Source organism: Electrophorus electricus, chromosome 8 (assembly GCF_013358815.1).
Source record: "Electrophorus electricus isolate fEleEle1 chromosome 8, fEleEle1.pri, whole genome shotgun sequence".
Taxonomy (NCBI): Eukaryota; Metazoa; Chordata; class Actinopteri; order Gymnotiformes; family Gymnotidae; genus Electrophorus; species Electrophorus electricus.
Genome location: NC_049542.1, coordinates 5,985,241 through 6,051,426, shown reverse-complemented (window position 1 = coordinate 6,051,426; position 66,186 = coordinate 5,985,241). Strand labels below are relative to the sequence as shown.

At 42.2% G+C, this 66,186-nt stretch overlaps 1 protein-coding gene across 1 annotated transcript; it reads right to left on the bottom strand.

The window, feature by feature from the left end:
- Positions 1–5,848: 5,848 nt before the first annotated feature.
- On the bottom strand, positions 5,849–24,843 carry moxd1 (monooxygenase, DBH-like 1). The gene is made up of 12 exons (XM_027014082.2): positions 24,319–24,843; positions 21,874–22,020; positions 21,049–21,216; positions 20,726–20,809; positions 17,828–18,007; positions 17,419–17,521; positions 16,818–16,984; positions 15,930–16,121; positions 14,106–14,165; positions 10,976–11,118; positions 7,364–7,532; positions 5,849–7,119 (listed from the first exon to the last, which is right to left on the bottom strand). Exons 1-12 carry the CDS (start codon positions 24,610–24,612, stop codon positions 6,961–6,963), a joined length of 1,866 nt encoding a protein of 621 aa, XP_026869883.1. The 5' UTR covers positions 24,613–24,843; the 3' UTR covers positions 5,849–6,960.
- Between the last annotated feature and the right edge of the window lie 41,343 nt (positions 24,844–66,186).

Below are 66,186 nucleotides of genomic sequence, written 5' to 3'. Positions count from 1 at the left end.
GAGAGCAGGATTTGGTCTTCCATCCTAGAGGACGACATGTGATTTACAACAGAGCTCTGATCCTGGATCCTCATCAAAGCCACACTCTGTTTCAGCTCTGCACTGTACTGTCTAATTTGAACAACAGTGTCTGTTGTCACGGCGACAGATGCAGTAACAGTCTTACGCGGGATGATTTCACTCTCTGGGCAGAGAGTCTGTTTACCTCTTCACCCGTCTTTCCTTTTCCTACCGCTGGCTCATGTATTCTTTTTTTTTTTTTTTTACATTTCCTTTCATACAACTCACAGTGACATCATTGTGGTAGAAATCCGTATCCAGTGTGTTTGGCAGCAAATATACGACAGTTGTTTTGAGCCATTGGCTGGTCCTCTATTTTACAGTTCCATAAAGGACTCAATGTGAATGTGTGTGAGTGTTCAAACTGCTGTATACTCTCAGTCAAGTTACACTGGGTTAAGTGGGAACTATCATGGGTGTGTGTAAGTGTGTGTTTGTGTATTTTCGTTTGTGTGGTTGTGTGTATGTGTGTGTGTGTCTGTGTTTGTGTGTGTGTGTGTGTGTGTGTGTGTGTGTGTGTGTGTGTGTGTGTGTGTGTGTGTGTATATATGTTTATGTGGCTGTCAATGCGGCATGTATGCATATGTGAATGCATGTCAGTGTGTGTGTGAGGGTGGGGATGTGTGTATTTACACATGTATGTAAGTGTGTATCTGTGTATGTAGGTGTGTGTGCATGTGTATGCGTGTGTGATTGACACCAAGACAAGAGCAGAGGTGAGGGGAAAACACTGTACACGGCGACAGGAAATGATGTTTTTTCCTGGTCTGCTCCTGGGCCCGTGCGTCACTAACGCTGGCACCCCGAATCCTCCACATTCCACACTGACGAGAGAGGAATCCTCACTCTACTGAACAACTTCATCACCCCCACTCTCCCCAACTTCCCACTCCGACATTTTTCATAGCTGCCTTCACTTGTCATTGCCCGCAGTGACCTGACCCTAACCCAAACTCTAACCCCCCCTCCACCCATGCCCTGCACGCCATCTTCCAGAAAGCTCTATCAGACACATTCTTTATCTATAGCCTAAAGAAGGAGCATTAGCAGACTAAAAGTGCACACACAACGATTTCACCTACAGTGTTGAAGCATCATAGTATTTTTGGTCTTATTCAGAAAACAGGTGTTAAACAACACCACGACCTTTAGGCATAATAGTCAATGTGTCCCGAAAAACATTGTTTTTCACATAATGTGAATGTCTATGTGCTTACACATAGTACATGTAGTACCCAAAACTATGCAAGGAAGATGAAAGGAAAACAAGAAGAAATAAAATGATAACAATTTGACCTTGAGATCACATGGCATGGTGTAATATTTCCAAACGACACAATGGCACGAAGCCTGTCCAAGTGTTTCCAAACAAAACCGGCAACTAAAATGTACTGCTACTGAGGAAATGGCTTCAAAGGTATCAAAGGAAAACTGGCTTTGGCTGGAAAGAGTAAAACATCCAGCTTTGAGAAGAATGCAGGGCTTGGAAACAGGCCCTCAAGATCACCATGCCATGGTTAAAAACATCAGTGTTTATGCAGCTGAATAGAGGGGCACTAGACCGGGGAAGAGGGCGGGGGACAGAGCTTTGGGAAGTGGTTCTCATCTTTATTTTTTACCCGGAATATGACCATTCATGAGTACACAAACTCGCTGTGCAAACACACGAGTCCTGCACACGTGTACTCACACACACAGGCACACGATGGCCCGCGTAAACATGAACAACACACTCACTCCAAAGTAAAGTTTGCATTCCAGGTGTGTGTGTGTGTGTGTGTGTGTGTGTATTTATGTGCATGCATGTGTGTGTGTGCAAGTTTTGCTTGTCTCCATTGAGGCGGCAAATATTATAGCCATTTTTTTTTTTTACTGGCCTGAGGAGAAATACACATCACTGATTCAGGTGTATCCTTTGGGGTCTGTTCCCTCCCCCTTACGAACAGGTAAACACAGCAATTTATTTCATATGGGTCTGACTGTGAAAATACACACTGAGGGACATCTGGCCTGGTTCTGAACACACACACACAGACAGAGAGAGAGCGAACAAGCTTCAGCCCTTTTATGCAGTCTTCAAATGAGAACAAACAAACAAACAAACAAAAAAAACTAATTTATATACCTATATAGTTATTTGCCTATAGTTATTTGCATGTTCCCACTGATGAGACAGTGTTTGTTGCTATTACAAATGGAAAAAGGTGTCCAATTCTGATGGTTTCACCCTGGGCTTGATCACCAAACTGAAACATATGACAGCACTCATCAGGCACTGCAATTGTGCACTTAAAAACACTAGAACCAATTCTGTAAGGTTACAGTGACTAACACACAGATGACCAGTTGTTCTGTGCCGGCGGAGATGCTTTTTATGAGATCATGTCAATAACATTACTGTACAATTTTATAAGATCATAAAGATGCTGATGAGAGCAGTTTATATTATATAGAAACACTTTCATGGAACACCAGCAGCCAAATGATAATGGTATTTCATGGTCCTCTTTAGTCACAGATTTCTAACATAGATGATTGTATATGGCATGATGAATTTAGGAGTGAAATATGAAACGCCTGTCATTTGGGACTTCAGCTGAGTGTCAGGATCCATGCGGCAGAATAGAAGAATGAAAGCAGTCATGAAAAGAGGCTTACTGAATAAAACGAACATGACTAAGTTAACCCAAGAACCAATCTGCACAGGTATGAGCTTGTAACGCCCTCTGAAAGTATTACTTCAACACTGGTGGATTGTGGAGTTAATTTATTATATGATGATTTTGTTGCATAGTTACTGTGTACCATGACTTTGCGCAACGTAGTGAGGAAAAACAGACTCCAATCCAGTTTTTTTCTCCATCTCTCTGGGATCTGAGCCAGTTAGTCGCAGGGATCTTGCTTTTCCTCGCTGACACATTTACTAGGTCACTCTCTGACCATTCTCCTCCCTGACCAACATGGTGGTGTGTGCTGAAGAAGAGAATGATGGAAGGAGAGGAAGACAGAAGGAGAGAGGGCTGATGAAGAGCAGGAAAGGCAAGAGAAGAAGACATGTGACATGTTTGTTCTCCAACCATACCCGCAACCTTGGACAGCAAGGAACACTGGAGCCAGCCAACAGCAATGAATAATCTTGTAGGGTGTTCGATTATGTCCAACTGGACAGGACACTTCTGATAAAATGAACACATAGCTTTTTGAGTGAACACCATGGGTGTTTTAATTAACCCCACAGATGTTTAAGTGAACACAATAGGTGTTGAAGTGACATATAGGCATTTAAGTGAACACCATAGATAATAAATGAATACATAGGTATTTAAATGAACACCATAGGTATTTAAATGAACACATATGTGTTTAAGTGAACAACATAGTGTAAGGTCTCTGCAAAAGACCCGTGAATCTCTTTGCGTGCTTTTGTCTGTCTATGTGTGTTTGAAATAGATACAATTTAATACTGCCAATAACTGCCACTTCATATCTACCTTTCAACAAATGCTCAAATGATTCATTTACAAGCAATAAATCATATCTCCCACCACCCTGCACTACCACGCTATATTATAATGTACATAACGTTTTAGCCAGATTCATAATTCACCGGCTCGAAACAGACGAAGAATCGAAACGTTCTTGTTCTGGGAGAATTCACTGTCTAGTGAACACTGACATCTGCTGGCTACATCTGGAATTGAATTCACCACAACAAAAAGTACTGTCTCACCTGTTCGCGCGCTCTTTCAGTAGGTTTTCAGTGGTCTGATACATATTTTTCGACCCTCGTACAGTGACTCAAAACCAAGCCTCTGCGACGAACTGTTTCTCCAGAACTTATTCTAGGACAGCCGGCGTTAGCCGTGTCGAGGGGAGCCAAAAGGAAACTGTCATTTCGCCCCATTTAAAGCCCGAATGAAACCAATCGAATTTCACGCTTTTCGTTGCGACCCCCGGTGTGGTTCAGAGGTACAGTGGTACAAATGTGGTCTGAAATACATTTTCCAGTAGCACTCATTCTTCCTCTCCTTTCTTTTCTTTTTGGCTTGTTTGTCCCCAATGATGATTAAAGAGAGCCGATTTCTGATACAACAGCTTGCAAATTCAATTCTTCCTAGTCTTGACAAAAAATGAAAAGCATGTAATTTTGAATTTTTAATGCAACTGAAAATTCTGTCACAGGGCTACCATTCTGGAAATCACATAATAACAAAAGAGGAGGTGTCTGGCACTACAGGATAAGAGCTTTCTCAAAGCTGTTCCACTCTCTCACCTTACTGTTATGTTCCACTATTACCATCTACATAGCTCAACAGGTATAGAGAGAGAGAGAGAGAGAGAGAGAGAGAGAGAGAGAGAGAGAGAGACCTAAAATGACCATCGTTATCAAGTCTCCAGTTCAGTCAAGCTACTTGAAAGCCAAGACTATCTGTTACCTGAAACCCAACACTATCTGCTAACCTACATAGCCCACGTGGACATGCACTGACATTTGTGTCATCGTTTTTTAATGATATTCTTTATTAATCTGCTAAACCATTACAAGGTTACTGTGGTTCTGATTAAGAATTGGCCCTCAACACTTTATTAGGGAGTTTTGGCTTGTGAGCGCCCAGCCACACGGACTCTTCTCCCTACCTCCGTCCTGCAGAAAAGAACAAGCGTAGCCAAATTCTGTTGTTTGTCTTATCAATGGTTCCCCGTGCTGATTGTCACTTCCAGCAGACACACTGCTCAGATAGGCCAAACTATCAACACATGAATTTACAGAGTATGCTGCTGATACTATTGGCACTTAGGTGAAGGGTGGCCAAACTTCAGAGGAAAAAAAACAACAAAAAAACTTGTAGCACAATCACACAGTTTACCGCACTGGCTGCCCTGTACTATGGCCAGACTGCCCAGGCAGCAACTGGGGAGGATGAACCGGAGTGCAGGGGGCAAGGAGTTCGGAGTTTCTCCCCCTGCTTCCACCGGGCAAACTGTGACCGCCACGTTCACCCTTCCCAAAGTGTCTCCCACCCTCATGAAAGCCTGGATAATTAGTGGAGTTGGATTGGGTGTTTTGGAGCAGGTCAACACAGGATCACAGCCAGGTGGAACCAACCAGGAACCTGGCACCACCCTGGCCAAATCTGCCTAAAACTGTGCAAAGAGGGAGGGAAAAAAACCTTACCTCTCTTCCTGCCCTCCCATAGATGTCTTTGCCCATGGCTAACGCACTAGAAATGGGAGGGAAATGGTGGAGTGTTCCTCCTTCAGCAGCAGTGAGAACAGCACAGGCACAGTCTGGGTAGCCGAAATATGGGGTGGTATTGTGTGGGATGAGGGGCGTGAGGACCTCCACAACGTAACAGGGACTCACCAGTGCTAACTGGAGTCTTACATAAAACCACCTTGAACCTCTGGGATTATCGCATCATTCCAAACCATCAGTTGAAAAACCTAACAACCCTTTTCTTAAAAGTAGTAGGGATCTTTTTCTTTTATTCTTTAGAATCCCATGTAGTGACCTTGAATGGCAATTTCGCTTGCTAAACACACACGACCTTCATCATGACCTTAATAGAGGGAGTGAAAGAAGAACCGAGCTGATTGGCTTTGCCGTGAGGTTTTGCCGTTGGGAGACATTTATGTTTGCAATGCCTTGGAAGCACACTAAACAACCATTTCAAATAACAGGATATGTGTATTAAAAGAGCTAAAAACAGCCATCTGAAAACATTTGAACTATTCCCCACTGTGATCAACATGACATATTTTCCAAATGAAAATGTACTTTCTCAGATGATTTAAGAAAGAAATATTTATTGTGTCCAAAACATACAAAATATAAAAAAAAGATTTGTTTTTCAATAGAATGACAGCATTTCACTCATGAGAAACACATATAGATTGTAACAGGAGGTGTCAGATCTGTTAGCATAATAAAGTGTATATGAAGGCAGCAAAGGATCGTGATTGTAGGTTTAACATAAATGCAAATTATGATCTTCTGAAAAATTTAATGTGAAACTGTAAAATGAGATGTTAAAATGCTATCTCAGATCTGTTGGAAAACCTGATTTCCAGGTTTTAGCAAATGTTTGTCACTGTATTTCCTGTTGATCCTGCTTTTCCTAGAGGCTTTTGCAACATGACATGCTGGGCAATTAGAAATGGCAGTAGTGCTCCTCCTATCATGGAGGTTCAAACAATTTGAAGCAGACCCTAAACAACATGTTCTGGAAGGTACTACTAATAAGCACAACCAAAGCAATCCTAACAAAATCCTGTCACCATAACGAGCCCACTTTGACTTTAAGCTTCCAGTGAGGAACGTGTTGGCGAGAGGCCAGCTTCTTTTCCCCCTGGGTATCCTGGCTGGTTAACGCTGGGGGACAGGAACAGGGCAAGCAGCACTGGAGGACTGCACCCGGGCTTAGTTGTGAAAAGCGTTCCAAAAGCAGTTGGGTGGAATCCCAGTCGGCGCAGTGGCTAAGCGTGCTGCCGCTCGCTTCACACAGAAGAGATGTGAAAGCTCCTTTGAGACACAGCTCGAAAGCCCTTGCCAGCCTCCAGCGACAGAGAGGCTTTCTCAGAGAGCAGTAATAAATCAGGCCAGACTTCTGTAGTGGAACTGAAACATATAAATGGCTCTTTGTAAAGAGGGTGGAGTACAATGCGGATAACTCATTGGGGCATTATTACATTTTGAGGAAATTCATCACTGTAGCCTTGTACATAGTGACAGGATTCACACTGGAGCTTCAGGTTGGTTTTGGAAGATCAAAGTGCAGAAATGCGTGCCGATGTGCAGAAACGTGTGCCGATGTGCAGAAACGTGAGCTAGACTTGGGAGCAGGTAGAGGGCTTTGTGGATGGGTGGGTGACAGAACTCCGCTGCAGCATGGATGGCAGTTAGAACCGTGAGAGGGCATGCAGCACCAGCACAAGTGCAGCCATGACAACCACAAACGGCTCACAGTGGTGCTGGGATCCGGAGGTGACCGGGCACGTGGCAGCTGCCGGTGGACGTACTGACTTTGGCTTCGGGGGTGGCATGATAACGCCCTGGATCTGGGATGAGTAGATAAGAGTCAGTTTGTCTTTCACAGAAAACAGTTCTTATTAGAGTGCTGTTATGGCATGGAAGATGGATTGAAATACATATACAATAGGCAGCGGTCTTGTTTTAGCTATAGCATAACGACTGCCAATGCTGAAAGGTAGTGCTTAACAGCATAGAAAGGCAGGACTTGCACCCAAAACAATGACCTGCTTTTACTGAAGCCCCTGCCGCCTCCCTCGTTTGGCCACTCACCGACCACTCTTCCTGGCCGGTCTTCGAGCAGCGCACATTTATGGGGAGGGTTAGCACAAGCTCGTTGAAGGCCTTTCCTCTTTTCTTGGTCCATCGGAACTTGTCCATGGCTTCAGTGAAAGAAAGGTTGCTATATCTCTTGGGACTCTTAATCATAAAAGGCCAGGTCCTGCACAGAAGAGACTCAGTTTATCTTGGGTAGAGTGGGCTAAATATGAGAAGTGGTATTGTCCAGATGTTCTGATCACTCTAGATGCAGTCATGGTGAATACAGGCACACGATATAGGCCCACTTGGTCCCAATTACATTTCTGTTTGAAAAATTCAGGTAAACTGCTGTCTTCCTAGGGACACCGACCAAACCAGAAACTGAAAATTACTATGAAAGTAATGACAATTATTTTAACAGGCAGGCTTGAAATTTTTTTAGTCTAAATTGTTACAGTTTTAGGTCAATTATTTTAGCTCAGTGGTTAATGTACTTGACTTGTAATCAGAAGGTTGCTGGTTCAAGCCTCACCACTGCCAAGTTGCCACTGTTGGGCCCCTGAGCAAGGCCCTTAACCCTCAATTGCTCGAGTTGTACTCAGTCATAACTGTAAGTCTGTTTGGATAAAAGTGTCAGCTAAATGCTGTAAATGTAAATCCAGTTCTATTTATCAGTTTAAACTGATTTAGTAATGCAAAATGGAAGAATGTCCTAAAGATGTGAATATCTGGATTACTGCCAATTTAGTGCACAGTAAGTAATGATGGCACAAATCCTACTAGGAATAATACTGATGATTTTATCAAGCCTTGAAGGTTTCTGTGCACTATAGCTACTGGTATAGCTACCAAGACCTCAGTGTGACTCCTAATGCTGCTATGTAATCTCAGTAATTTCTAAAAGTGCATAGTGTGATCTAAGAAACATATCTAGAATAAGACATACGTTAACTCAGTATGAAACCAGGATGTTTGTTCTCACTTTCTAGGTCTCACTACTGCATAGTACTGGCTGCTGGTTGCCTTGATGTCTCCTTAGGTAAGCTTCCACTAATTTAGAATGTTATAGCCCAAATCCTTACCAAGAAAAGAAAGATAAGCATGCTTCTTTGATCTTATTCAATTTACATTGACTTCCTATTAAATTTCGCACCGACTTTAAGTCTTGCTTATGATATTTAAAGCCTTTTATGTTCTAGCACTGACATACCCTGAAGCATTAGCGCCTATCGTGACCCCTTTGCTCAGCTGAGCCAGGCTTACAGCTAATCTGCACGGATCGACTGCAATTTGGGGGTAAAATCTTTTTTTTATTTTAATTTTTTTTGCTGGTACAGTAATGCAGAGAATATAAGGCTGTTAGGAAAATGAGTGGTTTTTAAATTCAAGCCTGACAATATACCTGTTTAGGTGGCCTTACCTTTAGTTTATTACATCCTAATTTTGCTTTTTTTTTACCTTGTGGTGTTTATGTTATGTTACTATTTATTTTATTGTTGTCATAAACTTTACTCATGTGAAGTGCTGTAACTTTTTGAAGCAAAACTTAACATTGACAAATAAAATACGTGCAATGTAATTAAACCCTTGTGCTAGTCACACATAGCTCTAGAAATAGAGCTTTGATCGTGAAAGAAAATAATGAAGCCGCAGTGAAACATGATTGCTGCACTACTAAGAACGGATGGTGGCATAAGTTTTCTTATAATATTTATATTAATGACTTTATAAACACTTCAGTGGTCTCTCCCTCTGTGTGTGTGTGTGTGTTTGTGAGACGGTGTGAAGTAAAATAAGCATCTGTGTTAAAAGTGTTACTTTATGTTAAACATGATTTTTTAATATGTTTTTAAAAATATGTATTTTAAATGTATGTGATAGTTAAACCTACTTACTGGAATGAACTCTGACGTGTCTTGCTACACATTGGACGTGAGTGTGTGTATGTGTGTGTGTGTTGTGCGTGCGTGTTTCAAAGGGGTTAGAGCTTTGAAATTAAATCTGTGCAGAGTTGCCTTCTCTAAGCTCTGAAAATACCCTTCCTTCTTGCAACAGAGTACAAACAGCTCAGGGCAGCAGGAGGGGATGTAAACAGTGGGGCCCATCAGATGGTTCTCATTTCAGAGACACCCCACCATGCACACACATCACACACATCTTACATCCACCCAACACATGCAAAAATACACACACACAGACACACTCCCTAAAATGCAAACAAATACACATACACACACAAACACATGCTTCCTCACAGGAAAACAAACACACACACACACACACACACACACACACACGCACACACACACACAGACACACAGACACACACACACACACGCACACACACGCGCGCGCACACGCACGCACACACACACGCACACACGCACGCACACGCACGCACGCACGCAGGCACGCACGCAGGCACACACACACACACACACACATGCACACACGCACGCACACACATGCAAAAAGAACAAAAGTGTTTCCACGATATCCTCCTTGTTCTTACTCTCTCTGACTTCATTGAACTCATTCTTTGGTTCAAACATACATCAGCACTGAAATGGGAGTAAATATGTATTATTAGTCTCTGATAGGGCAAAGAAATACTTTTCTTACGAGAGTAGACAATGTTTTCAAGATAAAAATTGATTTGAATCTTTCTTCCATGGCATAATGAGTATAATAATGATTAGAATGTTTGAACGTATGTGTGCCATGGAATGTGAGGCTTACGTCTCACAACTTTGGTGTTTATGTCTGCATTTCTGCTCCACCGTGTTTATTAGCACTAGACACAAATAGACTTTACAAGACTAGACCAGATGTGCTGGTCAGTTAGGCAGCCGGGCTGTCTCTTCTTTCTTGACAGCACCAAAGCAAGCTTGTGAACGGCATACAAATAGCCCAGTGTGGACCAGCAAAAAGAACGTGGTGACATCAAGCACTGAGGCATTTTTTAGTATCATACGAAGCTGACTTGGGCGATACTGTGACATGCGGGACAACAGTGACTTATCAGCTTCAACAGTCCCGCTCACACATAAAGAGTAGACACGAATAAAGAACAAGCTCCTGCTTCGCCCCCAGCGGCACTGGACTCTTGTCTTCTGAGACTTACAAAGGATGGAGTTTGACTCTTTGCAACTCACACATCCATTAACACATAAGCCTGCACTGGAGCCAAGTTGGACAGGCAGCAACCAGCAGTACATCAGTGCAATACAGCTGAAGAAATGCCATTTAGGTCTTCTGGCCAAGCTCAAAAGCCTTCGAACGAGCTGTTGCCGGGAAGCCAGCATTGATGCGGCTTTGTCTAAACAGACCCTTTCATTTCAGATAATTACTGCTCGATCTCCTTTATTATGTCTCAAGTTTGGTGAAATTGTGCCTGCTTTATATCTGTTCAGTTATGAAGTGCACTTCTGGCACCTGCTTGAGAGAGAATAATCCGCATCCTGTTGGAGGAACTCATTTCACACACCGCATTCTGCATATAGTGTCTGGCTGTAAAGTAACACAGCTAATGTCACCTTCTCTGGTGTTCCTCCAGCACAAGAAAAACAATGATATCTTTATCACATGCTAGTAAGTCTGGGGAGGAGGAAGTGTAGCACTTACGTGAGAGGGCTCTGAATTTGTTTAACTCCGATGAACTTAAGCTGCCCATTGATTTCTGGAAGGCTCTCGCACCTGGCCAGGTTGACCCGCGGGTAGTACAGCAGGTACGATAAGCACATCTCATCCCTTGTGCTCAGGCCACCCTGAAGGAGACACAGTTATGGTGAAGAACCTCTGGGTTCATGACCCGCCAGGGCTCCGTCACCACTGGTAACCCCTGCACAACTAGGTGCATCTTAAAGGTGCCATAAGCAATTTTCTTGCTAACTTCTATCAGACTTGCAACTGAAAAGGCTCTTTAATCTCATCAAACCTTTCTCCAAAGCTCCTTCCTTTAACAGTATGCAGGCTTAGCATTTTACTAACTGTTCTATGTGCTCCTTGCAGGCAAAGGGTTTCATCTCTTTGTACAAAGGCTTCCTGATTGGTTAAAACAAAAAAAAAATTGTGTTCGGGACTGCAGAGACTAGTTACTAGTTACGATGTTTGTAAAATTTAGTTGACAAGCGCAATGCAGTAATGCAACTACACTGAAGCAGTTGTGAAATTCAGAACCTGTACTTTCATTAAGGTGTGATATACCATCATACAATTTTGTAGAAATTGTATTTGTTACTTAGACTGTAAAACTACAAGTTATAGTGTCCATGTAAGATGAATATTATAAGCTTCTATGTGTATATTATTGTTCTGGACTGTGGTAGCTTTTTACTGCTAACAGAAGCTAACTGCTTTGCATGCTAATACAAGGTAATATTAGCGAAATAATTGTAAAAAGCTGTTTTGTTCTAGGTGATCAGCCTAATTACGAGACAGCAGGAAATATTTTTCCCCCCATATGCAGAGTTAAGTACTAGAAAGACTACCCAGTAATATTATAGAGGTTAGATATTTGAGCTCAAAATTTATTTTTTTTTAACGTTATACTTTTACAGACAATACTTTAAAAAAAAAAAAATGTTATAGGCAATAACGTTTTAGAAACATAGTGTTGCAACATGGTGGCCCCTCTTGGAAGATGAAGCAATCCCTATGCAGATATGAAGGGCTCTTTCTAAGCTAATGAGAACAATGATTCATAGATACTAGTGATTATACACTAATGAAAACATTTGTTCTAATAGAGCCCCCTAAATCTTACGCACTGCACCTTTAAGTTAAACCAGTCACATCATATGTCACATGACATGGTTTGATGATTAATAAACTGCAAAAGTGCCAATTTCTCTCTGACTGCAGATTTGCATTCAGAAAATGTAGAGCCTAAGGACTGATCTCGGGTCAGGATTCACATATTTCTTACTGATCTCTCTGTGTGTGTGTAAGTGGGTGGTTGCAGCCTAGTCCATCTGCTCTGGCCATCGCAGTTTGCAGATCCAGCCAATCAAAAACCAAGAGATATCATTATTCTCCCATTATTCACATAATTACAGAGGTAGTTATGGAAGGTTGGCACCCAAGAATGACTTTCAGTGACATAAGATAGTGGCTTTGTTTGAAATATTTAGATTAATATTCTGTCTTGCTGGCTTATAATGAACAATGTTCGTGATGAAATGAATACAGATGATGATTACTTTAATTATTGTTTCTCTAGCATTTCCACATTGCCTATATTTTATTCAAGGGAACCTTAGGGTCTTTTTAGCCGGACCACTGCAGAAATGCTTATAAACGAGAGACTTAAAGGTCTTCATGTTTTATCTGTGGCATGACAACTGCAAATGTCAAACTGGACTAATATTTTGGCACTGAATGCAGCAGACTAGCTATAATGTTAGCAATGCTCTGAAAACAGGTATTTTTCTCAAACACAGGAAATCACTTTATTTTTCCCAGGCAACCACTCAAATTCCATTTTCCAAACCATTCAGATATGTCATACTGCTGACACTTGAAAGACCCTGTGCAGTGAATGGCAGTATGGTAAAACTAGGCTTGTGGCTTTTATACTAAAGCAAATTATTTTTATGAAACTGTGGGGTTAGTACAGGCAAAGGACAAGATTTTATATGATTCTGAGAAACATTTTTCCTATTTTTTAAGCACTCCATAATTTGCTGTCATTTCAACGCTAATAATGCAGTAACAACTGGGATTGGAGCCAATTAGCAACCAATTTGTTCAGTGACATTTTGCAATTTATACTCAGTTTCCATCATTAACTTCGTTCATCACAGTTAATTGTACACAGTCCGACTTTGTTTTTGCTCACAGGGATGGCCAATTCCCAAAAGAAAAGAAAATGAAAAATGAAGAGAGAAAGAGATAGAGAGGGAGAGTGAGAGAGAGAATGAAAGTGAGAGAGAATGAGAGAGTGAGAAAGAGAATGAGTGAGAGAATGAGAGTGAGAGAGAATGAGTGAGAGAATGAGAGTGAGAAAGAGAATGAGTGAGAGAATGAGAGTGAGAGAGAATGAGAGTGAGAGAATGAGTGAGAGAGAATGAGAGTGAGAGAGAGAAAGAGAGTGAGAGAGTGAGAGAGAGAATGAGTGAGAGAGAATGAGAGAGTAAGAGAGAGAATGAGTGAGAGAGAATGAGAGTGAGAGAGAGAATGAGAGTGAGAGAGAAAGAGAGTGAGAGAGTGAGAGAGAGAATGAGTGAGAGAGAATGAGAGAGTAAGAGAGAGAATGAGAGTGAGAGAGAGAATGAGAGTGAGAGAGAGAATGAGAGTGAGAGAGAGAATGAGTGAGAGAGAGAATGAGAGTGAGAGAGAGAATGAGTGAGAGAGAATGAGAGTGAGAGAGAGAATGAGAGTGAGAGAGAGAATGAGTGAGAGCAAGAATGAGAGTGAGAGAGAGAATGAGAGTGAGAGAGAGAATGAGTGAGAGAATGAGTGAGAGAGAATGAGAGTGAGAGAGAGAATGAGTGAGAGAGAATGAGTGAGAGAGAATGAGAGTGAGAGAGAGAATGAGTGAGAGAATGAGTGAGAGAGAATGAGAGTGAGAGAGAATGAGAGTGAGAGAGAGAATGAGAGTGAGAGAATGAGTGAGAGAGAGCCACCACACAATCTACATAATACAGATGACTGCCCTTTCTTAGCTCTTCAGATAAGAGAAATCCTTGGACTCCAAATCATAGCTGGACTAATTTAATTAGCAGCCAATTCAATATTTGCCAAAACATCTTACCCAAGTCATGTTCTGCCTTGCTTTGGTGTTATATATGCATTCAGTGATTAGGGAATCACCCTGGGAAAAAAAAAAAAAACAGTTTACAAATGCAGATATGGCACAAATGAAAAACAACACAACCAGGTAATCCTACTGTACTATACAGGTTAATAGAGAGAGAGTGAGAGTGAGAGAGAGAGAGAGAGAGAGAGAGAGAGAGAGAGAGAGAGAGAGAGAGAGAGAGAAAAAGAAAACATACACACATACACAGTTGTTGCCAAATGATTACACACATTTAGATTAAAGACAGATTTAGATTAAAGTCAGTTTTCACAACTCCCTACATTCATGTTGCATTACCTTTGTTCACATCAGAGGTAATTTTAAAGGAACTGATTAAAGATATATTTATTTGAGCTTTAAATCACTATATCAGTGAGTCATAAGTTCAAATACTTTGTCATCTTGAGCAGTATGGAAGATTGCAGAAATGTATGCGATGACTTAACAGACGTAATAGGAGCTTCCTGTTGGCCTGTTGTCATAATTACTTCCCGTGTCTTTCTGCACTTGATGCCATGGAAAAATCCACACAACTCCAACAAGAACTGCTGACCCGCCACAAGTCCAGCTCCTCTTTAGGAGCAAATTCCAAACTACTGAAGTTACCATGAGCATCTGTACAAAAAATTGTATGAAAAATAAAAACCTTTCAGACCACACAGAGTTTTGTTCAGGCAAAATTGAACTCCCAGGGCTTAAAATAAATTTATCAAATTTACCAACGTATCCTCATCCACCTTTAAGAGTCCTACATATAGTCCCGTAAGGAAGAAGCAAATTAAAAAGCCAGACAGGCGTTTGTAGTCGATCACAAAGACAAAGTGTTTAGGATGAGTGTTCAGTTGCCATATAAAACAAAAACTGAATTGTATGGCCATGATTATCAGCACTGTGTACAGTGGAAAAAGGGAAGTCTTTTCATCAAAATGCCACCATCCCAGCTGTGAAGCGTAGGACTGGCTCTATCATGTCGAGGGGGTGTTTTGCCAGAAAAAAAAATGACTTCAGGAAGTACACAATATCATGAAGGGGGTTTATCTAGAAATACTGACGCAACCACAACATCCTCCTCTCTGTTCTCTCCAGCGTCGGTGTGACTGGCTCTGCATGGAAATGGTTTCAGCCCTATCTGGAGGGATGGTTCTATAAGGTAAGAGGACCCACATCCAGTCAATGCAGACTCTCCACCAGCGTCCGCCAGGGCACAGTGTTAAGCGCACTTCTCTTCTCTTTGTATACTTGTTCTCTAGGTGATATAATATCTTCTCATGGCTTTTCCTACCAATGCTATGCTGACAACACGCAATTAATTCTTTCTTTCCCATTCTGACATGCAGGTTTCCAAGCATATATCAGCATGCTTGATTGACATTGCATCATGGATGACAGCCCACCACTTGAAGCTCAACCCCTGAAAAATCAGAGCTTCTGGACCTCCCATCTCTTATCATGACCTCACAGTTTCCTTTGATAACAACTAGTAGCCTGGGCAAAACTTTGAACAACCGGTTGTCATTCTCAACTCACGTTTCCAATCTGACCAGGTCTTGCAGATTTCTCCTTTGTATCATACATCGGATTTAAAAACTTGATGCTCACCTACAAATCCAAAAATGGACCAGCCCCTCCATATAAAGTGGGTGAAATAAGTATCGAACATGTCACCAATTTTCTAATCACATGCATGAGTCTGTGCAAAGATGTGTATACCCTCTACCCTGAAGAGCAGTTACGCGTATTATGAAGTGGAAACTGAGCCTAAGGCAATTGGACACATACAGGCAGAAGCAGACGTTCAGGACTGACAGGCTGGAATTCCTGGAAGTTGAAGTCAAAGTTGTTGTCCGAGGCTAAGGGAGGCAGCTCAACCAGACCTCGGAAATGCCTGGTCCGAATGGCCCTGCCAGCCAGATGAGCATGGAGGAGCACGGCGAATACACGTACACCACTGGGCATCTCCATGTCCAGAGACTGGAGGTGGGAGGGAAACAAGAGCAAATGAAGTGGGTGACTTTAAAGTTGCAGTAAGCAGCTCAAGCTGTTGTTTTTTTTAGGAATACTTTGGTTGAACTGTCTTTATATCCTGAAAGCTACTACTAAAATAATTGCTCCAAAACAGAAATAGTCTGTGTGATGGCCGTTGGCTCAGCAAATAGGGAGGAGATTTGAAGAAATATTTGAATGGAGGGAGCCAGACTGAAGAGAAGGCAGTGGACTCCTTTAGTGAAGTTAATAAGAACTCTGACATCAATTACAGCTTTAACTGTAACCTCTTGTCTTCTACTGCATTCAGAAATGGATGAAAAGCTTCACTATATCCACCCTACAGGGTCTAATTCCAATATTAAATAATTATCTTCAGTGAAACTCCACTTCACTCAAAGTGCTTTAATAAGATACTGAGAAACTAACATTTTTTTTTTCTTTCTGGTAAGAACACATAAGATTTTATGTCTTCTCAAAGGCTGTTGTACAAGCAAGACTTGTGTCCTGACACTCATCTTCAGCTCCTCCACTCCCATTATGACTGTGGTCTGGACTGTAATTGGTCTCAACAGCTAACAGACTAGTTCATGTTTCATAGCAAATTGTGCAGCTTATATGCCTATCTATTCAAGAAGGTATCTGGGAGTATCTTGGAGTGTCCGGGAGTCTTTGGGATACTACCTCCCGCAGACACTCCTGGGTGCAGTGTCCCTCAGTGACGTAGGACTCCATGCCTGGAGGTAGCATGTGATAGAGGCTGACCCACACTCCTGTCTCCATCACTCCTGCATCGTAGCTCCTCAGACGCGGCGTGTAGTAAAGCCTCAGGCCTGAGTTATCCAGCAGTCCTGAGAGATGCAGGAAAAGACCAATGTCCAGCACTAGCGTGAGTTATGTGTGTCACCACACGCATCTCATATCGGGAATATGTCCAGATGAGATTTAACTACATTTCAATTACATGTGGCCACATACACACATGCCCAAAAGCCTGACAAGATACTGCATATTTACAGCTGGCTCAATTTGCAACACAACTCAAATTGCCTGAACTGGTATGATTAATCAGATACTGACCCCAAATGTGTCTCTGCGGCATTTATACTTGGCTTGATATTTATGTGTACATTAGTTTTTAGAAACATCCCTGTGCAGGAACACACTATGGACAAAGACCAGCAAAGGGTCTTTTGGTACAAGCTGCCAGAATGTTTGAGCAGTTTGGCCAATGTTGTCTTATGTTGTCTTTACTGTGTCTGAAGCCAAGATAAGGTTTCTGTACCTGTGTGTAAGGCGGGGTTATCATAGTGCACCTCCATCAGCACATAGACTGGATCAGCAGCTGTTCCTATCGACATTCCCACATGTGGAGGGTAGGTGTATCCCTGCAATGGAATACCCAGAAAAACTTACTCACTGTTTTAAGCTTGGGTAATTATATAACAAGCAATTACAAATAGCTCTAACATGCCTGATCGACAGTGTCACATTAAAAAAAGAATAAAACACTACTTAATATATTAGACTATACTGGTGTTCAGTTGAACAAATTAATATTTGAACCTAGAGTTGAAGCAGTATACAGAACCAATTATTGTGGACACTATGTTCATGATACAAATGAGTAAATCCAATGGTTTCTGACTTCAGTGTCACAATGGCTTTTTCTGGTTTCCCACTGTATTACTCACCTCTCCGCCGATGGCCCAGGCGAAGATGACGGTCTCGCAGCTGAGGAAGGAGTCGGGCATGTTGGGGTGGAAGCACTCGTGGCTGGCCTGAAGCTCGCTGTCATCCAGCGTGCTGTCACATTGGTACAGCAGGATGTGGTGCACCATGCCCCTGTGGTCCTCCTGCAGCAGCGCCTCAATCTGAGACCAGAGCAGCGCCGGCCAGGCCATGAGGGCAGGGCTCACTGGGAAAGCATGTGGCAGCTACAGACGAACGTTCTCCTGTCAGGCTTCCTATATGGCCTCCTATACGGCTTCCCATAGGGCTTCCTATAGGGCCTTTTAGGGCCTTCTGGCTGTTAGCTAACAGTCTGGATGAATTTAAAATGCTTTACACTAACAAATTAAGTTCATTAAAGGTTAGAAAGGAACTAATAGTGGAAGTAATTACGTTTGCATACATTTATATTTCAGATGTATCACATTCAACAAATGTAGGGGACAAAGTTTTAATAATAGTGCTTCCTAAACTGACAATCAGCGCAGAACAAAATACAGATAGTAAACACTACTTAAGAGTCACAGCTATTCTGCATGACAACATGCATGATAATATGCTGGCATTACACAGGCGATTCAGATTACACAAGTGCAGACAAAATCTCTGTATGGGCTGAGAGGGTGTGTGTGTTATGGAAGAAGACAAACACCAAGTGTGTGAGCTATAGCTGGACCTTAGAGCTCAGGGACAGGAAATGTGGGATTTTGTAATTAGTTTCCTCATCCCAGCAGGGGAGCTTTATGGTTGAAGCAGGAATTCTTAATAAAAGCCTCTCTAGCAGGTGGATCTGTTTGTCCCACTCCGGAGGGTTTCCTACTCGGGGGAGCGGAATGCGAGACCCGGCGGCAACCGGATAAATATTACAGCGTCGTGTTTATTTCCCTTGCTCTTGTCTTGCTTACACATGGGGAGCTGATTCTGTTTGTGGCTTTAAAAACCTGATGGATCGGAGAAGACAAATGTGCATCTGGAGTGTAATAAAAACAACATGCATCAAAGGCAGCGCTGGTGTTCATGTAGGACACTCTTCCGGTTCACAGAGCCGCAATTACTTCTACGTGCTATGTCAAGTTTGTTTCAACATGAAGTGAAGGGCTGTATTTTTTCTGAAATCTGACACCTGAATATAGGGTTTAACAAAATAAAAGGATGAGATGTAATTATAACAGCAAAAGGAATATCTATAATCCTGTAATAACAGCAATGAAGGTACCAAGTATGACGAACCAATATATTAACAGCAGGATGGAGGCAAACTTAGCCAGGAATTCCATAGTAGTGGGGGGATGTAATATGATAAAAAGTGAAGTGCATGATGAGATTTCTTTACTAGTCCCCCAAGTATAAACTTGCCTATTTTGAGCCAAATGTGTTAATTGACAATATGATCTGAAATCAGAGACCAGGGCCAATGCATCTGGGATTTTCCACTTCTGGCATCTATGTGAAAGCAGTAGGAAAGCCAGGAACAGCTATCAGCAGGCGGTGGTAGGGATCCGATGCTTTTTCCATTCGCTTACACAGAGTCCTGGACTCTAACACGCTGCTGGCTGTGGTGCTCTGGGTCTGGTCGGCGGAGAGAAGCCATATCACTAGCTCATTAATAACATATTTACATTCTGGCAAAATGCAGTGCAGAACATATCAGTGGTTATCCATGTCATACCTGGACAGGGTATCTAATCCAAAATATCTTGTTTTTGAATTACTACCTTTAAAAGCTTCACATGATTCATACTTACATGAGTGAAAATGTCTCAATCACTTTAAGAAAACACTTAGGAGTTTAGGAGCACTTTTAAGGTAATAACCAGCACCCCCCCCCCATGCCAAAAAAAGGATCCCTCTGCTCTGAAAGTCTTGTAGTTGGTCCCTCTCGATGTCTCCCAGTCAAAGGCCAATTGAGGGAAGAATGCTATCTGCTTAGACCGTTAGCGGATGAATGGACTGCAGTCATGCTGTCTCCAACAGCCCACCACTGTACTCTACTGTATGGTCAAAGCTAAAGTGCTGGGTATTGGGCTAATAATAAGTAGCTATAGCCATGGTAACAGCGTTGAATTCTTAGACAGATTCTTCACTCTTGAAGTCAATGGCAGACTAAGAATCCACTCCTTGCTAATCGCAAAAAAGTATATAAACATGACAAAACATGTAGCAGAATGCCTGAAAGGATAAAACTGAAATTTAATGTTTATGTCCTTTCGTTTATGTTGTCTGATGAAAATTTCTCTACTTTTAATTATTAATTGAAAGACTCCCTGCTTCAGGAAAGACTGCTTATTCATGGGGATAATATATACTTTGAGTGATGTTTGATCTAAAAATAGCATCTTCTGTAATTATAATAACCAGGTGAGCTGCTGCTTCAGAACATACAATGAGAGAGAGAGAGAGAGAGAGAGAGCGAGCGAGAGGGGGAGAGAGAGAGAGAGAGAGAGAGAGAGAGAGAGGCACAGAGAGCATCCTAAAAAATAATAAAATTCAAAGCTTCTTCAACTCTATCTACTATGCAATTTAGTAATGAAATTCTCTTCCAGAACAGATAAAGAGCTTTGTCTACATTTGTAGATATTAAGAACTGAGGCTGATGAAGGCTAATCAAAATACCCACTAACTACATAGCTAGATAGAGTGGTTAGCTTTTTGAGATTCTGTGTATTTTACAGAATTCTGAAAGGGATGAAAACGACTGTCAACAGAATTTAACACATATGTTATAATATTTTTATATAATATTTTATTATATAATATATTTCATATATTAGTGAAAAAGACCTGCAAAAGGGAACTAACAATTCCAAATTATTACATGGTGAGTGTGAATGCGTTCATGTGAAGTAAACTGGAATACTTACTCTAATTATATGATGCTTGGTGTGCACCTCTGGCATTTTAAACATTCGACACCAGTAAGTTGTGTCTTTATGAGGCACTGGGACCTGTCTTAGGTGGAAAACAGATGACCTGTAATTAGAAGCATTTAACCTGCAAGCTACTTTTAAAAACAAAACTAAATATTTGAGGAACGTTCTGATGTGTTTAGAATAATTATTAGACATTTTATTTTTCACAAAGACTATAAAAATGATGATTAAAGTGTAGCTCACTCACCATGCCAACTTCCTCTCTTTCAGGGCCTAAAGCCTTCTAGCTGACCACGTTACTTTGTGCTACTCACGTTAACGTTTCGAAGATCAAAGACTGCAGTTCCGGGAGGGACATTTGTGCCAGTCTTAGGGTTAAGCAGGCGTAAGCTCTTCCTCCCTCTGTCTGCACCATGGTACACTGGCCCAGACGGCCCAACATCTTCATCATGGTATGCCCATATCACCCGTACCGTACTGTCCTGGAGAGCACAACCACTTTCTTGAAGCGTCTAGATGACACCCTAATACAGACACAGTGAAGGTTCTCTTTTCCTTATATTGCTATGTTTAGCATAGATATATTGCATTTATGTAAGTAAGTAATGGCTTGCTGGTTTAAATTTTCATTAGAGTAATGCAGTTTCCCATAATAAGTCAAGGAATACTTCATTGGTGCAGGCATGAAATGTAATCTCATACATTCACACTCACAGTCTGACTGCAAATCATTCCCACTGAAAGCCAGTTTGGAAATGTGGCTGCATGCTTCACAGTAAATGTATCAGTGCTAAATTTTTGCAGACTTCAATTGGAAAGAGAATAAAGATGCAAAAAAAGTGCCAAACGAGCAGTCTAAAGGCTAATTTATCTCTGGTGATTCAGCAGTGAGAACCAATTTAAAATATTAACTCACATGGTGACCTGATTTCATGATGAATTCACAGGAAATAATAACGAACGAGAGTGATTTGGTAGGCTTTCTTTTGAATGAAGTCATTAGAAAAGCTGTGACTATTAAACCTAACCTCTCGCCCTTAACTCCCATCTTAATCGCTCCAAACATTACATACAAATGGGCTTGTACAAAAAGGCCCTCAGCCAGAAGGCTGGCTTTTCCGGGGCGAGACTCCACCCACCGTGATGGCCCTGTCATTGGGGTCACAGGTCTGCAGGTCCCTGCTGAAGCCCAGCACTGTGTGCGTGTGGTTCTCCATCCCATATAGCAGCCTGTAGTTCTGCATTGGGTCTTCATGGACGCCCCTGCCCTGGTCCACAAAGTAGTCCTGGATGACAAGGCACAAATGCATGTCAATTATCTGGGTTTTTCATAAAAAGCATTAAGACAGAATGATGTTTTGGCTCTCCAGTCCAGTGAGACGGAAAGCAGAGGCCATACACTTTCATTTAAATCTATTTTCAGCCATTTCAAATAAGCTGTTCTGCATGTGCAGAATATTTTCTTTGCTTGGCTTTCAATTGTATTTGGACAATTTACTTCACAGCTGTTCTCTCTTAGGCAGGTGCATTCAAAGACGGCCCACTGCAGTCTCTGAGTGGTCATAACTCCAGGCTACTCTCAATTCTACAATCCAGTTTCGCTCATGGAGCATGTTGATGGCGTCAGACAAAATGATGATGGGATCAAGTAAAGTAGTTTTTCAGTAGGCCAAAACATTGCAAGAAAATCACTGTTAGGTGCCTCATATTCACGCATCGCTAAGAAGAAATGAAAGTATATTAGAGCTTCCGATACAAGACAAGGAAGACAGCTATAGTAAGTGATCAAAGAATCACTTCATTGTAGGCAAGAAAAAACCTTGAGCAATGTTTCAACAGGCAAGGAACAGACTACAGGGTCTGGGAAAAGATGTGCGAAAAATCCACACAAACCAACAGTCACTTAGCCGCAGGAGACGTGAACCTGCAGTAAATCTTAAAAACGTCACGCCTAGCTGCAGTTTGGTTAAAAGCACCTAAAAGAGCGCGTTTAGTTTGCAGTGTTTCATTGAATGACATGGGCAAATATGGACACGTACCATAGCAGTGAAAAAAGGAAAGAGGCATATTTGAATATATCAGACTAGATCATGTATTCAGGCTAGTGTTAATGTTTGAATGTTTGGACCTGGAGCTGTTGAACCAACATAAATGTGGAGAACATTGCAAAATCTCCACAACTCAACTGAGAAAATTTATTTATTTATTTATTTTTCTTTTCAGGGTAACAGCACGAGTGAAAATGTGAAATGCATGCAGTGTAATCTGAGACAGATTATTCAATCTTTCAAAACAAGACGGATTGGAGTTATGGCTTGGCCACGTGCCATTTTCAACATGCACTGTTATGTTCAACTGATGATGCAGCTTTGAACAGTAGCAACAGGGAGGAATTTAGAAGCCTACTGAAAAATCTTTTCTGCTCAGACTTGAGCATGTGTCGAAGCTCCCTTGCACTTGACACAAGCACACTGGCAGGACTCAGGACTCAGGAGATATAGCTGAGGTAAGAGAACAGATTTTCATGGCCATCTTGTTAGGTTTACCACCCAATAAAAACCATTAAAACTTATGGCTAAATGTCTGTGAAAATGCCAGGAATGGTTGATAGCTGTACTATAGAGGCTGGACTGAGAGAACCATGCCAGGGAGGAGAACCAGCTTGGATCAGGTATGTTAGGGGCAAATGTGACATAGCAGGGTGGTGGCACCAAAAAACCATACAGCAGGCACCCAAAAATAAATAAATAAAAACACCATCTTGGGACACAGTAACCGACAATGAGCGTCCCAGGAAAACAAACCAAAACTTCATGGTGCATCATGCATCAAAATCAACAGAAACCTCCACAACACTGGGAGCATATTCCTTATGTGAAGGAAAACAACAGACACTGTTGGAATATGTAGAGACGTGCTCTGATTGTGACACTGCCCGCTCGCGGAGAGAAGAGCTGTATGAGGTGGCAGCAATTCAAGGCAGCACTGGCTGTAATCCTCAGGCGCTGGCTGAGCGTCGATTCATGCCAGTCCAGATCGTGTCGTGCTGCTTTCCCAGTTTCGATGGGAGCGATGAGGAGTCTGCTGTTGGGAAGCCTGGTTTGACAGATTTCTGGAGGGGTCTCAGGAAGCAGGAGCCAAGGCTGAAAACTAAGGTTGCCTTAAAGGCATCTGCTCCTGTCAGTGCCGCAAGTTAACAAAAGTGGGTAATAAAAAAAACATAGAGGTGCTGGGGTACAAAAGGCTTACCTTAAAAGAATATGAAGGAGCTGATTTTACTATTACAGGTAGAGAACTGAAGTTCTTTAACTACAGTGTGTTTAGTCTGTGGAGTGTTTCTGGGTGACACCTGCATTACAGTACTTTCATTTTCGAAAAAGTGCTGCATTAAAGAATCTGACTTATAAATGAAAACAATCATATTTAAATATTACTTTAATATGGTTTTAGCAATAGGAACAGGAATAGGATTCAACGCATAATAACACCGTAAAACACCATCGCAATAATTATGTGCTATTACAAAATAACTACTAGGAAGGGACAAGGGTAGTAGTGATCATCAAAGGTACATTTCAACTTACATGGAGGTAAGGTTCCCCGTGAGCGACACCTCCTATCATAATATCTGATGAAGCCATCGCGCCGTTGGGAGATATGCCAAACCCTATGTATCCCTTCGTTTCCGCCTCGATTTCAAAAGTGATGGTTGTTTCATCAAACTTCCATTTAATCGTGTATTTCCCATTCGCATCCAAGGTAGCCGCGTGATCAAATCCGCTGCCTCGAGAACAAGCTGCACAAACCACTGACGTTAAGAAAACTGCAGCGCAGAGAACCTTATTTTCGGACATATTACGGAAAGTAATGAGCTTCATCGACAGTAAAACCAAGAGGACAAAACACTCTCGCCATAAAGTAGCTTTTGGAAACACGCAGTGTCTGCCTGCAAGTGTGTTTGTTTGCTTGTGCGCATTGGAGACGACTGATCCTTTTCAAACACTGGCAGCAATGCAAAGCTCTTCCTCTTGACGAACTGTCGTAACTTGTGCTGGATCCCTTTGATGTGTGGAGGCATGTCTCGCGCTTTAGCCGCATGGTCAGTTAGCTGTACACCACTGTTTATTCACCACGGTTTGATATTTACACGAATATTGGTGCGCCCTGAATTTCCAGTTTCAAGTTCAGGGTCGAAACAAGTTCAGACTGCTCACGTGTTCCTGTGAATCACTGACGAGAAGCAAGTGGCCTAGTTTAAACCAAATAAGGATGGCAACGAAGAAGGTTTATTTTCCCCCCCTTAAATAATACTTGCTTGTTACCATCTTTAGTAGAATCGTGTTGATCATATGGAAAGGTACATCTTTCTGTTTTTTAATGTAAGCGTAAAGAGAAACCTTGTGAAAAACTTACAAATCAAAGCTCTACACAGGAGCCTTTGACGAGGAAACATTTATCCTCAGATATGGGCTCTGTAACAGCCATGACTGTTAAACTAGCCCTATATCCTTTGCGATTATTGAGTGTTCGGTTAAATAGTTGATTGGTATGACTGATTTAACGATTGTATCGTATGCACCCCCACACCACCCATAATCGTTTTCTACACGAACAGAATTATTTGTTAAAATCGTTAAACGATCTTATCTCTGACAAAAACGGTGTAAACGGTGTAACCCTCTACTGAGGGTTAGAGATAGCAATGGCGTTCAGAAATGCGTATTTTCTCCCTCTGTGGTGGACATGTATTTGTCACTGATGGATTGTCTGAGACAACACTGCTTAGAAAGCAAACCACATTAAGGCCATAACAGGATTGTTAGACAGTGTTAGATGAGAAGAAATGTTTTGTCTTTAAACCACTTAATTATCATAACCTTTTTTCTTTTATGTTGTTGTGACACTTCATAGTTTTGCCCACCAGGGGAAAAAAAAAAAAAGTTTTAACACATGAAAAATGAAAAACATTCCATGGGAAAAATGTGAAAGAAAAGACCAGTGGTCTTACCCTGCCTCAAAATGGCCTCCATGTCAAACATCACTAAATGGCCAATGTGGAGAGTTGAGAGAAGGCATTAATATGTTATACACATAAGTATATTATTATAGCAATCAACTGACAGTGGTCTCCGCACAGAAGGCTCAAAGCAGCTGGCAGTGGTTTAGCAGGTTAGAGCTTCACACCACAAATCGAAACCTGATAGATCTAGAGGGTCCCTGGTTCCATGTCCTAATGGGCAGTTGGGTTGATGACCTGGGGCTCAGGGACTTGATAGGTTCAAGGGTCCTTCTCTGAGGCATTAAACCCCCAAATGGCTCAGAGAGGGCTGCAATGTGAAACCCCCATTTCTCCCCAGGGCTCGGCCCCTGCACAGCAGCCTTGGAAAGACCACATAAAAAATAAGGGCTTAAAATAACAAGGCCCATTGTTGTTGTGCAAGGCACTTAACCCCTGAGCTGCTCTGAGACCCTTCCTACTCTTGCTGAGTTCAGATGCTGGTACTGACCAAGCAGGACAAATTATTACCCGCGTCTGGACTCTGGTGTAACGAGGAGGCTGAGAGCTCTGATGAGAACCAGTGAGGCCCGTGTTGCATTGCAGTAATTGTGGCATGCGCGCTACCTCACCAGCGTCGTCTGACCCAGCAGTGCCAGATTATCTCCATTACGTCAGTCCTACAGGAACTACTCTTTGTAACATCTAATGGTTATTCATAAAGTATTCATATTCATAAAGTTTATTAACCTCACGACAATGTAATGTAATCTCATTGTACTAAATATCATGTAATGATCACACCATTAGCTGTGATTCACCAAATCCTCAGTGCGCAGTGTCTAGTTGAGAACGGCCACATGGTGGTCAAAACACATGCTGATCTGAGGCAGTATCTCAGCACTTTCATACTAAGGGGCTTTATTTCTCAGTTTTTCTCATTCCTCATTATATCCACCAACGCTGGACTAGGACAACACTGTGGTGCTGGTCTTTAAAGAGGTATTAGGAGTCTTCAAGGACATTAAGTAAAGCTTGGGTGGTTTTATCTCCTTGATGAGTGGCTCTGTCATTACCGACCTACTGTATGGGGAGTTGGCTATGACACCCCCCCCCCCCCTTGCTGGACTGGATCTCAAAAAATTTGCAACGATGAATTAATTTGCAATTAATTAAAAGTGATTAATCTTGGACCTAGACTGTAAATGTGTGTCACTAGAAAATATCCCCTCAGGACAACATAAATGACTAGAAGTAATATGTGTCTTGGAACATGTCTTACTGTCCTGTGCACTGCGAAGGGACATATTTTAAGTTAATCATGCCAGCCTTGCAGTTCTTTTTCTTATCACAAGAGGGGGGTAAAGTATAAGTTATAAATACAGCTGTCGCACCGAACACTCGGGTTCCAGGTTTTTTTGTTTTTGTTTTTTTGCTTAAGGCCAAAAATTTCAAAAATTCTGTCTAATAATGGCACTTTTAACAAAGGTACACAATACTCTCAAAGGATGTATGGCATTAAAAAAAATAAATTCTCATGTTGTGCAGGCTCACACACTGTCTTTCCCCTTGATGATCTGGCAAGCAGCAAAGAATTAATTAGTGATTAAGTGAAGTGCTTGTAGTCTCATTGACAAAGTAGTGATTCTGGTTGAGTAGAGATTGGTATTGAAACACACACCCATACGTTTTGTCACTTGGGGCTTGCAGCAAATTCACTGATGAATTACGGTCCAAAAGCTGTCTCTCAACTCTGAGCGGCTGAACAACTTCAGACAGCTCTGATGTCCCTGTCTCCTTTGGTATGAACTGTCTGTCTCTCTCTCTCTCTCTCTCTCTCTCTCTCTCTCTCTCTCTCTCTCTCTCTCTCTCTCTCTCTCTCTCTCTCTCTCTCTCTCTCTCTCTCTCTCTCTCTCTCTCTCTCTCTCTCATACGTATAATCGCGCTCGTCCATATGCCCATCCCTTCATAACTTCAACATTGGACTAGACGCTGCAGGAGATACTCCGCGAGCGCAGCTGGTCCCTCTCCTTCCCGTCCGCACGGATCGGTGAGGCCACATTCACTTTATTTAACTTTTCTCGTACGTTGCCACTGCATGCCCGGTGCAAGATCCAATGTGACCAATGTGCAAAATATCGGCTGACTTAAAAGTAAACTTCTGAAGATTGGCCTTGTGCCGCCTCCCGTCCTGCGAGTGTCGTCTTAGTGGGTTCACTTTCCCGGTGATTACACACGTCTGCCTTACAACAAAAGAGCAATCATAACTTTCAGAAAGGGATTTTTCTAGTATGGAATTGATTTGGAATGCCACATGCCATGACACAAATCCACACAAACCTTTTGCTTAGAGGGAAGTCCAAAAAAAAAACCAAAAAAAAAAAAAAAACGATTGCTGTAGCAAAACATCCCGCCAGAAGCTGCAGTAGACTCACTTTCCCCCTCTGCAGGCGTCTTCGAGCACTGCGCTCAACACGGAACAACAGGGGAAAGCGGCTGGAGGCGGTCAGTAAATTAACACTGTATCAAAACTGTGACGAGAAGTTCTCAGCTTTCATCATTTGGAAGTAATTATATAACAATTATGTATTTTTGTCGAGCTGATGTCTCTCTTGAACCAAGCAAAGAGAATCCTCCCCGCTCTCGTCCTTGCTTGTTTCGCTTTATTGACTACTGTTTCATTTTAACACAGGGGTCCTGTTTATAGTGAACAAACTATTAAGTAACTTTATGCAAACTGACTCAAAACCAATAAACATCACAAATTATTTCCTGTATAAATATTAAAATTTCAGTATAGTACTGTCCACATTCTAAACATATACTAATTAGTCCATCTATCCATTCACCCTTTCACCCATACACACTCATACATCAGATATATAAAGTTTTTAAAGAACAAAAATGTTTTAAAGAGAAAGGATAAAGGTCCCATGTAAGGCTATCGCCTTGCTTAAAGTTTCAATATTTATCTACATTTGAACATCCAATAATCAATGCATTTGTCCACCCATATATAGTTCTTAATGGTCTCCATCCATCCATCCATCCATCAAACCCTTTTACATCTACATTACTGTAAACTTACTTTTGTGAAATGTTTATATTTAGCATGCACGTATGATGTGTATGGGTGTGTTTGTGTGTGTGCTAGCATGCGTGCATGTGCATATATATTATGTGTGAATGTGAATAAATCAGCACGTTCTCTGTAGAGGGTCGCTGTGACCCCACTGTGACTTGCTGTTCTAATGGAAAAATAAACTGTGTTTTTGAATGAGCCTTCGGGCGATAATTGCAACGTTTCACCTACCTGCTGTCTCCTCTGAGGGCCTCCAAGTACAATCTGACTCACACAATGCTTTTGTACTCTATTTTAAGGTCTGTGCTGACATATTTTATGGCAGTGAAGCGTTCAACTACAGAAATTCAAATGAAACCGCGTCGTAATTCGCGGATCTTATTCCAGGCAGAATAATCGGACATGATTGAGACAATATTCAAATTTAAAAAAACAGAAAAAATATCTTTTTATCCTTGGACATATAATTCCCCCGTGTGGGTCTCATGAGAACTATACGCTGAAAGGACAAAGGCTGCATATGTTTAAGTTAATGTGTAGCATTAGGGATTATCCCATTAACAGGTGGTCCGTAAAGGTTTGGGCCCTGCTGCAATTTGTAGTTTTGGCTCAGTGTTCCGACACATTGGATTTCAAATGAAACCTTGACTACAAATGTAAAGGGCAGTCTGCCAGCTTTAATCTGAGTGCATGTATGTCCATATCAGGTGAACCATGCAGGAATTGCAATCCTTTTTATACGTAGTTCTCCCATTTTACAGGGCCATAAGTAATCAGACAATTGGCTGCCCAGTTGCGTCTCTGTGGGCTGTCGCCTCATTAGTTCATGCACAAGAAAGGTTGCAGACCAGAGAAGACCACAGTGGTAGATGACCAGAGAACATTTTTAATTGTGAAGAAAAACCGCTAAAGCGATTGCTAGCCATAGATGTGTGAAAAGACTACCATGGAGTGCACCAAAGTAACCTCAGAGGGCCTGACCCACTGGCGAACCTCTAAAAGGTACCAAAAAGAAGCCTGTGGATTTTGCAGACAAAGTCTTCTGCATAGAAGAGAGAAATGAGGATTACCTTGTAGCACAGTGATGAAAAGAGGAACGTTGAGAGGTTTAAAAAAAAAAGAAAAAAAAAGGGAACTGCTCCCAATCCAAAGCGTGCCTGCTCGTCTGTGAAGCATGCCGCCACAGGCACATACTGCAGCCTATGGAAGTAGGTCACACGTCTGTATCGATGATGCGCCTGCCGACTGCGGCAGTGAGGGGAATTCTCAAGTGTACAGACGACTCCTATCTGCTCTGATCCAGCTGCGCCATGAAAAACAATTAAGACCTTTTGTTAACATGACTTTTCCTCTTTTGTCAAAATAACTTAGTCTCACAAATGCTGTTCAGATTACATTATAATCTGTGTTTACATTGTATTTATTTCTGATTTGAGTTCACTCAAAATGATAGGGTTACGATAAATTATCAAATTATTTTAAAAGTGTCTTGAAGGTCAGTAGATGGTGCCTCAACTTGTAGTAACTATAGAGTTTTTTAAGACCACAGTGGGGATTGTTCTTCTCTGGCAAAGTCAGTCAGCCCAAACAGAGGTCCAGTGATCTCACTCGATGAAAGCAAGTGTAGCAAAAAGGTCCCACAACAGGATCTGCAAATAGCTGCATTACAGGCCTGACATACTGTCACAGGAGCCAGTACCCAGGATCCAGTACCTAGGATCCAGTACCCAGTATCCAGTACCTAGGATCCAGTACCCTTGGTCCAGTATCCAGGATCCAGTACCCATGGTCTAGTGATTTATTTTGCTGGAGAAATAGGAATGGTGAGATTCGCTGTCCAGTTGTGGACTACAATGTATTCTATCTGGAGATCTGAAACGGCCAGAAATCAGTTCCTACCTGCTAACGCTGCCTTGGCATATACAGCCTTTACATAGGAACAGACAAGTAACAGACACATCTGAGCAAGGCCTACCAGGAAGCCAGAACTTTTATCAGTGATCAGATACACTAAGCAGATGCTTGCCAAATAAGACACTTTTTCGATAAAGCGGCATTCTTCTTTAGAGCGAGGTCAAGCGTTGTGTATTCTAGTCCAACATCTGAAAGAAGCTCGTTTTTTTATGCTAAGACGGTCTTTCAGAGAAATTGGGTCATATTTAACATGCAGTTTGAATATTAATACAGTGTCTGATTGAATCACATCAAAGGGGAGTGTGAGTAAGCATGCAGTATTTATTTGTTTCAGTCTTTTTTTTTCATTTGAATGCGAGCACAGTACCAAGAAAGAAGATGCACGTTTACATGAACTGGGCAGACAAAGGTGGACCCAGATCATGACATGAGCAAAGAGAGAAGTACTGGAGCACCTAAATAAAGGTGACGACATCGTGGTGACCCTCTCCTTCAGGCTAGGCTACTCGCACTTGCGCAACCCCTAAAGTCAGCCTGCTGTTTATGAATACAGCTACATCTACGTAAGGATGCCATAGCCGCAGAGGTGCTCTGATGAAGATACTCCTGTGTTCTTGTAGGAATCAACCTCTGGTATTTTTTACTTTTTGTTACTCCAAGCTAGAGTGTCAGGGAGTCAAGCTTTAAATCTGTGCCCTGGGGGAACTACATGTTTTTTTTATTATTATTATTATTATTATTATTATTCCTAATAGAAAATAACTTCTGTGCTCCAGCGTACCTGATTGGTCTCTTGCAAATGAACAGATGGTTCAAAGCAGGTGTGTTTGAGCAGGGTAAACTCTAGGAAGCCCTGAGTCTACCAAGGGGCTGAGGAGGCTGGGGGTGCCATCCAGCAGGTTGAGGAGAGGCTGAGGCACGGGTGATGGAGGCCTCGTCTTCCTGCTCTGCAAAAAGTTGGGGTAGCCATGACGAGCGGCACCTTTGGAATGGATATGCGCAGAAGTCGTGTGGTTTACTCTCATCTAGTGCCTGCTTCTGCCCTTCTGTCTCCCTCCCTCCCTGACTGCACGAGGCCGCTCCGCATGATGCAGCTCTGCCAAGCTGGCCGAAGGAGTGGGACTTATACGGTACGAACTGCCAAGAGCCACCGTCAAAGAACTCCGCGCCGAGGAGACGAAATTGGGGTCAGGAGTGCCACGGTGCCCCCGCTGTGATTGAGGCACACAGGAGCGCCTTGGAGAGACTCAGAGCATGCCTAAGCGCTCCTAGGCATCTCCTGCGTAATCAGAAAGGCTTCTCATTAGTCCCTCCTGGAAACACAGCTGTCGGCATAATACGTGCCACCGAATGCCAAATGCTGTTAGCTTCTGAACTTCGGTTCAATGTAAGTGGGCCTTCCTCATCGCATGGCAAAATATTAAGCAAATACAACCATTTTTGGCTGAAATAATTGAAATAACCCTTCAGTCGGTCTCTCTGGATATACAACAATGTCCTCCATAGGGTCTACGAACTGCCAACCTAGAGGGGGAAAAAACTAGAGGAAAACCTTGAAAAGGCTTGGAACAGAAGTTGTGCATTCACCTCCACATCCCCACCTGTCGTGTCTGCCTGTCAGAAAAATTCTTTCCTCGCCTCTGCTCTCCTTACATACGGTCCAGAATGAACTGCAGTTTCAGGCGTCTCTCGCTGCTGCAACTGAGTGAGGCTATATCCAGCCTCCATAAGGCATATCTGCATATATTTAGACGTTAAACGACAATCCAGAAACCAAATAATGATTACACAGGCATCCAAGACCGAAAGCGTGGTGTGCTTTTGATGTCAGGACAGTGTGGTGTTCTTATGACCGACTACAGATCTCGGGGGCTGGAGTCAAAACAAGCCCGATCTGGCCAGCACAGGACCCTCTCACGCCAGTCAGCTGTCCAAGGCCAGTCGCGAGACAGCAGTCTTGCTCTGTTTTCATGTAGTCAGTGTTCCTTCGGGGGTCTGGGCAGTTGTCAAGTCAAGACTCTCAGTTACCTGGCCAGGGAATACACTTTTCCTTCCTTTTTTCCTTTCGTCTGCCCTTTTTTCTTCTCTCTTTTGCTCTCTCACTCTCTACCTGCATCTCTCTGTCTTTACCATCCTCCCTTACACCCCACTGTAGTCTAGTCTCGCTCCTCTCTCGCCGCCTGTATATTGATTGTACTCCAGGGGTTTGGCAGGAGCCAATGTGAGAGGATGGATCTCGCACCCTCCCGGGAGGGCAGGCCAACCACCCATTAGGCCCGGGCAAGACGGTGTTAGGCGTTTTGTCATCAAAACTGGCTAGAAAACACACCTAGACACTTCCTAGGGAAAGAAGCAATTTGTTTATCTGGAACGGTCAATGTCTGTGCTGTTGACGTAATGAAGCCATGCTTGTTGTGAGGTGCGTACCTGCAGAGCTCAGTTGTGGCCCACTTCTGACACACCTGTTCAAATTAAGTTTTGCAAATGCACCAATTAGTTGGATCAGGTGGGGTGGGTTTGGCCAGCCACACCCCGGTAGGAAGCAGCTGCAGAAGCAGGAGTTCACTAGAGATCATGAGCCTGCATGCACTAAGCATCTTAGGGCAAAAATGCAGATGTAGGAGCAGGTGTTTTGCCTCAGAGACTAAACAATGTAATGGTGTGCAAGGCACAAACATGTACACCGGTCAGAGAGGTTCATGGATTCATTACCAAGCCAACTGCTACTGTCACCGTAGCCACCAAACCATGCACGCAACCTCTGGCCTTAGATGTGGGAAGCACCCGGGAGACGTCTGTCACACTTTTCTTTTCTTTCAGGAGTGCAGATCCAGAGCAGCCCGCATCCCGGTTCTCTCCGCTAGCACATGCTCCTCCCTTTGTCCTCACAGGTATCCCAGGCCTCCTTCCTGGAGGCAATTTAGCAAGAACAAAAGAACCGCTTCCGGATTGTCTGTACCAGCATGGGTGCGGGCACAAGGGCGGGGCACAGCGCTTCTGTCCCCATGTGAGCCTGACACACACGGGGCCTCCAGCTTGCGGGGCTCCCCTCTGCTGGCCAGCTGACGCTGCGGGAACATGACAGACTGCAGGGCTCTTCCTGAGGGTGGGCTCTTTTGTTCCATGTGGTGTGTGTTACTTTTGTGTTTGTTTTCCCCTAAACATACAGTTTGGTTCAGAGCTGTACTGTGTGTTGCCTGAAGTAGTTTGGAGTGAAAATGATGGAAATATGTACTTGAATATAGATAGATAGATAGATAGATAGATAGATAGATAGATAGATAGATAGATAGATAGATAGATAGATAGATAGATAGATAGATAGATAGATAGATAGATAGATGTAGATGTGTGTGTGTGTGTGTGTGTGTGTGTGCATGTGTGCGTGTGTGTGTGTGTGTGTGTGTGTGTGTGTGTGCATGTGTGCGTGTTCACAGCTGCATCCTTAATATTTTGCTGTTGTCTGTGATGTGATATATCCTGACAGAAAATAACAATCTCCCATAATAAACAATACATACAAATGTTCTTGCCATTTTCTCTCTCATAATCTCTATTTAAACAGACAGATTAATAACCTAACATTGGTCATAGTAGCCAATGAATGAGGAGAAATATGACTAAATATTTTACTGACTAATATCATGTTCTTTTACATTATGTTCTTTTAGACATTATGACTAGAGAGAGTCAGAAAAAGCGAGGGAGTGGGAGATAGTGAGGGGGAGAGAGTGGGAGAGTGAGATAGGAGAGAGAGAGAGAGAGAGAGAGAGAGAGAGAGAGAGAGAGAGAGAGAGAGAGAGAGAGAGAGAGAGAATGGTCAAAGCTGACACGCGTGAGAGTCATTTGCATTCTTTGTCCATGCCGGGCTTCGGAGATGAATATTAACTCTGACACTGAATTAATAAGAAATTCAGTAAAGTCTGGGTCACAGTCTTTTTCCTCTAAAAGATACTGTGTTAAGAGCCCCATCTTCTAGCCAGTGCCGGCCCTCTCTACTATTATGCACCATTCTGCTGGCCAAAAGTGAAAATTCAGTAGGGTGATGAAGGCTTGATGAAGGCCTTTAACTGCCCCTCCCTCAGTGAAGAATGGGAAAAATACCACAGTGTTGGTGAAGCTCATCTGGAGAGCTTGCTACTTGGAGCTCAGTCAGGGTGGTCATTATCAAAGGAATACTTCACTGATTGTAATTCCTTATCAGGGCCATTTGTGCCACAGTCACTTTGCAGTTCACTTACTAACAGTGTCAGTGCAGTGCTAACACAGAGGTAAGACAGGCAGCAGCTTTAAATATGCATACCGGTTAAAAAGACGCCTCTGTGGTATCAGATAAGGAAGTCAAAGAACGTTGGTAGCTCCTCTGTGCCTGCCACTGCAGGCTCTGACCAAGTGTTTGCACCTTGGGTTGGCGGGGGGTAGTGTGGGGTGGGAGTGGGGGTGTTTCCGTGGGTGCCGTACTGTTGAAAGCCAACCAGGCAGAATTATGCGCAGCCTTTATGACATCGTTAATCACTGCCACACGTACAGCGTGAGGCTCTAATCCCATATCAGCCAGATGCTCCAGGGTACAGGATATGTTCCCACTCTCAACCCCCTCTCAGTACTGCAATGGGCTGCTTCCCAGAACAAATGTGGTTCTACCAGTAGCCTTACAATCACTGCAAAGTGCTTGGTCTGTGCTAGCTGTGTTCATTCTCATATACAGGATGAGTAGGGATCATTTTCATAACAGTGTTTACAGGTTCCTAACATTCAAAAGTGTAGTAATGCTGAAGCTGAATTCTTAGGTGATACTGCCAGGAAACAGAAAGGACTCTTAGTCTTGGAGAACAGAACTCGTAATTTTGGCGAACAAGACTCTTGGAGAACAGAACTCGTAATCTTGGCGAACAGCACTCTTGGAGAACAGGACTCTTACTCTTGGGTGTGCTATGCCAACTGAACTCTGAACTCACCTATTTCCATATCTTTTGATCTCACCTTGCTTCCACTGAGTCATCTTTGACCTCAAAATGTTGACCCCTTCCTCTGCACAACATTTTGCTTCCAGGTTACACCTCAGATGTGGCAGGTATGTTGCATGCAGTCTTACCAGCCTCCATATCTACACTGTCAGACAGGGGGAAAAAAAATTAAGTAGGTACAATAAAAATACGAACATGTGTACCACAGAAGAAATATTACCTTCCCCCACAGTAAGCTCTCGTGATCAGTCTCCTATCACCCGCCTCACACAGTGCTACTGCAGTTTCCTGCTGATCATTCAGAGTTGAGTTCTTATATGAACAAAGCAGACACAATAACGGAATCCTACATGAGTGGGAAGGATGCGATTCTATTCCTCCGACCAGCCATGAAAACAGGCCCTTTGCATCACCATCTCATATACCACCTGATGGGCTAAGTGTTTGACGCCTTTATTGCAACTGAATTGGCCGTGCAACGCAAAGACTCAGAAATAATTGGCACAGTCTGACAGAGCAAACCACTCACAGGTTAAACGGGGGTAGGGTGTAGGGTGGATGGGGGTGGAGCCTTTTTTAAGATCATGTTTATGCATAGCTTGGCTTTAGGTAAGAATGCAGCCACATTATCCCTACTACTCCTGGATATAAGAATGGAGGTGAGGGTTAAAAGCCTCTAGGGAGAATTCTTGGCTTTGTTGGATGGAACTGAAGTGGATCATCTGGAGAATCGAGGAACTGAAGTGGATCGTCTGGGCCGAAAAGGAATGTCAGGCTAAAGGAATGTCTTCAAGTACATCTGATTCATATTATAGGCCATTATCTCTGCCTGTTCACTCCGCAGACATATCTGATATCTCTCTTAAAGCTGTGAGCTCTCTGTTGATAAAAACGAGCTTTGGCTGCAGCTGAAAGGCATTGACTCACTATAAGACCCATCAGCCAATATTCTGCAACCCTTATAGTATAAAAGTGGTGATCTGAGTTTTTCCTTATTAGATCCCAAGAAGATACATACAAAGAGGCCTCTAGAACAATCTAGATTACGACAAGTTCAAGTAATTGAAGTCGGCATTATAAACTATAAATAAACCTCTTTTAATGAAGAGTTTTCATGGTGCTATGGAAAAAAAAAACTAGAGTGTATAGTTTACTATCAAGAACACTGAAGGTCGTCCCTTGTCGCCTGTCATGAGCCATATGAACCTTGTAACCCAATTTGCAACATGTCAGAGCAAACGAAGTGCGCTGTGACAACCTGCAAGCTATCTCGCTAGGCTGATGACAGTCCATTGACATACCACCCAGTCACGTCAAATGCCGTCCTACAGGCAATACAGGCCACACTATTGGTTCATTACTGCACATTTATTTTACAAAGCAGCAATCCATTTACAAAGAATTAGACTGCATGTGGCTGAGAAGGCCTGCAATCTGTTCTCAATTCATTCCAATTAGTTTCAAAGCTCCCAGTAACTTAATTAATGATAACTCGATATTAATGCATGTTGAGGCAACATTTTACCAGAGTTAACTCTACATGAATATCAGTCCACATGATATACGCACCCACAGACACACAAGCGCACACACACACAGCAGACGCTCAGAGTAGTTTAACTCTCCCTCTCTGCTGTGAACAGGGGTTGCACAGGGAGGGTGAAAAGTTCATTTAGATTTATCAAGAAAAAAAGGAGATTTCAGAACAAAGTGTGAAGCAACACAGCCTCCTCAGGGACCCCCGCATCCCCCACTTGATTTGCATAAGGGTCTGTGCATCAAAAGTAGCATGTGCCCTTTTTAAAATATTAATGCACAGCAAGTTTCAGGCTCCCTGGCTGCTTTGTAACAGCCTCAATCAAAAAGTCGAAGGAAGATGGAGCCAAAGACAGCAGTGCCGGAGCAGCATGCGCTTGTGGAGGCGGGCATGTGCATGTGGGTGTGGCTGTGCTTCCTTGGCCCAACTTCCCCCATGCCTTGTCTCACTTTTCCCCACCAAGCCTGTCGCTTGCTTCCTCCACTGCTGCCCTCGTTGGTGCTCACTTTCCTCTGTTACAAGCTGCTGCATTTCCCCCCAGGGGTAAATGGGGGGGGGGCACATATGCAGTATTGACCCGGATGGCCTTCCTTCAAATGGCAGTGACATGTAGCGCAAACATATTGGCAAAAGAGGGACCTGTCTGCACAAGAGGGCGAACAGGGAATGCCCGTCTCCCATGACTGGATGAGAGTGTCTCGCACACTGTCATGCCCTGATGGTGAAAGCGTTTTCTTAAATCTTGGAGTATAGAGCAGCAATGTATGCAGAACTAAGTAGTACTTAGTTCTACTACAAATATATATATATATATATATATATATATATATATATATATATATATATATATATATATCACTGCAATATTACTGCTTATGCTGTCCTTTTCACTATATATATCCCTATATATAAGTAGTTCTTTCAGTCTGTCACTATGGACCTAAAGCAATATGTGACAGCAATTTCTGCATAGTGTAGATTACACCTAAATGGAGAGAGTCTGCCGGGAAGTTACTAATGACAGCGGTTTCCACTAACCACCATAATCCCCTTTCCTCACACAAGCATGGGAGCATGCTTGCGCGCACACACACACACACACACACACACACACACACACACACACACACACACACACACACACACACACACACACACACAAAAGACATCTTGCACTTCCTCTCTCTACCTGCCCAGCTGTATGAGACTTGGAGCTCAGGTGAGTGCCTTTGGAAGGCTTGTTGTGTCCTTATTATCATTTCTCACATATGCTCAGAGGGAATAGCAATAAATCAAATTAAAAAGTAATTTCTCCCCTGTGTTCCTCACCAAAGTCATTTTTCCTTCATTTATCATCGCATTACCTTTAGTCATTTATCAAGTTTTACTGTAGCTTGTGTAAAAGTCTTAAATTCCCAAATGTCAAGGAAATATTTAGAAAAAGTATATCCAGAGGTCTGGCTCATTATAGTCAATAATATATTTACACGGTCATTTATCAGTTTTATTTATCCATTTTACTTATCACATCTAAACAGATCTTAACCGCATATTTGATTTTTCTGTACTCCATACTTCACCCCTACCCAAATCCTTTGGAATGTGTGATCCCACTTTCAATTCCATTCTAGTATTTCAGCCATAATAATCCCTACTGTGCTTCTTCTGATATTTCACACTAATTAGTGGCCTTTTTCTTTGCCCCCAGCCTGATAGGGGAGTATATATAGCCCTGGCATCAACAGGATTTTGGGCACTCTGCAGAAAACTTGGCCAAATTTTCAAAGGCAACTCACTCAGGTCATGCCTGATTTGGGCGGAGTCTGGCTGTGCATGTCACTGCTTGGGAAGCACAGCTCCAGTGTTTACAGAGAGAGTCCTAGCCCATCTCCATGAGTCCTGTCCTAGCCTGCCTCCGTGAGTCCTGCCCGACTCTTACTCAGATTTTTAAAATGTAAATGACTGTGTAGGGCATGACTAGCACAGTGAAGCAAAGGTACCTGGATCTGTGCCCATCTCAGCTGTGTAGCACTCTGCTCAAGAGACTGAATCTAAATAGGCCAGTTTGCATGAGACTTTCTCATAGATTTACTGTTGTGCTTTAGAGTAGCATACTTATCTGGTTATTAATGACATATCCTGGGAGAATTAAAACCAAAATAGAGTCATGCTTTGTTTACTGCAAAGCCTTAAAATATATTTAGATCCAGACCTGGGTGTAAGGGATTGCAGCATTTTACCAGGACAAATTATACCCTTGGTAAATAATGCTAACCACCTCGATCAGTACTACTGACATTTTGCACTCAACACACCAATGGCTTAGCTGTGGTCTTGACTGTAGCCTCCCTGAGTTCCTCACAGATGTCTGGATTGTGTGGATCTGCTACTGTTTTTCTGTGAGCTTCTGACCGGTTCCAACCAGTATGTCTGCACGCTGGAACACAAAACTACTTGACAGACGCCTCCTTTTCAACACCGCGGAATATTCTCCCCCTCAGTCATTCCCCTGTAATTAGTGAAGCAATTAGCAAAAGTAAAGCTGGCTGTTTTCAAGCAAAATACCTGGAGCTTATTAGTCATACTAGGTCATTTGTATTCAGGTGGCCAGAGCCAAAGATTTGAATAACGTCACCACCTCTTGAGAGGATGCCTGGCAGTGGTGGACCAGAGCCAGGTGATTCATATGGGAATCGAGGCTAATAAAACACTGTTAGAATGCACTATCAGACTGTAAGCATATTGTGACTGGACTGTGTTCTATTTTATCATTTAAAAATGTACAATAAAGTTCTCGTTTCAAGGTATTAATGGTTTTGTGGATATATCATATGCTGACTATCCAGGGCCTGTCTAGTGCTTATGCTAGCAGTTGTTTTAGTATGCTATTGACTCTTCCTACTTATTGACTTGTAAGATCTTTAGATTTGCCTCTGGCACATGGTCACAGAGAGAAGGCTCAGTGTTATGTCACTGTGCCACAATTACCTTCATACACTTTTATTTCAAATGAGAAGTACAATCCTTTATAGTTAAAGCATACCACTGCTCTTCCAGGAAAGTCTTGCTACAGTTTTGACTGTTTTCAGGTTTTACATAAATTGAACACTGACTCGCCAACTTATGCTGTGTATGCATTCTAGAGCTCTGGGAAAAATAAAAACAGGCATCCTATACATATGTTGAAGTTGTTTGATAATTAGGCCAAAATTGGGGGGAAAAGCCTCAGAAAAATTTCGCCTCTCCTGAGAAGTTGCTGTGTTGGAGATCGGAGATTTCCTCACAGCAGCAACATTGTTTCCCTATGGACTGCTGTGAGATGAGCAGAAAGGGAACTACCATGCTTTGAAAAGAGATAAGAAAACACACTTTGTAAAAAAGCAGCTTCTACCATTGCCCTAATAATTTTACAAGCTCAAAAGCTGGACATGCTGTGTTTACCCATTCGGTTTAAAGAGAATACAAAGATACACACGCACACACACACACACACAAACATGCTAAAAAGACCCCTCCAAAACACACTAACAAATACATGATTGCACATGACACAAGTATCAGCGGTTGAATTTGTAACAAAATTGCTGCGAGGCCGAGTTCAACGACGCTCAGCCCGAGCCGCACCCGGCCGCCTTACAGCATCTCCGTGCCCAGAAACACCCAGAAATCATCCAGAGGGAGGGCAGAGCCACTGAGCTCTCTCGGCAGAGATCCAGTTCTGCTTCCCAGCCAGGTCTGCTGGGAATCCCAATCAGAGCTGCTCACGAAGGAATTGGGGTCAGGGAATGCGAAGGAGACTCAGAACAGAAGACTCGCAGGAAAGAAACTCCTGTGCCAAGGTGAAGAGGCTCTTCACTGGCCAATCCTCATCAGCAGGCACAGGCCCAAGGCTCCTCGTTATGTGGTTCATCTCCTTTGCACTTAACATCATGTTTGCTGGCCAGGTGGAATTCGAAAACCTTAATTTGTGCCATCTTACTTCATCCAATGTGTGTCAAAATGAAAAGTCTTTGATACACACTGGCTCTGGAAAAACCTCTGGGTAGACATCCCATGAGAACCCAGCAGTGCAGCTGGTGTCGAGTTACAATGACGTACTTTATCAAATTAGAAAGAACATCTTATTCCATGTTTTGCCTCAGAGTCAACCACAGTTTTCTTTAGAGTCCATTACAAGGTCCTGGGACTTATGTTAACATTAGAGTGGGTTTTTTTGTTTTGCTTTTTTTTACTCATCAATCAGCATAAGGTTTACATTAGTTATTGGTACATGCTATGCAACCTACACCAGACGACTTCCCCCACAATCCTTCATGATAGGATCGCCAGCATCTCCAGTTTAAAGCTCTGGATATTGGGTAAATTCACCACATTTCCTGTTGAAACTGAGACCCTTCCTGGGATTTCAGGAGGTAGCAATTAGATACAAAGCGATGCAAATATCAGCACTGGACTACAAGCTCCCAGGTAGGAGAGTGTCACCCTCTAAATATGAAGGCAAAAGAATGAGATTCCATCTAAAGACCTGAGAGCTAGATATGCATAGTCATGTCATTTTATTCCATAAATCATCTAAATGCTGTGTCTAAGGCAAAAAACATTCCAAAATACAGAATGTACGTCTTTAGAGATATTTTTCCCTTATTGCGTTACAGTACTTCCTTGCATCTAACATTTCAGAATTTTGACCTGATAATGTTATGTAACAAAAGAACAATAGGAGCACTTTAATCCCTGGTACAAAAATTAATTACCTTTTCCAGTTTCAAAATGACTCTTCATTAATCAAGGTCGTGATGGAATGTAAAATGGCAACCAATTCACAACCTCATTTGTGCAACCTCTGAAGCCTGAGAAGGCTGTAAATCTGTGCGGTCCACACGTCTGCGAAGTGGTGATTGCTTCCCGTCAGGAGGGCCCCTATAGCTGCGCATCTCGGTTCCAACTTCCCGCTGCACGTTAGTGCTTTCGGTTTCACGAGAAAAGACAGCTAGCTTGCGCAGCCCGCTCACATCCCCTTTTACTGTGGCCATAGCAACCAAGTGGGAGAGCGCAGCGGGTTGCATGCTAAAAATATGCGGAGTTGCTGAAAGTGCTTGGGATGAACATACGAGGGGCGAAAAAGAAACAAAAGGGAAACATACAACAATGGGGGAAAAGGACATTTAAGTAAAGTTGTGTTCCATGTCTCAAAGCAAACTGCAGCCGCCGCCCCCGACACACACACTTCTTCTGAGGAGCACAAATCAATTCATGTCCCCAAACTTAGCCCGGAATCGACTATCTGATGAAAGTGAATTGAGTTCCTATCACCCTTCGCAGCACAGAGTTTTCATGTATTATTTACTTTGATAGGCTTTGTGTTTTATTGGACCTTGACAACACTAAAGTGCCTTAACCTTGAGAGAGAGAGAGAGAGAGAGAGAGAGAGAGAGAGAGAGAGAGAGAGGGAAAGAGAGAGATGTCATACTGGAATTTTCCTGTAATGAGGCTTTTTGCAGTACATGGAACGTGAGTAAGGCAAATCCGTCAAGTGACTTGTCATGCCTCTTACTGAAGTATGCAAACCACTACTGTACCTATACAGTGTACTAATACGCATGTGGCAACAACATGTAGTGTCTGGCGTGGAGAAATTTTGTACAAATTGTATGACTCTTGAACGCAGATAAGGGTGAAAGGTGCTTGGTTGAGATGCAAAACATAACTCCAAACAAACCATGCAGGAAATGTGTGTAATTGAATATGTTGCAATTCTCCTTGAATGCAACCTATGAGCAAGACCCCCTCTGGGCAAGATCTATGAAACCGACATTAATGAGAGCGCAGTGTAAAAGGGAGATAGAGAGATATGGTGCAAGCCTCAGGTGCACTAATAATCACACAGAGAAAAGGTTTACAATGCTTAAAATGTATAATACACACACACACACACACACACACACACACACACACACACACACACACACACACACACACACACACACCAGTGCATGGTCATATCTTTATCTTGAACATCCCCCTCTCGTTTTTTACCAGAGGTGCTGTATTTTTGCTGTTCCTGGGATTGCGCTCTTTATATATATATATATATATATATATATATATATATATATATATATATATATATATATATATATGTAGTTGCATTTCCTTTCATTATTTTATTCTGAAAGGATTAGTTTTCAGTGTTGTTCTGATGAGATCAATAGTTTTGTGGTTTATATTTTCCACTGTTAAGTCAGATTCACTTGGGGTGCACAGTGAAGAAGACACGCACGCATGCATTCCAAACCTACTCACTGTGTTTCACGAGAGAACACCTACACAGCAAATTACTAGAGCCTGATTTCTTCATTTCCTCCTCCATTGTTTTCAAAACCATTAAAAATGTGCTTACAAATATTTTAAGGAATGCCGATTCATTATAGATGGCATTACATGATATAGCCAGTTGTCTAGCTTGTTCTGCATCAATTATTGTGAGAAACCAGAGTGTTTGAGGTTATATGTATTGTTTAATGGAATGAACAATGGTGAATGAGCTTTACAGTGTGGGGAATTTTTTTTGGATGTTTGCAAGCTTCTCTTGCGTCTTACGCTTCTCTGTTGCTGAAAAAGAGCAAAGAAAGCAGGGAATAGGGTAAATCCATGAGAAACGTGATACGTGGGAGGGCACTAACGATTGCTCGCGATATAGGCTCCAGTAGTACACTCGCCTGCCCACTGTCTCTATTCACGATATAGAAACTGCGACTTGTTAGTCTGACATTTGAAAGATGGCTTCCTCTCGGGATTAAAATTAATGTGATAAGCCAACTAGTGTCCATGTCTCATCAGCAGATGTAACTGAACTCCTACTTCCTGATCCATGTTTAGCTCTCGCTGTCTTCCTGTCTCTTTTTCTGCAGCTCTCTTTTCCTGGGTATCATGACCTTTGCCAAAAATCATACATAGTCGACAGCCTCCCTGGACTCAGTGCTTAGTGACTATAATGGTAAATGTTTGCCAAAAGTGCCCGCATGTTTAGTGTTGGCCTTTATCCCTTCCCAGGAGAAAGGAGCCAGTTCAGAAGCTGTAACTCACACGTTTGATGAGGCAGACTTCTCTGCAAACGCCTGTGATTGCTTCTGTTATTTTTGAATTAGTCAGGGCCAGTGGTGTTTAGGACCATTTGTGCTAGCAAATGAAACTGTCCAGAATGCGAGATTTCAAATTAAATGTATTTGTCCAGACGAGAATTAAAGTCCACTAACTAAGCCTTCATTTCTTTGGTTTTATTGTTTCATTCAGGTTTTTTGTTTGTTTGCTTGTTTTTTTGGTTGGTAACACTCTGAGGACCTTTAGCTTTGGGTCTGTGTTTGATGTGACACCACTTGTACCTAGAAAAAAAATCCTCATAAATGTCCATCAATTAAATTATTTGTCAGACTCTCTTCATCTTGTTTATGAGCAATCCTTTACTCATCTATGATTTATCTGAAAGCTTATACTTCATGTACTGATTTATGAAACTTGCTAGCCTCACACATTCATCCCTAATTCTTTTAGATCATTCTGAGATTTTGAGCACCAGAGTAATGACATTTATTAATTGCGCTGGTGGGTAAATATTTGGCTCTGCATGATGAAAATAATACAATAAGTCATAGTTCTTCAGGTTCTGTTTGTCTTAGGCCATCTTAAATGGGCACAGTTAAGACATGCAGTTAAACATATGAGAATGATATCTGGGTCCCATGGTCTCTCTCATTCTGTCATGAGCCATTCTTATCAAGGCACCCCAGGTGACGTTAATATGAGAGTAATCTGCAGTATTGACAGCAAATTGACAGGGCTAAGCTGCTTGATTCCATTACCTGATACGGACAGTCGAGTGCTTGTCAGGTTGGGCAGTTCCATTGCGGCCGAGTGGATCATTTCGCAGCGGCTGTCCTGGTTGCTGATTGGGTAATGAATAGGTGGGGGGTGGGTGGGTAGGGCTGCAACGCACATAATCATCGCTGCTCATGTGCCTAATTACCGAGTGTCCAAAGTGAAGTGACATGCCACTCGCTGCTAAAAATACATATTGGCGAGGGGAGAGGGCGATGAGTGTGTGTATGTATGCAAATGGTGAACCTACCTATTTTCTGATCTAGACTCCAAACCAAAGAGACCTCCCCTTGGTACTCAGCAGGGTCTCTCTTTCTAATGCCACAGAATCATGGGATAGGCTTTAATTCTCTGCTGATTCCACCTACTTGTGTAGCTTAGAGTACCTTCCCTGTGGATTTCTGGGCAGCTTAAGAGAGGAGGGAGGTGCTTGGTGTGAGCCCGCTACAGGAAGATGATAAAAGCTGCTTACCATTTACCTTACAACCTTGGCAGTATGTGTTTGATCCCTGTGACATACTATTGGGGCTTGCCATGTGAAGGCAGCCTTTCATTGGCTGGTGGGGCTTTACGATAGCAGCCCGAGGGTGTCCAGGCGAAAGGCTGATCAGTTGGTGGCATCAGCCTTTTTGGAGATTTAAGTGTGTCCCATGTGACTCCAAACAGCTACTTAACTCAATAAGCTCTACAGCTGAAAGGAACGGTGAGGTGATTCAGGCTTTGATGGGCTGATGGGGTAAGCTTGCTACAGCTTTGAGTTTCAAAGGAACTCATTTGACATGGTATTGTGTGATGATTGTATCTACTTAGAGCAAACAGTGTTTTTGCTTAAATACTGAAAATGCAAGACCTTGCTGTCTTGCTCACATTCAGTTGTTTTCATTATGAATACTGATATCACTGAAGCGAAATCTGAAAACACTAAATATATTAAAATATCACAACCACCTCGTCCCCCACCAATATAACTTCAGCTTGTAATCACCTTTCTTCTAAAGAGTATAGTAGCACTGTACTGGCAAAACATTTTCTTACATATAACCATTTTCATTTATATAACCAGTGTATACTACTTTGTATTCCATAACAGAGTGTAATTTCATGTGTTGGATTGTAGATCTGTAAAGAACTTCTTTAACCCACCTCATTTATAACACAATATGGTCAATAATACCACAAATGGAAAAATCCATCAGCATGAAAGTGATGTTGTGAATATCAATAAGCTTCACACTGAAGCACCTCTGGTCATCTCTGTGATCCAGCTCAGTAGAGTACAATAGCTGTTCAGAGACCAGAATGAAATCCATTCACCACTGTATACCAAGGTATAAAGCACACATACTCACTGTTATCTGTCTGGTCCAACATTATAACAAATAATGTTGTTTTAACAGTAAAATAAATATATCTTAGTCATATATACAGTCTTTAAAATTTGCAATTTTTCCTTTAAACTTTAGTACCAGAAAAATAAAGTGTGATACACTCATTCTCTGAAGTCTATTTTTATAAGTCTATAAGTCTTTTATAAAATATGTTTTGTTTTTTGTTTTTTTTTGTTTTTTTTACAGAGAGGGTACTGAGGTCAGTTTCAGGTCAGTTTAATGTAGGGTCATTACAGGTTAGGTGTTACTCATGCACTGCACAAATATTTACATTAGTTAGGTATAATGCATAATACCTGAATAGGGATTTAAAGAAATCAATCTTTCAAAAGGGACTATTTTGTGCTAATAACTTTATAAGTAACATGTACAGCATGTATCTATAGTGTAGCCACACTTAGGTTCAGTGTAAAGTAAAAGGCCATGCATCTGTTAATGATGACAGATGTTAGAGTGCTTTTAAGTGGGTGAATTACAGAGGGGAAAAAAAAGACTCTCTCGGGGGAAATTATATAACGTTTTTGTTCATTAACTTGTTCACCCTGTGTGGCCCAGTAGTGTCTCACATGTCAACTAGGAACAGCTGAAACAAGAGCCAAGAGGGTCACACCCAGGCAGGATCTCTAACTGAGGTGGACTGTTGATTTGTGGCTTTGTGAGGTTATGTACGATGGGGACACGGAACATTGGGATTTCCTAATCCTAGACATGGAGCACAAATCTCAGATGCAGAGTAAACTTGCTCATCATAGGTTATTGTTTTCCACCCATGCTCTAGCTCACAAGGGGTATGTTAATTAACTCATGAGTTCAATCAAGTGTGTCAGAGCAGATAAACAAAACATGATAAAAGAGATTTTGATTGGAGAATTTCTGTTGATAGTGTATATTACTGCAGGAGTTTTTTTTTAGAAATGCCAACCTTTAGTGTTTATTGGGATTTGTGGTACCAGTGCCTTGCAACCCAAATGAATGTCAGCAGATTAGTTTAGTTCTCCTCCTGGAACCCTCGATACCTGCACATGACACCTCTCACTCAAACCCATCCCACCAGTAACCGCCACTCAAAGGCAATAATCACATGGGTCAGGTGTGGTGGATCAAGGCTGCAGGGTTGCTGAGTGCCAAGAGCAGGGTTGATGACCAATGGTCTAGGGCAACTGTCAGTTCAGCCGCCTGTGAACGCAAGGTGTCAAAGCCATCAGAAGGGGTGCTGTGTAAAATGCGGCAGCCACCCTGCCAGAACGGCCTAGGCTGCTTCCATCTGTGGATGGGAGAAAGATCTGGATCTGCTTCATGGGCAGGCTCATCTGCCCGCTATCAGCAGGCGGCAGGGCGCCTTAATCCCCTGCCAGGCACCGAATCGCTGCCCTCTGGCATAGAGGAGGTGGTGGGCTGGCATTGCTGGCAGCCCATCACAGGTCCAGCTCTGGTCCAGCCGAGAGGGAAGCCTACACCCCTGGGCTGTGGTGAACTTCTGACCCGAGTCTGTCCTGGAGAGGAGTGTTGGTGCTACTCTAATCCTTTAATCTTGCCCACAAATAAGATATATGAATAAAAGTGTGTGTGTGTGTGTGTGTGTGTGTGTGTGTGAGAGAGAGAGAGAGAGAGAGAGAGAGAGAGAGAGAAAGAGAGAGAGAAAGCTCACCTCATCATCTTCAATCTGGCACTAGAAAAAGGCGTGATCGATGCGAAATGTGTGAAACAGAAGAATGTAGAGAGGAGTGTCGGTGTTACTTAGGATGGCTGTTGTGCTTTGCCATGTCTGACTTAGGGACAGAGAAGTGTGAGTGGAGAGAGAGAGAGAGAGAGAGAGAGAGAGAGAGAGAGAGAGAGAGAGAGTAAGATCAGGAAGAGAAGAATGTAGAAAAGAGATAGAGAAGTGAAGAGAAAGTAAACTTTTGCTTTAACTGTGATTATTTGCCATCTGTTCCTTTGTCAGCCTCCAATTGCCAGCATGTTGTGTATAATAAGCTCATAACCACTGGGAGTAGAGGGGGACAGTCAGGGAAGAGTGCATTTGAGAGAGATGCCCATGAATCTCATACACACACACGTACACACACTCATGTACTCACACGATTACACCCACACCCTCCTTACCCCATAAACACACACACACACACACACACACACACACACACACACACACACACACACACACACACACATACACACACACACACACACACACACACACACACACACACACACACACACATACACACACACACACACACACATACACACACACACACACATACACACACACATACACACACAACCCTCATGAATGGACGGACAAGCCCGTAACTAGCACTAATTGATTTTGAAACAGTCTGCGCAGTATCCCTGCCCAGTACTGGAAGGTGTCAGCCTCCTGTTTGGGGCTTAGGTGGGAGATTGCACTCATATGCTAACTGTTTCCTACTTCATTAATCAGATAAGTGCATCTCAGTCTACTGTTGCTGACACCATAAATGGTCATACAATGCAGTAGTGTCTTCACGGATCCTAACACACACACACACACACACACACCCACACCCACACCCACTCACCCCCCCCCCCCCACACACACACACACACATATATATATATATATATATATATATATATGTTTTTTTTCCCCCTTTTCTCTTCCTAGGTCCCTCCCTGTCTATGTCTTGACATATTCATTGAATTCTCTCTCAGAAACTGGGAAGGCAGAAAAAGAGATTATGCTGGTTCCTCTGAGGCTGCTCCCCCTGCCAAAAAGTGCTCTCTTCCTGTCTTTTCCCGGGCCAGAGCCAGACGGTGACTTGCCTGTCAGACATATTTTCTCACATCTCAATTTTCAAATTAGAGTATCTCTTGCATGCACATGCGTACATCACCTGCGCAGATGTAAGATACATCTTTCAATCAGTGCTGGGCTTGTTTATTCAGATCCAGGTAATGCATTGTCCAGAGTGTCAGTGTTTCAGCTTATAAGTGGAACCTACCATCATCACCGTAAATGGAGACTGAGGAAGTTACTTTGCAGAGCTGTATTCCCATCTTTTTTTAAGCCTGAAGAGAAAGCCAACCAATGATACTGCAATTGTGAATCGTTGTGTGGATTGTTGTTTCTTTTTTGTTAATGTGGAATAAAATCCAAAGCTTTGTGGCATTGCTTTGAACTCAAACAGACGCCCATTCATCTTCCATCTGTGATCTATTCATTGTAATTCATAGGACTTCTCAACTCAGTGACAGATTATTTGAGTAGATAATCATGTCACTGGTTTATGCATAAAGATGTGTTTAATGTTACTCTGAAATTTCTAATTGATTCTAAATGATTGATTGATTCTGATTGATTGAAATATGGACTGATGAATCCATAGGCACCTCCCAGATTCTGTACAGCATTATGTTAATGTCTTGGATGCAGAGGACGGTGCACTGAACCATTTGATTTTACAAAGAAATAATGAATGTAATGCATAGACCAGAGTCCTGAAGCTGAGTGAATTCCCACAGCATTTTATGCATATAAATAGGAAGAATACATACGGCCTCAGGATGTCCTCCTATCCTGTATGTTATTCAGCTAATTTGCAGTTATCGGCCACTGAAGACTGTATGTTCATTCAGTTGTAAGCTAGTGTTTGTGCCTTCCCTTAGGCTGTCCCCTCTACAAAAAGCACCAAGTCAGAATCAAAGATGAAGACAACTGTGAGTCACTTCAGCCTCTGCATAGTTGTTTTCACAAACAGCGTACGCCGCTCCTGTTTTTTGTGGGGAGGGGAGGTTTTTGGATGTTGGTAATTGGATGCATGTTCCATCCTCTGTAGATAATTGTTTAAAAGATAGAGAAGAGAAAGAAAGGAAGGGGGCCGAGAAACTCATTTAGAGGTGTTTCTGAAAGCGATTCATCTCTTAAATCCCTGTGTTAGAACTTGATGAATAGAAGAAGAAATGTGGACTATAGATTAAAGTAAGGTGCCCTTTGAGCAGACACAGAGAGGAAAGCAAATGTGTGCAGTTCAGACCGATTCCTTTTTGAAGTCACTGTGGCTTACAAAACAAAGTATTCAGCTTAAACACAATGTGGGTCATTTCATTCAACAAATAAACCCTCAAATCCAACCAAAAACCATTTGTGAGCTCAGACTAGACCTGGAAGATTAAGTCATATAGCTTTTAGTTGAATAACACTTAGATGCAAATGCTTTTGAGCTCCATACCCTGTTTGAGGACACAGACCTTTTTGATAGATTTAAACAGGCTGCACTGTTCCTGACCTATTAAAATTGCCATGGACACAAAATGGGTCACATGACAAAAAAAAAAAAAGATAAAGAAAAAAAAGGGTAAGATACAACAAATAAATATCGGACTAAACATCAAATTCATATACTTCTACCCTTGTTATCAATTTCACCAGGAAGTATTCCTCTTGCAGTGTTGTTCCTAAACCCTAAATATATGAACTTACATTAACTTCCATATACTGTTGAATGGACAAGAGCCTCAAGTTTCTCTGACCCCTGGATGAACTCTGTTTGTCTGTTATGTAAAAGCACACAGTGTGCTAATTCGAAACGCACGGATGTTAGCGACGGCGTCGCCAGTGGTGATAAGCTGTCATGCTTTTCCTGTCTGCATTCAAAGGGCCTCTGTCGGACGAGACGAGCCACAGGGGAGCTGGCGAAGACACTTCCCTGCTATCAGCTCGCTGCAACACTGCAGAGATGAAAGGTTTTCATTAGTGGAAAACAAGGGGAAAAAGGATTAATTATTAAGGGAGAATGTCTCAAAACAAATGGGGACAAAGCACAAGGGCTCGAAGACATACTTCATGCAGAAACTGCTCAGCTGGCTAACAGTGAATGGAAGCCGGGGAGGACCAGCATAACTCTGTCCTCATCATTCTAAGTGGCCCGCTACCTGTGTTTGAACATTACTGGTGAGATTAGGAAGGCTGACAAATGCTTGGAAGTGTTTGCATTTCCAGTCCTGGCAAAGGCAGGTTTCAGCATTTTGGGACCACCAAGATCTGGGAATGTCTGGGGATGTATGCTGCTTATGTGAAGCCAAAGCCCCTCTGTGTTTCTAAGTTTTGACATTTTAAAATAAGAGCCCTCCTATGTACATTTACGACCCACTTTATTAAAAAAACACCTGGGTGGTGCACACAGACACTAGCACGTTGTTAGCTGCACCTCTCTTATGGGTGAATTTAGAGTGTACAATTATAGGCTGAAGTGCATCTGACATGCAGTTTGTCAGCCATCCTCTACCCAGTTCATCCCCGGTCAGCTCCTGACCAAAGAGCCACATGCTGCCTGAATCTTTTTTGGGAATTGGACAATTCTCAACACAGCAGTGAGACTGATATGGTAGTGGAATTGATGTTGTGCTGGAAGGGGTGTCTAAAGCACAGAAGTTCAGCTGGGGTTTTTACACTTGTCAGTGTTACTGCTGGGTCCTAGGTGATGTGCCAGCCAAGATACAGCCATGAGCAGTCATGTGGCCAGGACCTGGCCACCGATGAACAACTGGTGGATGTTTAATACAACTTGTGCATGGCAACAGATGGCTTATAGTCTCTCACTAATATACTGTCTATGCTCTCACTGTACATCTCCAATGTGTTGCTAATAAATTAGTATTTCTAGTGAAGTTGGTGGTGTGCACATTTTTTTTAAATTACTATTTTGTAAACACATAAAAATGACTGCACCCTGCACCCTTCTGGTATATTTGGTGAAAACTGTCTTTGTTAGATTTCAAAGACATATGTTTATTACTTTTTAATGTATAGTTAATTGATTCATAAGGCATTTTGCACTTTAGTCATCATTGCCTCGGAGAGAAAAGCAATAATTAAATGAATAAATAAAGGCTTTAGCAGATGTTCACATTTACACTGAAAAAAAAGGAAATAAGGCATGATTGAATATACTAGACAGTTCTCTCACATATCACAGTTAATGCTTGAACGTAGTTCTTAAAACAGCGCAGGACAATGTTAAATTCAAATGATACTATGTCTACAATTCAGTTAAATAAAAAAGCAAAATTTAGGCCTACTCTGTGTTATTTACATGCAGTGTCATTCTGCAGAAATAAAGTACGAGTCTTATCTATTTGATTTTTGAAACCTAAAGAGAACTCTCTCTCTCTCTCTCTCTCTCTCTCTCTCTCTCTCTCTCTCTCTCTCTCTCTCTCTCTCTCTCTCTCTCTCTCTCTCACACACACACACACACGCACACGCGCGTATCTTTGGAGTGGAGTCAAGAGTCATGGGATATCAAAGGGTTACAAAGAATTAGCATGGTAGTATGTGGTGAATTAAGTGTGTGGGGGGGATCGACTCGCCATGGCAAACACATCGACTAAGTGGCTGGAGGTTGTAGTAGCATATAAGACCGGCTAAATTGATATTGACCCTATACCAGACCAACAGCTTCGAAGAAAAAAAAAACCAAACAGACACAAGACTATTATATTTATTATCAACATTATTATTGTGTCTTGGCATTGTGGCATACGCTTCGCGTCAGTTCTATTGACATGCATTAACAATAGGAAAAAACATAGACTTTATGTCCACGGATACCTTGCTTCAGTATTATAAACTCAGGTTCCTGAAGCGTGCTGCAATTTTTATTTTTATGTTTCATATTAACAGAGAAGAACGTTCATATATTTATTCAGTAATTATAAAGCTACCGAGTGAGAGCTCCGCGTCTGCCTCTAGGTTTCCTTCCTACGCATCGCTGACCCACTTGCGTAAAAAGAAGCGGAAATAACACAAATATCCTTTTCCTCATTATGTCTGAAGAGGTGGGCTGCCCGCGGCTTTGTGGCCAGCTGCATTTGTAGCTTCGATTATACTGTTTTCCTATCCAGTCTGAATCATGAACGGGTCAATTAAACGCCAGTGCCAAAGTGAGAGATTAATGCTAGACGGTTAACACACATTTAATTGCTCACCTTTCATCACTGTGTCACCATCACTGGTGAACTAGCTGCGTGAGTCATTGCATTCACAGAAGATCGTGTGGATATAAGTATCTTCATCCAAAATAATACAAAAGCATCCGAGTTTCTTTAAAGAAACCACTACTGTATAAAGAGAAAATCAAGGGCAAAATTAAACCCCCTGTGAGCGCATGAACACTGATACCTCTGAACAGAAATTGAAACTCGAGTCTTTTGGACGTCTGCAGCTCTCTCCCGTTTCTTCTTTCTCCCACTCCGCCGGAGGTGCAGACTTCAGCCCTCCACCTCCGCCCCCGCCGAATCTCAGAGAGGCTCGTGGGAATAGGAAGTGATTAAGAGCATAACACCACTTCCAGCATTGCTCGCCATCACTGCTCCAGCGCTCTTTTGACCGCTCGCGTTGCACGAGGGCAGACCGAGGCGTGAGTCCGCGGCGAGGCTCGGTGCGTCGCCTTCGAGTGGACAGGTCGCGCGTCACGGTGTCTCCGTGAATTCTAAAGCAAACTAGAAACAGAAGTAGAGCAGTTTCATGTCAGATTTTTACAAGTGGATTGAGGTTGAAAGGGGCTATGCGAATGCCACATTTCCAATGTGTGAGGTTTAATGGTTGAATATTTTCTTATGATGCTTAAATGAAACACCTCGTGAAATGTTAACAGATGCAATAATGTCAACATTATGCAGAAAGAGACATAAACTGGTTGTTGCTTGTCTGAAAAAAAGTAATGAATGAATGAACATAAGAATGAATGAATGAACATAAGACAAACAAATTAATTAATTAAACATCATAGACAAACAGCGTGTCCAAATAACTGGCAGGCGAACACTAACCGGCAGTTCCACACAAATACGGTGGGAGTAGAGCCTGCAGGCGAGTTGGCAGCTAAAACTTTAAGGGAAACAGGCTCACTTGGAAGGCCATTCATAGATAGAGACACATCAACAAAACAGAGTGGAAATGAGTCTAGGAAAATTATTTTATTAGTTGGACAGAACTTCATTGTCCCAGTGGATGACACTTTTCTTTAGTGTCTTGGAGAGAGAGAGAGAGAGAGAGAGAGAGAGAGAGAGAGAGAGAGAGAGAGAGAGATAGATAGATAGATAGATAGATAGATAGATAGATAGATAGATAGATAGATAGATAGATAGATAGATAGATAGATAGATAGATAGATCATGTGCAAATAACTGAATTAGGGAGTGTGAATATGTGTTTGTCAGAGAAAATCTAGTTCCTACACTGATTACCTTTATGACTAAAAGCCATTCATTCCAGTCACATAGATTTTACGATGAAAAAGGTCAGCCAGTGACTCAAAAATACCTGAAGTCCATAACTCAAGAATACATGAAGTCACTGACTCAAGCATATCCAGAGTCACTGGCCCAAGCATACCCCTAATATTAACTCTTCCTCAGTGAAGTGCCACCTGTGAATTTGTGTTTAACCTTTCAGAATCACAAAGGCCACTCACTACATTACCATGTAATGCAAACATCACAATGTCTCCACAAACCTAGAGGAGAAGCTAATATTCTGGCTGATAACTAGAAAGTAGGCTACTCTGATACAATAAGATATAATAGCAAATACAATAGGATGCAATGTAGTGTAGCTTTTACATTACAAGACTAGATAAGCAGCCAAGTATGCTGAAATGTTTAATTTACTGTATACATTACTAAAGATATCCACAATCAAAGAAAGATGTTTCTATACTATATTGTACAAAAACAGTCAATTTAACTTTGGAAATCCCAACACAGTGTAATGGTTTTGTCCTCAAAGTGTGTGCATAAGGTGAGAGTGCTTTACTGACAATAAAAAGCTAAAAAAAACTAATATCCTCTTTACGGCAAAAGATTCTGATGAAAAAAATGTGTGAGGACCCAGATAACTCTGCTTGTTGTTAAAATTCTCAGCAGATTCTTTGCAAATTTGAAGAACGTGCCGTCAAATGCATCATTTTTCTTTGGAGTGTTTCATTCTGTTTCATCTTAAATGTTGATCTACTTTTGGCATGTTTGATGAATTTGAAAAATATATTAAATGTGTAAATATATTTATGTTAAATGCGGTGTGACCAGTAATGATATACTTAATGAATTACTCCGTGGGTTTTCTCTTCAACCTTGTTCCTGAGCTCCCTTCTTATTGCGAACATGTCTTTGCTTTCAAAGTAATTAAAAAATGACTAACAGTTTCAGTAATCCAGAGTTCAACAGATCTTTTCCTTCTTTGCTTCCATTAATGCCTAACCACATAAAGACTGTTTACACAAATGTAATGCTCTTCTTGTTATTCACAGCGAACCATCTCCTGCTTTTACGAGAGGTCTCTGGTGTCCCCAAACAGCACTCTATCATTGCTCTATGCTGAAATGTCTCCTAGAGGTTTCAAGTGTCCTTTCTGACATTGAGACCGCTGCTTGAGGTTTGACCAAAGTCAAATGCAAATCAGCTTTCTAAGAAAGGCAAAATACTTAAGCCTTCAGACAAAAGTCGACAACCCTGTTTTTGGAGTGCTACCTTATTGCTGTGGTTTGCCACTCTTGTGTACTCAAATCTGCTCATTAGCCAATTAAGCCCCTCAACTGCTGAATAAGACTTGTCAGCTCCAGAAGGTTGCAGTGAAATAGAGCGCACCCCTCCGCTCCCGGTCACATAAGAGCGTGAATGAGCCTGCAGTTTGTCTGCGTTCCTTTCCCTGCCATTCATTCTCAAAATTACCCCTGTAACAGCTGTTATCAGTCCGGATTCTTTCCATAATCTGATGTCCTAGACATGTTAAAATCAGAATGGAATCGATGCCGGTACAATATAAATCATGAATAAATATGAACTGTTCTTGGACAGTAGATTGTCTGCGGGACAGTGTGTAATACGTTTAGCTGTTGTTTTTTTTTATCCCATTAAAAATGCATTCAGCTCCCCGCTTGAGTAGTCTCCTATTGATTTTTATAGCTGTAATATTTTTGGAGACAAACCAAACAGGTTATTGCATTAGATGGAAAAGTGAAACAGCATCACAATGGACATGTGTGCACATGGTAATGTTATTTCGCCTTTCTTCTATATTAGGTTTTAAACTGTTTTTTGCTGGCCCCTACTATAATGTGTGTTGCAAAAGCAAATTTTATTGTTACAATGCATTTACTACTCCACAATATGTATTTACAGTCATGTCTAATTTAAGGGCTTCCATCATGTGAACAGCAGATTAAAAACTTTGCTCAGGTCCAGTGTTTCATTCTACATTCAAATGTAAGGGTTGGAAGCAAACCAGCCAATTTAAAGTCTAATACAGTATTACACAGCAACACTATCCTAAACCCTTTTAGATTTTTGGCAAAGGCTCATCATAATTTAATTGGGTGAAAAACACACACACAAGACATTCAGTAAGGCCCTTCAGTCTTGAAGTCCTTTTTTTATTTAATTCTGTGGAATAAACAGATGTAAGCCTTCAAGTCACGTTGGACTTATGGGAACTATGAACTTCTGACTACATAAAACCTCTCAAGTGTCACTTTCGACAGTTGGAAACTCGGACAGCAGAATGCAACCAGGGATTTTTCCAGATGCAGTGGTGCATGACAATAAGAGGGGAAATACCACCTTTTTAGTCTCCCAATATAAGTCTCCTTACCATCCTTTTATTCAATGTGTGAATTTAGACAACTCAGTTTAGTAAATCACTAGATTAACTAAAGCACTACAAACCTGCCATGTTATGTAGTACCAGCAGTGGTGTGGGTGCTGGAACCACCAAGGTCATGGGTTCAACTCCAAGAAAGCACACATACTGTCATACTGATAAACACATGCAAGTCAGTCTGTGTAAACTCTGGGCCTGCCAAAACCTGAAAATATAAATGTGACCATGGCTGGATTCATTGGTGTAGTTGCTTGCACAGATGAGCAGAAGTGTTTCCCATTACTCACAGATAAGCTGACTACTGAACCTCCATCACCAAACACTTTGCCGAGGGAGAAGCCTGCTGGAGCATCTGCGGGCCCCATCGGCTGCCACAGTGCAGAGAACATCGCGCCCCAGCCAGCTCAGTCAGAAGTCCAGGGGATCTGGAACAAGCTGACTGACAGGGTCCCCCGCATGGGGCACAGGACAGATGCAGTACATTGATGTAAAGGAATGGTGCATTTTGATTAAATGAGTCAGTGCAGAAACACGGAAGTCCTACATCATTATATACTAGTATGATATTTTTCTGAGGGTAATTTTTGACAAGTAATGAAGATTTTGTTATTACTCAGGCAGATGGTCCTATTGGTGGAAATTTCATTTCTTGGATCTTAATTTTAATGAATGCAAAAGGTGTAAATATTTGCTCTTTCAAATAGTACATCTGTTATTAAAATACTTCTAAATGAGACTCAGAATGGTCCAGACGGGGGAATTATTTGGAGAACTAAATAGAAAATCATTAATTGGAGCTTTTTCAACAACTCCAGAGCTTAATCATTCCAAGCAGTACCAAATGTGAATATCACTGCTATCACTGCAAAATATGAATGTGCTATGATGTGGCAGTTTAAAAGTAAAGATATAAAAGAGTCAATGGTGCTTTTTTTGTACACCTGGTTTACTGCTTTGAAATTCTACTTCTTTTTCCATGAGTATGCTTTCTTGAATGTTTGTTTGTGTGTGTGTGTGTGTGTGTGTGTGTGTGTGTGTGTGTGTGTGTGTGTGTGTGTGTATGTGTGTGTGTTTGTGTGTGTGTATAAGGCTGAGAGAGAGAGAGAAAGAGGGATAGAGAGAGGGAGTCAGAAGGATTGAGTGAGCGACTGTAAGAGTCCCATTATGATGGATTGGTTTGTTTAGGATAGGTGCAAAAACATCAGTGATTTACACATCACAAGTGCCTTTCAGTTTCCTTAGCCGTTAATAACCTACAGGGTGCAACATTTGTCGGATGGCAGGATCACGGAGTTGATAATCTTAACATCCAGATGAAAACAGGCGATGATTCACCAGGCGTTCGGGAAAAGGCTTGCGTGTGCACTGCTACACATGACACGCCAGAGCATCTGCACACACTAATTAGGGTTCAGATTTAGCCTAGCTCCTGTTTTCTTGTGACAGAAAAACAGCAGCATTTCATCCATTTCCCCTTTTGTATCCACTGCCTGTTGTTGGGCTCTGGTGAGTTGTTAGCTCTTTTTAGATGTTCATTAGATGTTGTTATGATGGGGCTTTGTTTGAGTATCCACTATGTATTCTTATGCAAAATTCGGGTATCACATTCTTTCCTTCACCGTCTCTCTCAGTGTCTCTCTTAGTATCTCTCTCTCTCTCTCTCTCTCTCTCTCTCTCTCTCTCTCTCTCTCTCTCTCTCTCTCTCTCCCACAGACTTACACACTCTTGCTCTTCTGTTTTTCTTTTCTCTTTGCTTTTTGTTGCGTTGTCTGACGGAGCTGGCACACTTCAAAGAGGCAGGACTGACGGCTGCGCCGTCTGAAAGCTTCGGTTCGTGCAGTGGGTGGAATTACGCTGCCGTCTCTCTTGAGCACCGCTTCAGAAAACAGCTCTCATCTCTTTAAATATCTGGCCTCCACATGACACCTCAGGAAAGGAGGGAGAGAAAGAGGGAGAAAGAAAGCAAAAAAAAAAAAAAAACCTAACTCAAAGTAGTGGAGGAGGAAGAAAGAAAGGGAGAGAGCAAAACTTTTGCACACTGCTGTGTCAACGAGGTATGGGTCCATATGTTGGCAAGTGGAGGACAGTATGTCCTGTTGAAGACTGCAGGAGTGAACGGTGAGAGAGTGAGTGAGTGATCGATTTAGTGAGCTTGTGTGCGTGTTTGCGTGAGAGGGAGAGAGACAGCCTTCATCAAGTACAGCTACATCGCTGTGTTACAACTCACAACACATGTGTTCATCTCCAGATTGTAGTGCTTAATTTCTGGATTTCACCATCACTTCTCTCAGTCCTTGATTTACCTTTAGCCTTGTCAGCACTGTTATGGTTTAGATGCAGTTAAATGCTGTTTACAAGGTCATGTGAAATATCATTTTAAATGTTAAATTTTTCAAGTTGTGATCCTTAAACATTTATTCACTAGAATATAACCTATGATGCAATACTCATAGGAATGTGAAGATGGTAACCTTAAAATTGTCATCAATCAATTGATCAACCATAAGATTTACAGATGTAGCACATTTACATCATCTTCTGTGTAGATTAAAGATATTTAGTTATTTATTGAAATCTTGTGTCTGTAAGCCTCGCTAACCATTTAGTCATGGAACAGGGAGTAGTGTGTTTCTGTGAGGGTTCGTGGGTAGTCTGGATCAGCGCCCAACCAGTGTGAACCTCCTTCTCTGAACAGCATAACTGGGCTGGGCTCGGCAGAGGGCTTGATTCAACTCAGGTGCTGCTTTGGATTAGCACCAATGTAAGATACTGCGGACTAACGTCTCACTGGCTGTAGTCGTCAGCGATGGCAGCACCTGCATGGCTATTACAGAGTCATTTCAGAGACACGCTGAGAGCAGCTCCCCTACTATTTTCCCGCTTCCCACTTGTTCTGTCCTAGTCAGGGGAAAATGCATTGTTCTGACTGCCAGGCATCATGAATGTCAGACACACACACATACGCACTTCCAAACACACACACACACACACACATACACACACACACACACACACACACACTCCCAAACACACACACACACACACTTCCAAACACACACACACACACACACACACACACACACACACACACACTCCCAAACACACACACACACACATACGCACTCCCAAACACACACACACACACACACACACATACGCACACACATACGCACTCCCAAACACACACACACACACACACACACTCCAACACACACACACACACACACACACACACACACACACACACACACACACACACACACACACACACCAATGCACAGAACTCCATGACCAGACCATGGTCAGCTGCTGGTAGCCAACTCCCATAGTTCTGCTCCTACAGAGAGAGTGAGTGGAGGAGGTCCCCTCTCCTGTTACAGCTTTACTAGCATGGGCCGGGACACAGGCACGCACTTTAATGAGCCAGGAGCTTAAAGGCTAACAACAATAACAACAACAATAACAACAACAACCACGACCGGCTGCCTTTTACAACACTGTTGGCTAATATTACTCAGGATTTTTATTTGCACATAGATCAGATTTATTGCTTGCTACAAGCAGTAGCTTCAGTCCAGCATCAGTTTAGCGTGATGCTAGCTTACAAAGATGGGCCGTATTTGATTTGTGATCCCACATTAGTTCCTGCACCTACATACATGTAAAGGGTAAAGTAAAGCTGAAAATAAAAACAGTCCCTAATTTCCATTCATTCCCCTGGGACTCATTCACCTTCCATTTATATCCCGATGTCCGTTCCATCAACTTGGCCACCTCCTCCCAGCTGAATCCCAGGCTTAACTTTCCTGTGCCTGTTATATAAGGCAGACAAGAAGCATTTCTTCTCTGTGGAATTCTGGTGACATCATGATGGAAGGGCAGAGAAGAGGAACAGCATTGGCAGAGATAAAGGCCCCAACCAACATGAAGGCAATCAGGGTGTTGTGGCGGATGCGCTTTTGTAGTGGGAGCTCCAATTGCGGCAGCAATTACCAAAGTCTGATTACAGGACTAATTGGACATAACGGTGTAATTTCAACAACAAAAGCCTTATTGGAATGAGTGGCTCTAATTTTTACACAATGCTGGGCAAGAATGTCTCTACACTGGTTGTGGATGCACACGGATTTGCCTGTGCAGGGAAGCGAGACAGACATAGAGTGGGAGAGAGTGTGTATGTTTTGTGGGCGTGGAGAGAGAAAGTATGTGAATACATTGTGGGGGGATGGCTGTGTGCGTGACTGTGCATGTTTGGAGCCCTGGCCCCTGGCAAATGTGGGCGGAGCCATGGATCTTAATGGCTGTGGGCAGAGCTGTGGCCCCTGGTTGCTGTGGGTGGGGCAGTGGGCCCTGCAGGCAGTAGGCAGCTGTTGTGGAGGCAGATGAGTGGTAGAGACAAGGAGCTGCCTGGCACCTTCCGCTCTCACCCATCTATCACTGCTGACAGCTCTCTGCCTTTCTCCTGATACTGCACACACACACACACACACACACACACACACACACACACACACACACACACACACACACACATACACACACACACATACAGCTATATGCCGTGAAGACACACATGCACACACAGCTATGTAAAGGTATACAGATATGTGCAGTGAGAACACACACACACGCACACACACACACACACACACACACACACACACACACACACAAACATACAGCTATATGTCATGAAGACACACATGCACACACTCAAAATGTACAAGCATATAGATACATACACACATATACACATTTTCTTCTAGGAAGGACTGATGTTCCACTCTGTACCCCTGACAAGCACTCTGCCAATAGGCCCTCAGCTAAAACACACCACAAACAACAAACTCCACCATCTGGCAATATTTCACAAGAGGCTGACATGGTAAAAGTGGGAAGATATATTAAAAACATTTTTTTTAATAAATAATAATTTGTTAAATAATGAATTACTAACAAATACTTTGGAGTCCCACAGTTCTCCACTGGGTAATAAAAATAGGTCTCTATGAACTTCATTTTGTCCACATGCTGATCATGGTACTGTTTGCTCCTTGAAATCAGGTGGATGGTATCTCATAAGAACGAATAATTTAACAGCTACTGCAGCACACCAGTCTGTAACCTGAAAGGAAAAAGAAGATTATCTTTGGAAGAATGAATATCCCAGTCACTGCAGTAGAGTATCCTATACTGTATTCATTTGGGAACTCAGAACACTTGTTCATGTTTGCATAAACACACACATACCCACACATACACACATGCATGCATGCGTGCTTCTTTTCCCCCCCCACAGAATAACACAGGCCTCTAGATTATATAACTGTCTTGTGAAAGTTGCTCTGATGTCTTTGCAGAGCCGTGGATGTGCCTGGAATGGAAGTGAGGCACGTGAGCTCGGGTGCGGAACTTTGCTCAGATGGTTCAGGGAATTCAGTGCTCAGATCTTCACCCGTTTCTGGGTGTGCAAGCATGCCAAGGCCCCGTTCCTGTAGCTCGCTGGGGTCCTCCTAGGGATGCTTGCTAGCTTAGTGGGAGATTATACAGGATTTAGCAACGATCATTCACTTGCCTTATGCAAAACAATGAACCCCCCCCCCCCCCCCAATACCTGGCCTGGAGCCTGAGGGCCTATGGCCCATTGTGGCAGGTTTCAGGAAGTTTGGGGGAGCATCTGACTTGGAGCCGGGTTTAACGATGCTTTTCTTCTGATCAGTTGGGAGCAAGGCAATATCCCAGCAGCCGCCACAACCCCACCTTTCCACGATACCCGCCTTCTCCGCAGACAGCCGAAACGAGGCCTCCCATTCCCTCTTCACTCAAAAGGGAGATTTGTGGTTCCGGATTTGTCATGATAGCGAGGGTGAGTGGACGTGCATGGGTAACACAATGGGAAATGTCATCTTGCTTGGAGCTGTTCTGCCTCGAGCTTATCTCCTCTTACCTTATACTATGTGAGATAATCACGGCCTAGATTTGTCCATAAAAGCCTAGCAGAGAGGTCAGGAGGAGTGAGACCACCATGACTAATATCGCTGTTGAGATTATTTAGAGGAGGTTTTGCGCACGGCTACGCTGAGTATGCCTCTTTTTTTCCAGCAAGATGCGCAATCTGCACGACTCGAAAGGTCACCTCTCCGGGGACGCGGCCAAGTTTCGCACAATTACTCTTGTTTATTGCTCGCAAAAGACAATGGGATATCCCAGAGGAATATGCAAGAAAACATGCGAAATGTGAGGTTCATCATTTTCCTGCCAGTGCTGTTCTGGTTTTCTCCAAGGATAGTTGCTTATCTGTGTTGAGAATTTGCATTCATTTTATAGCAAATACTTTACAAACAGAGAAAAATATTTCTCCCGCACAGAGGAAATTCCGACAGACGATTATAAAGATTTGAAGGAAACATGATGTATTATGGAGATTAAAAGTGAAATGGGTTGTCAGGAGGCACTAAAAGATCTTTTTTTTCCTTATAATCTTTTTAGGCTATCATTCATTAATGCTACCTGTCACGAGCAAACCCACAAGTATAATCTAGCGTGGAGCTCCAAAGCCAAAGCTTCAGCTCATTCTGTTCTTGAGTTGATATCTCATGGGAAAATGATTTGCAGAGTCTATACCGTCGACAAATTACAACAGCTGTGAACATAATTTATTCAGGCAAACAACTTGTCATGTCAGTCAAACATGTAACTGACCAGGAGTTGAGTTTATTGCCACCAGCAAGGTCTCATTGTATAGCAAGAGCATGGTGGGTGGAAGTTATGAGCACCTCTAACAAGTGAGGAATAGTGTTCTAAAAACAAACAAGGAAAAAGCATTTTCGGACTAAAGACCCAAATATCATTCACTATGAGTTATGTCTCAGGCCAGAGATTCAAAAAACATCCAATGCCTTTGATTCACTTTAAATTCAGTGATCACATAGTTTCAAGAGTCACTTTGTTTCTAAATTGTGAGTTGGTGTGGCGTGTGTGTGTGTGTGTGTGTGTGTGTGTGTGTGTGTGTGTGTGTGTGTGTGTGTGTGTGTGTGTGTGTGTGTGTGAAGACTAGGTGCTACTGGGGAAGTATAGAGCATTTGCAAATGAGACAGGAAATTACATTTTCATCAAAGAATTCCAAAAGTACAAAAATCATGAGTGGAGTATTTCTTTTGTTGTTGATTTTCACTGTTTCACTACCTCAATGTACCATGTTTTAATTAGAGACAGGAACAAAAATATTAGTGTACAGATGCATTTGGGATATTGAAATACACATGCTCCGCCAGGCATGTATCCTGTAAAACATAAACAGCATTTAGCTGTATACTGTATCAATCGCGATCAAAGTAGCATTACTTTGAATATATCTTTAATGTTTATAAAGTATACTAAATACGACACACACACCACTGAAAAATTTAGAGGGAAATAATCTTTGTCAGTAAAGTACAAAGCCATTTTGTAGGATTACTTTTTTCTTTTCTTTTTTCTTTTTTGCCGTCCCATTGTTTGCACATGCAAGACCAAATTTGCAATTAGCTTGTTGGCCCACTCTCTCATCAGCACTTGCTGGTGATTCTAATTAATAATTTAGTGAGGAACAGATGACTACGTGGATGCTTCCTTCGTGATCTTTTTTCGTCGATCTCTTTCACATCAGGTTTCCACGCTTGGCGCGTTAGGCTCGTTTTCACGAGCGACGCAAGACACGACTAGTGAGGTAAGAGACGGTTATTTGACTGGAGAAGTGGCCACGAATAAAGATTTGATGGGTTCAATTGAGCTGTGAATTTAAAAAAACGCCGCTGGTACGGACCTACTGAAGTGTTTCACTTGAATAAAGCAATTTCACTGCTGTCTACATAAACGAAACGGCTAATTAGATACTCTGGTTATGGCACACATAATATAGCTCTTAAGGGACCAAAACACCAGCGAAGAAAACATTAAAACAGCAGGATCAGGCAGTGTGTGAAGTCAAAGCCTTCAAAAGTGACCGTGTTTGATTTGCATTTTGCCATGCTCAATTTGGGAAACATGTTTAGATCATTAGTGGTTGCAATGATGAGCTGTCGAAAGCTATAAAGCTATTACAACAGTTAAGCTGTGAATGTGGTGTACGTCTTTAGGTATGAGAGTTGCGATGAAAACAAACAAACAAAAAACAAAAAAACAAACTATATATATATATATATATGTTGGCTGAAGTGAAGATAACATTAAAGTTGATGCCGCCATAGCCTTCACATTACACTATGTCCACCCATGTACAGCATTTCAGATTCCACAATAACAGATTTCTGCTGTTCAACACGACTACATGACCGTTATATCTGTATAATGCAGTCTGTTATGCAACATGCCATTTTGTCTGCTTCCTTTTCTCAGTGAAAGGAGTCTTTCAATGCCACCGATGTAATTTCAGCACTGCAATGTTAGCTAACACGTTGGCAGAGCCTTTCATTGACCTCTCCTTGCTAAGCTTTGAGTAGATAAGATAAAAAGGCACTTATTCACGGAGCTATCACTGACGGCCCAGGCATTTACTTTGGACTGAATTATTTATGTAACATTTGTCAATGAGAGAGGAAGGAAGCTGGCAGCATGCATCTCTCTCTCTCTCTCTCTCTCTCTCTCTCTCTCTCTCTCTCTCTCTATGTCTCTCTATCCCTCTCTCTGTCCCTTATGTGTTGCTGATTCTGCTCCCTGGTCCAACTAGACAGACAGACACACACATACACACACAAACATGTACACAGCTTAGGTTTTCAATCACACTGCAATTACAGTTGTTATAATTGTACAGTAGAGAGAAAGAAGAGAGAGCAATCAGTAGACCGAATTGATTATCTATGATACTGATCCAAAATGTATGTTTGAAATATACCTTTCTTATTTCCTGTGTTTTTGCAACCAGTGGATGATAGGAAGTTGTAATAGTATATGTGTTTCTTTTTAATGAACAGTAATATCTTTGAGGCAATTAACTGTAAAATGTTTTTTTGAATGTTTTTATCAGCAGATACAGTCCCTCCTTCTGTTTAATCCTGATCCTTTCAAGATTTTTCA

Coding starts and splice junctions, on each gene's coding strand:
- moxd1 (XM_027014082.2), bottom strand. CDS start 24,612: ATGAAGCTCATTACTTTCCGTAATATGTCCGAAAATAAGGTTCTCTGC. Junction 18,008..20,725: donor CCAAGCATCATATAATTAGA/GTAAGTATTCCA, acceptor CTCTGGTCTCAG/ATTGAGGCGCTGCTGCAGGA. Junction 7,120..7,363: donor CCGGCCAGGAAGAGTGGTCG/GTGAGTGGCCAA, acceptor TACTCATCCCAG/ATCCAGGGCGTTATCATGCC.